At 45.3% G+C, this 72,089-nt stretch overlaps 1 protein-coding gene and 1 pseudogene across 1 annotated transcript; both read left to right on the top strand.

Moving 5' to 3' along the window:
* Nucleotides 1-8,613: 8,613 nt before the first annotated feature.
* On the top strand, nucleotides 8,614-8,731 carry LOC136637368 (5S ribosomal RNA; annotated as a pseudogene).
* Nucleotides 8,732-24,529: 15,798 nt separating this feature from the next.
* Nucleotides 24,530-61,639, top strand: LOC136649618 (squalene synthase-like). Its single transcript, XM_066626399.1, has 8 exons — nucleotides 24,530-24,625; nucleotides 31,116-31,213; nucleotides 42,540-42,723; nucleotides 49,190-49,318; nucleotides 50,103-50,294; nucleotides 54,703-54,879; nucleotides 60,412-60,564; nucleotides 61,457-61,639. The coding sequence occupies exons 1-8, from the start codon at nucleotides 24,530-24,532 to the stop codon at nucleotides 61,637-61,639; spliced, it is 1,212 nt and encodes a 403-aa protein (XP_066482496.1).
* The last annotated feature ends 10,450 nt before the right edge of the window (nucleotides 61,640-72,089 follow it).

Raw genomic sequence — 72,089 nt, 5'->3', positions numbered from 1 at the left:
TGCACCCCTTGAGGTGCAGCCATGAGGCCCTACTCCCCGGGAGACCCCTTGCATGGGGGCTGGATCCTGGTTGTACTTACTTGGCTCACCTGCTCTTTAGGAGACCCATGGTGCCCAGGCTGGGCTTGGACAACAGTGCTTTACAGCGGTTGCAGTGATGTGCCATTCAGCATAGCCAGACTGCTGCCAAAAGTTGTGAGCAGCCGCATGCCAGTGGCCTGCGAGGGAGCGGAGGCTGGGGTGGGGATGGGGATGGGGGGGTGTCAAGGCTGGGAAGGAGGGAGTATTGGTGGCAGTGCCACCACTGAGATCCTCTCCCGCTTCCCAATCCATCTTCTTGGGTCCACTCAGGTCCAGCAAAATCACGGTGCAGGTCCAGGTAGGCTCAGTTGGGCAGTGGAGGTTGACTTCTGTGCAAGGGTACAAATATTCCCTTATCTGGAAGAGACCTCCGGGACTATCACCTCTCACAGGATGCAGCACACGCTTGTGCAGTTACCCCAATATTCTCAAGTGTCAGAACATAGTAGTGGAGAAGTGTTGTGGGTGGGGAAGGGCAAGTTTCGGGGCAGATTTGGGGAGGATAGGGAGGTGAAGGAAGGGCATGGATCTTGGCAGCACTGCATTTCAAGAGAAATGCTAAAATAAATCCACAATAACTGTCCCAAACACAAAACTATCTCCTTTTATCATCCAAGTGAATGGTCTGGTGGAAAGAAAAAACAGATTAACCCCAGCTTACTGGATAAGAGGCACTTTTTCAAATGGGTGCTTCTCTTTTAGCAGGGGGAGAGTAACTGGCCCACCTCACCCCAGCAGTGTCTTTCCTGTGGCTGTCTGCTGGTATTTCTTTTTGCATCTTTTAGAATGTGAGCCCTTTTGGGACAGGGAGCCATTAGTTATTTGATTTTTCTCTGTAAACTGCTTTGTGAACTTTCTGTTGAAAAGTGGTATATAAATACTGTTAATTAATAATTAGCAAAAGAGAGCCTTCAGCTTACCAGGCAGCAAATGGCAACATCATTTTAGACAGAATAAGCAGCTATGATTATTAAATTACTTAATTCTTCTCCCACACCACCCAAACAATGGGTGGATTCACAAATAAGATTATGAATGGTCAAGCAATCCAATCCAACAGTTGACTACTCAGACCTAAGCCCCACTGTCTTCAGCTTACACTCGAGAAAGTGCATAGAGCTGCAGACTGCCTTTGTTAATAACCTCTTACTTTCTTGAAAAAATGATTGCACAAACTTGGTTTCACTTGGATTGCACACAGGGCTGAACAAGACACTTGCATTGTTTTGCAATCTCATAAGAAGAGTCCTGCTGGATCAAGCAAAAAGCCCATCTAGTCCCGTTTCTGTATCTCACAGTGGCCCACCAGATGCCTCAGGAAACATAAAAGGCAACAAGACACCTGTTGCCATTCCTTGCGTCAGGCATTCAGAGATAGCCTACTTCTAAAACCAGGAGGTTGTGTATACCCATTGTGGCTTTTAACCTGTGATGGCCTTTTCCTCTATAAATCTGTCCAATTCCCTTTTAAAGGCATCTAGGCCAGGTGCTTTTGCCACATCCTGCAGCAAGGAGTCCCACTGAGTAATTACATGCTGGGTCAAGAAATATTTTCTTTTGTCTGTTCTAACTCTCCCAACACTCCATTTTAGTGGATTTTCCCTGGTTCTGGTGTTGGGCGAGAGGGAAAAGAACATCCCTCTATTCATTCTATCCATCCCATGCATAATTTAAAACATTTCAATCCTATCCCCCCTCATGCACCCTTTTGAGATAGAAGAGTCCCAAATGTAGTGACCTTTCCTCATAATAGAGGTTACCTGGTCAACTAATCATTTTGGTCTGCATCTTTTCCATTTCCTTTATATCCTTTCTGAGATGTGACAACCAGAACCGTACACAGTACTCCAGATGTGGCCTTTTCATTGATTTGGACATAGTAACCTTGGCCATTTTATTCTCAGTCCTCCAACCACTTCAAAGGCTCTGCACTGGTTGCAGACACCATTTTGAATGTGTCCACAGCCTTCAGGAAGCCAGAAGAGCAGTGGTTCTGAAACATTTTAGCATTGGGACCAACCACAAAAAAAAAAAAAATATAAAGCTTTACCAACGACTAAGGCCTCAGTGGCTATAAAGGTTATTTGGCCATTGTGCTCTCCCACGTAGCAGATTATTTAACCTTGATGCACCAACCACTTCAAACACTTTGCACTGGTTGCAGACACCATTTTGAATGTGTCCGCAGCCTTCAGGAAGCCAGAAGAGCAGTGGTTCTGAAACATTTTAGCATTGGGACCCATCACACACACACACACAAAACCAACCACTCAAGCCTCAGTGGCTATAAAGGTTATTTGGCCATTGTGCTCTCCCACGTAGCAGATTATTTAACCTTGATGCACGTAGTCTAATCTGATTGTCTAGTCTAGTCATTGGCTACTCTAGTCAAACATTTTGGCAGAAGGCCACATTGTGCATCTGTCACAATGTCAAGGGCCAGGAAATAAATAAACAAATAGCATACATATATTAGAGACAGCCCCTCCTTTCCAGTCAGCCCCTCCTCCTGCTCCCACCTCCACTCCTGAGGTTAAAGCTCCCCACTCAGCATTCCTTCCCTACCCCCAAACACACACACATGGTAAAGAAGGCAAAAGGAGGCAATTGCACACAGCTGCTGCTGCAGGCTTCTCCCCCCCCCCTTCCAAGCTCAAAGCCCAGAGATCCAGGAACCAGCAGACCTCCTCCTCCTGACCTTAAAGTTCTCCACTCAGCATTCCCCCTCTATCTCACTCAAACTCCCTCCCTCCGTCCCAGTTCCTTCACTTGCCCCCCCCCCAAAGAAGGCAAAAGGCCGCAACTGCATGCAGCTGCAGCAGGAGGTTTTTTTCTATCTTGGAACTCAAATCTCCAGCCTGGGAGCCAGTGCACCTCCTTGCCAGCCGCACCTCCTCCTCCCAACTCCACTCCCAAGCCTAATCCCCACTCAGCATTCCCCCTCTCACTCTTGCACACACACGCACCCATTCTCCCAGTTCCTTCACTCACTTGCTCGCTCTCACCCCCACACGATAAAACAGCCTCGCAGCAGCTGCTACTGTGTTTCTTTTTCCTCACCCAAACTCAAAGCCATCCAGTGATCCAGGAGCCAGCGAGCCCCTTCTCCAGCTTGCTGAAACCCCAGCCCCTTCGACCCCCGTCTGGCTCCTGGCTCATGTGAGAGCCAGTACAGGCCCAGTGTCTGCTCTTAGTTGCGTCAGGCGCATGCTCCTTGTGCTACAGTGTGGCAGCAAGGCCCTGACTGTGGTCCTATTTTCGCTATAAAGAGCCCAAGCACGCACTGAGTGCTGGCAGCCTTACGTTCCAGTGGGACTGGTGGCAGCGTGACACACTTTAAAATCCTCCCACAGGCCCGCAGGCCAGGGATTGGGGACCCCTGCTGTAGTCTAATTGTCAGTTTCGTGACCCACCCAAAATTGGGTTGGGAACCACTGGTGGGCCACAGAACCACAGTTTGGGAACCATTGCAGTAGAGACTGCGGAGATGTTTAGACTGCAAATAGCCAAGAACAGCATCATGGGAAACACAAGGTAGATGGCAATTCTGCCCCTCACAGATACGCACATTTGTAGGCAGCAAATTCACATATGAAGAGAACTGACTATGTATATAAATATCATTTCCCTAAGGACTGACAATATCCTTTCTTAAATCCCAGGGCAGCCCAATCCAGTACAAATTCCCACACAGTAGTGCAGCATGGCCAGCACAGTCTCTGCATTCTGTGGCAGAATTTTGCAGGCTGGAGGTCGCCTTGAGGTAAGGGGACATAGTTCCCCTTGCCTCAGGAAAAGCTCCAGTTGCAGTGATGGATCTACTCAGATCTGTGAGAGCTACATAGCTGATGAAAGTCAGGTGCACCCTTGTTGGTGGATTGGGTCCAGGAAAGAGATAGGAGGTGGCATGTCCCACTGCTGCTGATCCTGCCCCTTCCCAGGCCTGATACACCCACCCAGCCCCTGTCACCGGCCTCTCCTTCCCACCCTTTCCCACCCTTCTACCACCCCTGCACAGCTATGTGAGAAATGGCAACTGGTCCGGTAGGAATCCTCCATTTGGCCAGCATGCGTGTGAAGGCCTCAACCTTCTCACTAGTGTGTCCAGCCTCTGCGCCTCTGCGCTGTCACAAAGCGCTTTTCAGAAACTATGATGCGCAGTGGCCTGGCATGCTGGTGAAGTGTGCAATATGCTATCATGCCAGTTAGGTAGGATTGGATGCACAATCACCTGACAAGGTAGACCAGGTCAAGAAGCAGCAACTCATCCAAGGTCCTTCTTGTAACATAACAGAGCAAGGAACTGACGTTTGTCAGGTCCTATCCCCTCTTTCTCAAGCTTTCCTTTTCTCTCCTTGAACGTACACCAGCAAAAATGATGACACAGGCCTTTTTTTAACAAACTGAATTCCAAAGCATCACAAAATGGAAACTCAACTTCTGCACAGAAAAAAAGGGTTTTACATCACCCTTCCTAGCAAAGCTGGGGCTAAAATATTTCCACAGAATGCCAGCTCTGCTTTCACCACACAACTGGCTTGCCTGTTGAATTTCCCAGGGGATTGGGAAGTGGACCTAGTTTGTAGAAGTACGGTATCTGCACAGCTGAAACACAATAACTGAAGATGCAATATTTGAAACTGCCAGGGAGAGAGAAGTGCCGTGTTTCTCTTTGTCAAAGCTATTATATGTGCATTCATGCACTCCGGATAATATGAACAGTGCCTTGTTAGACGAACAGGACCCCTCCCCAATGGTTCTGCACTATGACCCATGGCTAGGAGGGTTAGGCTTAGCACACTTGATGCTTATACACTTTTAGCAAGTGCCGAACTGGGCTATATGTTAGGACTGTACCTGGACACCCCATCAAAAAATTACTTTTCACAGCCAACAATATCCCTTGAAAAGTCCTCACACATGTAGAAAACTGTACAACCTTCCAAGACAGTTTATACTCCACATTCTGACCTTGTTACTTCTGTCCGGATTTTGCATGAAGACCCAGGTTCTGCAATTGGAATCTATGTTTATGTGCTTGCTTTTTTGCACAAACCTATGATGCCCTTTCAGTGTACCCTTAACACCCTTATGACAAAATAGCTACCTGTGGGCTTGGGCCATATTAACATGTGCAGCAAGGGAAAAATAGTGAATGGATGGGGCCAGCCACTGGGAAAGCCTCCAGCACTTCTGATGGTGCTGCAGCCACCCACAATGGAATGGCAAAAGAAAAGCAAAAAAGAAAACATACATCTGTTTTCCACCTTCACTAGAAAGCAACAGAAAGCCATTCTTAACACTTTACAGATTTTCTTGCCGGCCTCCTAAGTCACCTTGATTCATCCCAAGTCATCCTGGTTCATCCCTTTGCCAGAACAATTTCAGCATCTTGGATTTCATTAGAAATGCTGTCAAAAAGGATGTCAGTATCAGCTCTAGTCTAAAGGTGTCAGCCCTGGCCTGAATCTTCTCTGACACCTGTCCCACGTGGTGTTTCTCAGGAGATCATCTTTGAGATTTTTCATGGTGTGGAGCGGGTGCTAATTGCTCTGTGATGAGGTCCTCTGGGATCCTGAACAGTCTTTTATTTGGGTTTCTTACAGCACAGTTTATCAGTCTTGGAGCAGACCCCAATCTGTACGTCATCTTCCTTGCAGGTGTCTGTTTCGCAGGTGCCGCCTCGGAATACACAGCCCAGTGTGACAAAATCACCTTTGCCTGTACAGAGAAGAAATGGGGGTTGGGTGGGTTATGCTGCAATGCAATCCATTTTAATAGTGATTTAACTGTCAGTTGCCATAGAGGCACATGTTACCAGTTGTGCTCTAAGACACATGTAACATGTGCACACAGGGAAACTCTGTGTGTGCAGGAACCAAGTGCAGAGCTCATGGCACAAGGAATGGCATGAAATGAGGAAAGACAAGTTTATAGATGCAACAATACATAGTTTTTGTTGTGGGGATAAGAATACAGTAACAGGGAAGGGAAATCAAAAAGATAGAGCAATGCTATGTCCACAACAATTATACAAGTAGACCCAAAATGTCAATGGTTTCTAGGGAGGAAGAAAGAAAAAGAGCAAATACTTAACAGGAGAAGAGGGTGCATATATGTAGGACCTGGCCATGGTGATCCATGTCATGATAACATTATGGTTAGACTACTTTTAATGTGCTCTATGTGGCTACCCTTGGAAACAGTTTGGATTACAATTAGCGCAGAACACGGCAGCTTGTGTGGTTACTGTAGGTTGGTACTTTGACCCTGTCAGACTGTTGCTCTGATGGCTGCACTGAGTGCCAGTTCCTGTCTAGGCTCAATTCAAGATACTGGTCTTGAACTTTAAAGCCCTTTATGGGATTATACCATGCTTCCACTCCTAAATTCTACTCTGTCCTTGTCTTGCTGCTCTAGAACATCTCCATCCTCATCTGATAGGAACAAATGCTCCTGAACCAGATGACAATTAGCTCCTGTCAGCTTTCCCCCAGGGGTAAGTTTAAAAGATGCTCTGACACCTTTTTAACATTTTAATGAAAAAAACGCTTGAACACCATTGGGATGAGCACAAGCACCATTAGCCAATTGCAAAAGGCCGCCTTACTAGGAACAGCGCATATACTCCAGCAATATTTGTAATGCAACAACATGAAGTCAAGAAATAGCTGCCTATCCCAGGTCCTTGGGAAGGACTACATAGGTGGATATAAACAAAATACAGTCAAAAACCACATGACTGTGTGAAATAATAATGATAATAATAATACCATTTATTTATTGGCTGTGAATGTGTTTACCTGAACTAGGCAGGAAGGCCAAGAAGAGGCCAGCAAAGAGAAGGCAAAGAATTCTCATGGTTGGTGACATCGTTGGCTGGGATGTAACCTAAAAAAGATGAGTAAGAAAAGCAAGATTTATGGAACAGTAATCTTGAGTTGATCAAAACAGTTGTCTAAGAAGAGAGAGATAAAAGCTCATTAAGGACAAATAATTGTCACAAAGTAATACATGGGATTACTTATTTGGAATAGCATAACTCAAATTGAATGATTATCTTTCCATGTAGTCAATTATGAACATAAGTCTTTGCCCCTTGCAATCTGAAATTTATAGATAGAGAGAACAGAGGGAGAGTGGTGGTGAAGTAGAGGAAAAGGAGAGGCAAGGAAAGTAGGTGTGAAGTCAACAAAATGAGTTACATGAGCATGGGAGTTAGACCAAATGCTTGATGGGAAAGAGGGGTTTTCAGGAGGCCATGGGGGTGGGGGGGAGAGTGCTATGTTAATTTGTATGTTCTGTGATGGCAGAAAGGGAGAATGGGAGGGGTTAAAAGACTTCATAATCAGAGGAAATAAGCAAATTATCTCTAGGGCTTAGTAATGTCTAGCCTGTAGGATGAATTCCAGGCTTCCTCTAGGCCCAGAAGTCTCTTGACAGTTCTGAGTTCTACTGGGTCATAATGGGAGGATGAAGGGTCCTGAAATTCTGCACTGAGCACGCAGATCATTTACTGGAAAAAAACTTGGTGCTAGGATTCTGTGAAGGATGCGGGGAATGTGGAGGTAGGGTTTCCTTACTGCAACTCAGATGCAGAACTTTAACTGCCCAATCCTATCTTCTGTCATAAGATGCTAAAAGGCAGTGTGCACAGTGCGCTGCTGGCAGCCATTTTGGAGGCACCACCACAAGTGGTGGCAGCCCACTACCATAGCCTTCCACCTGCACCAGAGGAGGTAAGTCAGCATGTGGGTGGGGAGGAGGTGGAACTAGGCCTTCTTGGGGAGAAACTGGGGCGTGGGGAGTGGGTGGATCTGGTGGCAATGGTGCATGCCAGATATTATCCCCTCTTTGGAAACCTCCCAGCCTCTTTTCCCTAATTGGACATACACCACTGAAATAGGTTCTTCATCCCAGTGGCATAAGGCCTGAATAGGATTAGGCCAAAAATTCATGCAAGCAAAGTCTCCAGTTCCAAATTTGTGAGGACTAGCTCCCTTTTTATGGTCCACATAGTGTTAGTATTTATCTTGGTTATCTTTATCTCAGTCACGTAATTATGATAATATAAGAAAAGTCCTGCTGGATCAGGTCAAAGACCCGTCTCCTCCAGAATCCTATTTCCAAAGTGGCCCACCGGCAGTCTCTAGGGAGCCCACAAGCAAGACAGAAAAGGATTCTTCTCTCCCACCTTGGCTCCCCCACAATTGGTATTCAGCATTGGGTAGCACATAGCCATGCAGTGTAGTCTTGAGAGATTTACCTGCAAAGGTGAGTGCTGGACAGGTTCTTAGCCTTCTGTTGGCTTTGCACCCAACTTAACAGTTCAGAGGGTGATAGTCCTGTTGTTGAGTGAATAGTAATTGGTAAGTAAAGCTTGTTTCCTGCAAGGAATTGTCCCACAGTGCTATTTGATGCCCAGCAATCTGTAGGTTCCCTTTTATCTATCTGTTCTTTTTTTCCCCATCAGACCATTTGCTTGGAGAATACAAGGAGATAGTTTTATGTTTAGGATCATTATTTTTGCACTTCTGTTGACTGTTACCCTGCACATGCCCGATCTCGTCTGATCTCGGAAGCTCAGCAGGGTCAGGCCTGGTTAGTACTTGGATGGGAGACCGCTTGGGAATACCAGGTGCTGTAGGCTTATACCATAGTCTTTCGAGACTGAAGGTTGCCAACCAACCATTTGAGGATAATTGTAGAGTCTTTGGTTGCAATCCTAACCACACTTTCCTGAGAGTAAGCCCCACTGAACAAAATAGAACTTACTTCTGAATAGACCTGGTTAGGATTGTGCCCTTTGTCATACATAAAATCAGGCCTATAAATCTGAGGTGGAGATTTGGAAAGGATGTGTCTGTCATGTCCTTTTATACCTTCTAGCCTGCTGCTTTATCATGAAGGGCCATAGGTCAGCGGGAACACTCACTCTTCAAATGCAGAATGTTTCTGATTCAGTCCCACATCTCCACTGAAAAGGATCACGGCCCCTGTCTGGTACCTTGAAGAGTTGTTGATCAATAGAAGCAATACTGGGTTCAGTCAGACTCTGTCTAGGGACCCAATTCAGTTGTTGGCTTGCACCAGCAGAGTGCACAGTCTGCTGGCATGTGCTTTTGTAAATGTTCTATAAAGCCCAGTTTGTTGCACCAGTGGGAAGGCCAGAGCCTTCCTGCCGGTGCCAGCATAAGGATTGGAGCCTGTCAGAGCAGATATGTTTTGCACTTAGCAGTGCAGGGGCAGGAGAAGGGTGGCGAGGGGACATAATGGGGTGGGGGAGGGTGATGACGGGGTGGGTGGATTAGGCCCTGGAGGGATGTGAGATCAGCTGCACTGGCACATGCCGTATCCTATCCCCCTTCCTGTCCTGATCTACCAACATGGATCTATGCAGACTTGCACCAGCTATATAGCTGGCACAAGTCTGAATCCAAGTCGACCCATTGTGCAGGCTAGAGCTTATCCTGGGGCAAGGGGACAAATGTCCCTTTACCCTGAAGAGACTTTCCGCCTGCTAAACTCCCCTGCGGGATGCAGCATAGCCTACATCGGCACAGGCAGAGTTAGGTAGAATTGGGCTGCCCAACAGTGTCTACTGGCACAAACTTTCTTAGATGTAGTGGGTGGCTGATTGATTTGACACAACATTTCTCCACACCATGAATACTGGGCACTGCTTGTATGGTCAAGAAGTGAACAATCTGAATCAGCCTCCAAGATAAAAACAATGGAACATTCCATGTCTGTCACGTGGCTTCCTTTGGTTGATAGAGATGCAGAACCTTTATTCTTAGGCACTTTGAGCCAACCAGTTCTCTCTGCTGAAGGACAATTGAGCTTGTGTGTTTCAAGAGAACATCAAGAGCAATATTACCTGTATTCAACCCATTTCTACTCCTATCTTTCCAGACTCTGAACAGAACTATTAATCATATGCTTGAGTTTATATTTATTTCATTTTCCTAAAAACTGCAGGTGGCCTTCCAGTCATGAAGCTCCATAATCTCTTGATTGTTGCCATTTTTGGTGTCCTCCTGGTCTCTTTGGGTAAGAGGAGTAAGCTGGGTCAGCTTCACAATGGAATTTCTTCCTAGTTTTTTCTGCACCCTTCAATGCTGCTACTCTGATGCAGCAAGTAGAAATAATTGCTAAAAGGTTTAGCATTGTTTGTCCCCTTCACATCGAAAAGGAGAAAGAATTCTGCAAGACCTCTGAGGAATTCCATGTTATGCACTGCATGAAATGTCTAAAGAGGTTCAATCAAGTTGTGATGTCATCACATTATGGGACTTCTCATTCCCCACCCCTTCTTCACATCCTTGGCTGCCACTGGTCTTGTGGAAAGATGCACAGTGTTTTGACCTTGCAAAACAGGATACATGACCCTACATGTTTCAAATAGAGATGTATTTTCAACAGCATGGCCATGTCACAAAGTACATGTAGTTCTGTCCTGAGAGCTTGACATCTAATCTGAAGATGCAAAGCTCCCTTACTAAATCCTGCCACAGGTCCATGTGGCCCAGTACTATCTACTCTGATTGATAGCAGTTCTCTGAGACATTTCCCAAGTGTGCTCTTTAAAATGTATAAAAAACCTCTTATCCAGAGGCTTGCTATTAGTAGGTCTAGTAAGCTGCTGCTTGCAAAGGGTGTGTTTGCAACATTTCCACTGCACCCCCTTCAAAATAATTGTTACACCATTGTAAACCCTTCTCTTATCCTGCATGGAGTAGCGCTGCTAATAATCACAACCTTTTACTCTTTAGGAGCTGATGCCAACTATGATGCTAGGCGTTGTTGGCAAAGAGGAGGAAGATGTCGGGGTCGCCAGTGCTACTATGATGAGCAGGAGATTGGAACTTGTTACCATTCAAGAATGAAATGCTGTCGAAAGAAAGGATAAGAGGAAGCGACAATCTGGATATCTGGAAAACCCAAGCATGACTATCCCAAGTGCCCTGAGATCTCGGTCCACATACTTCCAGAAAAGGAAGCTCATTGTGCGCAACAGCACAACTGTTCTGTGGGTTGACTGCTTTTCTTCATAGTCCCATCTCTCAATCACAACATTTGCTGATCATTTTTCTTAAAAAATATATGAAAAATGCATTTTTCTTAAAAAATATATGAAAAATGCATGGACAATTAATGTGTGATGTTAAATTGCTGTAGAATTTTCAGAAAGCATAAGCCAAGATGATAAACGTGGGTTTAAGATGGAGTTTTCTGTTTTTGTAACCGTGGGTTTTGAACTAAATTCTAGCCCCGATTCATGATTTATATTGAGACGGTTGGTTCAGCTAGCTATGGGCTGTCTTTTCCAAATTGTGGCAGTTCCAGGGTTTCAGGCACTGGCCTTTTCCATTCATAAACTCCTTCTAAGTGGAAATGCCAGAGATTGAATTTGAGATATTTGCATGTGCTCTACCACTGATCTGTGGCAATCTAGAAGTGCACAAGAGTGTTTACACACACAGCTTCTGCTAAGCAGATGATCCCCAGTTCACTGTGATGCTGGAAACAGGGTGGACATATTAATGTGAACAGCATGATGTGCTTCCAGAGACATCTAGTGGGCGTTTGTAAGGGTCAGGAAGTTGGACTGGATGGGACTTTGGCCCGATCCAGCAGGGTTCTTATTATGTTCTTAAGGTCCATGTGTGCAATGGAGCATCTACAACCAGGAACAGCAGCTGTATTAGGGCTGGTGTTACCTTAAAGAAAGAAAATGCAGGAGTCCATGCATAGTAACAGTCACCTCTAGGCCTCAAATTCGGGGCAAGCACAACACTGCAATGTGGGGGGGGGGACACCAGTGGCCCTCTCCACACTTCCATATATAGAGCATACACATGGAGGAGAAGGGCTAAAAGACCAAAAGGATAAATGGATTTGCTTTAATGAGTTTTTTGCCATCCAAGTGAGTTCTGGGAACAGAATCCTCGCGAATAACAAGACTCAACCTGTATTCTAAAATCCCAGAGCACTTTGACTTCTCCATTCTCTACCACTTTTTCAGTTTTGTGGTTCCACCAGTAGTTACTTGCAGGCAGTTTATACTTTTTACAGAAGTTCCAGTGAACCCATGTCATGCCTTTCATTGTAGTTAGCTGCTTCTTGTAGCAGCTTAATAATAATGATGATGATAATAATGATAAACAGTATATACTGCTTTTCAAAGAAAAGTTCACAAAGCAGTTTACAGAGAAAAAAATAACTAAAATAACTAATGGCTATCTCCTTTTCTGTGCACTAGAATCCCAGGGGCCACCTACCAAAGCCAGATGCAAAATGGTTGTTGGAAAAGGCAGAACTAGGTGTCAAATGGCAACAGAGTCAATTGCCCCTGAGCCACACTCTGGCAAAACTTGCTACAGTGAAGGCATAACCACTGACCGCTATATAGCAACAGACACACACCCATGACCCACATTTCCCAGGCAAATTAGGGTAAACAGAGGTAGCTGCAACAGAAGCAGAAACTAGGGCCCTTGCTATGGACAGTCTGAATTAAGGACCTTCCTTGGGCAACTATCCCCTGCACATGCTGAGCTCAAGAATCACCAGGGGAAAGGAGGGATGGGAAGAAACAAAGGCTAAGGAGCAGCTGATCAATTCATGTTACATCCATAGATCTCCTTTCTTTGATTTGTAATGTAAATATAAATTTACATTTACCTGCTAATTGGGTAAGAGGCACTTTTTCAAGTGGGTGCTCCTTTTTTTTAGCAGGGGGAGAGTAACTGGCCCACCTCACGCCAGCACTGTCTGTTCTAGTGGCTGTCTGCTGGTATTCTTTTGCATCTGTTTAGATTGTGAGCCCTTTTGGGACAGGGAGCCATTTAGTTATTTGGTTTTTCTCTGTAAACCGCTTTGTGAACTTTTAGCTGAAAAGCGGTATATAAATACTGTTAATAATAATAATAATAATAATAATAATAATAATAATAATAATAATAATAATAATAATAATAATGTAAGTATAATGTAATGTAAATATAAATAAATGTAATGTAATATAAATCTAATCTAATAAATTGTATGTGTATGTGTGTGTGAAAATGCATAAAAACACAAAACACTGCTTTTGTGTTAAAAAAAATCCAGATAAAAACACAAAACACCTCATTTTGGTGTTTAAGATATTTTCCATAAATTAAAACAGATTACTTATCCAGGTAGAAAGAATACTGTGGCTGCATCTGCTGACACTATATCCACAATATCACCTACCCAGTACATTTTAAAAGTGATTATAATTATAATTTATTAAAATATGCCTTTGGAATAAAAACACATATCACCAAAATTTGCTATTTTAATCAAGAAATTTTGGAAAAAATATCACCCCCCCCCCCCGAAAAAAACACCCCTAGTAAAGAACAAAACACACAGAAACGCCTCTGATGAATTCAGGGAGCTGTTCTACTATAAGCTACACCTAAAGTAGGGTACAGAGTCCTTCACCCCTTGACAATATACAGCTAAGGAGTCCCAGGTGATCAGCCTGTGCTGAGGGATTGACACCAGAGCTCCTGGCTGATGCTTGGTTTAGACATAAACCTGGTTGACAGTTGCAATTGAGCTTTGGAAAGTACCAGAGCAAAACAACATCATGTTAGATAGAATCAGCAGCTGGAAGTAAGAAAGGATTATCGGTACTAAGTTATTTAATTCTTCCACACCACCCAAGCAATAGGTGGATTCAGCAATAAGATTGCAAGCGCAATCCTAGGTTTGTCTACTCAGACGTGAGTCCCATTGTCTTCAGTGGAGTTTACTTTCAGGAAAGTGTGTGTAAGAGTGCAGCCTGCCTCTGTAATGACCTCATATACTTTGAGATAAAAGCAATTGCACCAACTCTGTTTCAGTTGGATTGGACACAGGGTTGCACTGTTTTGCAATCTCATTTTGCAAAATGATGGGTGTGGATGCCAAGACATGTGTAGGTGTCTCAGGGTACATTGTGGCATCATCTGATGTTCTGGACTAACAAAAAAGAGGTCTGCTTTTGTCAGGATGGCTTCCAATTACTGGCGTTCCTGGGGGGGGGGCAAAATGCTAAGTTTATTCAGGCACGTGGTCACTGGTATAAAGTGGCCCTCCTCACCTGCAAGCCAGTTGTGGCTGCAAAATCTTCCAATTTTTAAACATGCTAAATTTATTTATTTATTTATACAGGTATTTATATACCGCCTTTCTTTGGTCGTCAGATTTCTCCTCAGACTAATCCAAGGAGGTTTACATAGACAGGCTGTTCTAACCCCCCCCCCCCCCAGTAGGGATTTTTTACAATTGAATAGTTCTAGTCTTTCATAGAACTCCTCCTTCCAGCTGGATTCCTTCCTGGTCTGGTCTCTCTCTGGCCCTTTGCCTCCCACGCTCCACTTGATGGCAACTCCTCTCTGCCAACTAAATAAATGTTCTTTCTATAAGGCCTGACAATATCCTTCTCCTTATTCTTACAACTGCCTGCCAAGGTAGGCCAGGTCAACAAGCAGTGACTAGCAGAGTATGTGTGCGGTGTGTGTGCGTGTGCGTGTGCGTGTGCGTGCGCGTGCACGTGCGCGCGCCTTGGAGCCCAAAACCCTGTGAGAGGGGGTGAGGGGGTGTTAAGTTTGAAAGGTGATCTTCCTTATCGTTCCTGTTGAATAATCTCTGTGGGCAGACTGCATTGCATATCTTGGCTATTTGGATAAAGAGGGGAAGCAGTTGCATGCCTGCCATAGACTTCCCTGGGGCAAATGCCCTAGGCACCGGTTGCTAGAACCCCATGGAAGCCTCTCTGAGGCTCCTGACAGGGGCGGAAACTGTGCTTCTGGTTTGCCAGAAACGCAGTTTATAGTGCCAGGAACCTCACAGAGGAAGAGGTCGCGCGGTGGGTAGGGGGGGGCAGATTTCTGCACGGGGGGAAGATAGCCCACAGGGAGGCGGGCACGGGACTGCAGAGGTCTGCGGCTGCTCAGAAGGCAGGGTTGGTGTGGCTCAGGATTTCATGGCCACTATGACAAGCATGGGCCTGTTCCAGAAGATATGGGCCCCGACACATGATGTGGGACATGTATTGGATCTGGTGTTAATAGCTGAGTAAGGGGGTGGTGATCTAGATGTGGAGGAGATTAATATCGCTCCATTGTCATGGACAGATCACTTCCTGGTAAGGTTTAGGCTTACCAGGTTTAGGCTAAACAAGGTTTAGGCTTGTTGCAGCTTCACACCTACAAAGAGGTGGGGGACTGCATTGTATGGTTCACCTCTGGAAGCCAATGGATCCTGAAGGTTTCCTGAGAGCTTTAGGGAATTTCCCAGCTGCCAAGACTGGTGTCTCATCTGAGGCCCTGGTTGACCTCTGGAATGGGGAAAAGGCCTGGGCAGTGGATGAGATTGCTCCTAAGCGACCTCTTCCACATCACCGAGTGGCTCCTTGGTTTACTGAGGAGCTGCAAATGATCACCCAGTGGAACTGTACCATGTTGTGCAAGACCTACTTCATCAGGCCTCTCCAACAGACCAGGAGGAACACACAGTCACCTGCTGTGACATATTTGCAAAGCACTTTGCAGATAAAGGGTGCAATCCTAACCAACTTTCCAGCACTGACGTAGCCACAATCAGCCTGCAAGGTAAGGTAACAAACATGCCCTTACCATCAGAAGGCCCCCTTGACTGCCTCCCCACTGCAGGATGCAGTGCACACCACATTGGCACAGCTATGTCAGTACTGGAAAGTTGGTTAGGATTGCACCCAAAGTCGCTCACATTCGTCATGACTTGGAACCCACAGTAACAATGTCTGATGATGTCTCCTTGGTGTCTGCTTGCCCAGTTTTGTGGGATTCTTTTCAGCTTGGACAGCCTGAGGATCTGGACAGACTCCTTTGGAGTGTGAGATCATTCTATGATTCCATGATCTGCCTGTCCCTTGCCTAGCTTGGCTTATTAATTCTGCCCCAGAGGGGCTGGCCAAGTGGATGGGAAGGGTTGTTAATTCCTCCTTGATGGAGGGGGTCCTGCCACTGCCCCTGAAGCAGCAGGTGATTTGAAACTTTCTGAAAAAGCCTACTTTGGTCTCCACTGTGCAAGATAATTACTGGCCAGTCTCTAACCTCCCGTTTCTGGGCAAGGTGATTGAGCAGGTGGTGGCATCTCCAGAGGATCTTGGATGAAGCAGATTATCTTGGATCTTGGATGGATCTTGGATCCAGAGGATCTTGGATGAAGCGGATCCCTTTCAATCTGGTTTCAGGCCTGGCTTTGGGACAGAAACAGCCTTGGTCGCCTTGCTGTATGACCTATGCCAGAGACTGGACAGGGGATGTGTCCCTGTTGGTGCTACTGAACCTCTCAGCAGCTTTGACACCATTGACCATGGTGTCTTTCTGGGTTGATCAGCTGAGTTGGGGGTTGGAGGCACTGTGTTGCAGTGGTTCTGCTCCTACCTGGCAGATATGTCCCAGATGGTGGTGCTGGGGGATTCCTGCTCGGCACCCTGGACCTTAATGTGTGGGGTTCCACAGGGTTCAATTTTGTCCCCCATGCTATTTAACATCAAACCTACATCAAACCATTGGGAGAGGTCATTCGGGAATTTGGTGAGGTACCATCAGTATGTTTATGACACTCAGCACTCTCTCTTCCTTCCACCACACTCAAAGGTGGCTGTTGAGGTCTTGGAGCGCTGCCTGGAGGTGGTTGGGACCTGGATGAGGGCTAACAAGCTGAGATTAAATCAGGACAAGACAGAGGTTCTCCTGGTTCGGAAATCCACAATACAGGTACTAGTGTATCATCCTGCACTGAATGGGGTTGCACTCCCTCTGAAGGAGCAGGTCTGCAGCTTGGGGGTTTGTCTGGATTCACAGCTGCTTCTGGATTCCCAGGAAGCAGCTGTGGCCAGGGGAGCCTTTGCCCAGCTTCAGTTGTGCTCCAGGTGTGGCTTTACTTGGTCTGTGCAGACCTAGCCATGGTGATCCATGCCACAGTGACATCAAGACTAGACCATTGTAATACGCTCTATGAGGGACTGCCCTTGAAGACGGTTCAGAAACTGCAATTAGTGCAGACTGCGGCAGCCCATGTGCTTATTGGAGGTAGGCAGTTCGATTCTGACAGGCCGCTGCTGCACTGGCTGCACTGACTGCCTATTTGTTTCTGGGCTGAATTCAAGGAGCTGGTTTTGACCTATAAAGCTCTATATGGCTTGGGGCCAGAGTATTTGAGAGACTGCTTTCTCCCATACATCCAGCTTGTCCTCTCCAGTCATTGACCTCTCTCTCAGTGGTGTAGCTAAGCCATTTGCTGCCCAGTGCAAAGAACATTTTGTAGCTCCCCCCCCCAATGAAATCAAATTTAATTAATTAAATTAGGTCTTTTTTATTTGTTAAAGTGAGTGAGAAATGTTAGTTAATATTTTGAAAAAGCAAGGACTTGTTGAAAGTTAGGATTGGAGCATAAGTTGTATGAATTAAAACTATGTTATTTATTTATTTATTTGCTTATTTAACTTTTCATCCCACTTTTTTTCTGAGGGGCTTCCAAAGTGGCTTCCAACAATTTAAATATGTATACATCTAAAATAAAACTGTAAAGTGTAATGTAAAAAAGCAGCAAACAATCACAGGAAGAATGGATGAACACAAAAGCACATAAAATACAATAATCAATAAATCATAAAACCATCAATAAAAGCAGCAGGTGTCAGCTGCTACAGAAGACTAAAATCAGAAGGCTTGCTGAAATAGAAATGTTCTTAGAGATCACTGGATGCTTCTAAAAAGGGAGGAAACCCAAGGGGCCCTCTTTCAAACTATCACCCCTCTTACTTCTGTAAGTGACCACAAATCTAAAAGGCATATCTAATTTAGAGCTCAATCCTATTCCTGTCTACTCAGAAGTAAGTCCCACTATAGTCAATGGAGCTTACTCCCAGGAAAGTGTGCATATACAGTTTGAGAGGTGCAGGGGGCTGGAGAGAGCCAGCAGCTTACCTTTAGGAACTGGAATAGAATAGGAATCATGAATTACAAATAAATGATGAGATGATGATGATTACTAAGAGACCAGGCCAGGCCAGACCTGCTCTTCATGCTAAGTGCTGCTCAGTGTTCCCACTGCAGCTTGCCTCACATGCCTTGCCTTGCCTGTACTCCTCTTCAGGTTTCTGTGCAGGGAACCCATCACAGCCAGTCAGCCACTTGAAAACCCAAGCCTATGCATGCCTACTTGGAAGTAAGTCCCATTATAGTCAATGGGGCTTACTCCCAGGAAAGTGTGCATATAATTGCAGCCTTGGCACCCAATCCTATGCATGCCTACTTGGAATTGTGGTCAATGGGGCTTACTCCCAGGTAAGTGTGGGCAACTTAGATTGGGCTGCAGTTGTAACTGTTGCCCCCCTTCCCTGCAGGCTTGTGTACTGGTCCCAGCGCTGTGTTGCAGATTGCTAGCTTTTCCCTCCTGCCGGGAAAATATTTAAAGGGGAAGATTGTGGCCCCAAGTCCACCACGACTGGCACAGGGATGAGATGGCAGCCAGGAAGGAAGGGGAGAACAGGAGAGGAGCAACATCAAGCAGTTCCCTCTTGACTGCCAGCCACGCGCCTGCAGCTGAACCTAACCTACAATCCTACACAGTTTCTTGGGAGTAAGCCCCATTGACTATAATGGGACTTACTTCTGAGTAGACATGCATAGGGCTGGGTCTCTCTCTCCTGTATGCCTCTCTCCGGTGTGCCTGTCTGGAGGAGCTCAATTGTTGCCCCCCCTGCCCCCCCAGCAGGCAGCAGAAATCAAATTTTTTTGTTGAGCGCTGCTGGGGCTCAACTTCGCAGCAGTTGTGGAGGGCATGCATCAGCAGACCAAGCAGTCCCTGGCCCGCTGGTTCAGCTGCTGGGCTGGCTACTCCACAGTGCCTACCCCACGCCTGCAGCCCAATCTAAGTTGCTGGGCAAATGGCAGTGAGGAGCAGTGAGTCGATGGTTCCCCCCATCTCCTGTCCCCTGCTGCATGCCTGCAGCAGTCTCTCTCCTGTGTGCCTTGCAGCAGCCCGATAGTCGGGCATGGGCATTTTTCCTCTCTCCTTGTAGCAGTCCCACCCTGTAGCCTGTGCGTTGTAGCTCTCCCCCACCCTGTAGGCTGGTTCATTTGCTACCCCCTGCATCCCCTTAGCTACGCCACTGCTCCTCTCTTATCTTTCTGCTTTTGCTTGGCTCAAAAGGGGTTCTTCTGTTATTTGAAAGATGGATTTGGTTGATATTAAAAATGCTTATTGGTTAGAGTTTTCCGTCTGATCTGGTCTGGAGATAGATGCCTTCTGTTGCAGTTCCAAAGGCCTGCTTCAGCAGGACAGCGAAGAAAATCCCAAACAAGGTTGGTGCAAGAACACAGCCCTGCTTCACGCCACTTCGGATGTCAAAAGGGTCTGATGTGGAGCCATCGAAGACCACAGTGCCCTTCATGTCCTTGTGGAAAGATCTGATGATGCTGAGGAGCCTGGGTGGATATCCAATCTTGGGGAGAATCTTGAAGAGGCCGTCTCTGCTGACCAGGTCGAAAGCCTTTGTGAGATCTATGAAGGCTATAAAGAGTGGCTGTCGTTGTTCCCTGCACCAGATCACTGGACCAGATCAGACGGAAAGCTCTTCAGCCTCTCCAGACTGAGAGCAAAATCCAAAGTCCAGCTGAAATGTCTGCGTGACTTCCTCTTTGCCGACGATGCAACTGTCACTACCCACTCTGCCAAGATCTCCAGCAGCTCATGGATCGTTTTAGCAAGGCCTGCCAAGACTTTGGACTGACAATCAGCCTGAAGAAAACACAGGTCATGGTTCAGGATGTGGACTCACCTCCCTGCATTACAATCTCTGAGCATGAACTGGAGGTTGTCCATGACTTTGTGTACCTTGGCTCAACGATCTCCGACACTCTTTCTCTCGATACCGAGCTAAACAAGCGCATCGGTAAAGCAGCTACCACGTTTTCCAGACTCACAAAGAGAGTCTGGTCCAACAAGAAGCTGACGGAACATACCAAGATCCAGGTCTACAGAGCTTGCGTCCTGAGTACACTTCTGTACTGCAGCGAGTCATGGACTCTTCGCTCACAACAGGAGAGGAAACTGAGCGCTTTCCACATGCGCTGCCTCCGACGCATCCTCGGCATCACCTGGCAGGACAAAGTTCCAAACAACACAGTCCTGGAACGTGCTGGAATCCCTAGCATGTATTCACTGCTGAAACAGAGACGCCTGCGTTGGCTTGGTCATGTCGTGAGAATGGATGATGGCCGGATCCCAAAGGATCTCCTCTATGGAGAACTCGTGCAAGGAAAGCGCTCTACAGGTAGACCACAGCTGCGATACAAGGACATCTGCAAGAGGGATCTGAAGGCCTTAGGGATGGACCTCAACAAGTGGGAAACCCTGGCCTCTGAGCGGCCCGCTTGGAGGCAGGCTGTGCAGCATGGCCTTTCCCAGTTTGAAGAGACACTTGGCCAACAGTCTGAGGCTAAGAGGCAAAGAAGGAAGGCCCATAGCCAGGGAGACAGACCAGGGACAGACTGCACTTGCTCCCGGTGTGGAAGGGATTGTCACTCCCGGATTGGCCTTTTCAGCCACACTAGACGCTGTGCCAGAACCACCTTTCAGAGCGCGATACCATAGTCTTTCGAGACTGAAGGTTGCCAATACAATATTGGTTAGACATTGTAATCCAAGACTCATTATATATTTCAGTTGGCATTTAATACAGCTTATGAATAGGAACAGCTTCTCTTTTCAGTGGGCAGGTTTGCTATTGTGTTACATGGACCCTTTTACCCAAACATATGTGCAGTTTAAACTAACTTTATCTTGGTTTTAGAGTTCAGCAGGCCTCCCTGATCTATGAAAAGGGAAGAGATTTTTCTGGCTCCCAAGGAGAGGCTCCCAAGGGGAGGTTGATTAAATCTGGGTGCTTGAGCTCTGACAAAAGGATAGCTAGCAAGAACAAGTCCTTCATGAATGTTAAATTAAATTACAATTGCCCATCTGGGTACCATAGTTCTTTTCAGACTCTCAGTCAAGAAGTCCCCCAGCCTGATCCTGAGGCAACAAACCTTGCTGCACTATTGTTCAGCAGGAACTCCCCTATATGTGATACCAGATCATAAAAGATCTATCTGAAATGTTGTGGTTCTTGAAAGACAAAACCTTCTTCAATTGTGAAAATCCCTATTGGGATTTAGTATAGCCTGCCTATGTAAACCGCCATGAATTAAAATCTGAGGAGAAATCTGAAGACCAAGAAAGGCGGTATATAAATACCTGTATTATTATTATTATATGGGCCATCAAACTCTTCTTGTGTCTTTCTGGAAAACTCAGTCAAGGTCAGGAAGCTCAGGAAAGAAGCTCCCCAAACTTCTTTGTCCTGACAAAAATTCCTTTGTTTCCTTTGTAAAAGGTCCTATAACTTCCTGCTCTGGAAGCAGATTGGGGTCACTTGAGGTTTCTGTTCCAGTAAGTACCTCCATTTTTGAACAGGTCCAGCTCACTCTCTATCAGGGATGGGAACTTGAGTCAGGTGACTTGAGTCCAAGACATGAAAATACTTGAGTCAAGGCCCCTCAACTCAACTCTTGTCCCCACACATGCTGACTCGAGTGTGCCTGTGTCAGGGTGTGCTTGCTTACTGTTTTCTTGGCATGAAAAACCTTGTGGGGCCATCATTCAGACCAGGCGAGCAGCAGGAAAGTTCTAGTCAGGAGACAGGGAAGGGTTATTGTTTGCTTTTGCATCCGAGCAGGGTGGTGGGGGAGAAGGTGGGAGCGGGCTCTCTTTTTCATTGGATGAAGAGTGGAAGGTTTTATATTTTCTTTGGCTGAGAAGGAGCCCAAGGGGATTCTTGACTTATAATTGGCTGGAGAAACCCAGAGAAGGAGAGGGAGGCGGGAGCAGGGTCTCTTTCCCATCTCTGAAAGAACCAATGATCATTGGATGAAGGATGGGAGGTTTGATAATCCCAGTGCTAAGGGGTGGACTTGAACCTTTTCCCAAGTCCAGTTAATGCCGAAGGCTGTTTCAAGGCTAGATTCTTCAGGAGCTCAGAATCAGCCTTTAGTTCTGCAAAGAGCTGTTGTTAGTGTGCACAAAGGTTGTTGCACTCTCAGAAGCCAGAGGAAGCCACCCAGTAAAATAGCCAGGAGGAGGCTCTGGGTGTCACGCCACTTATTGCTCATCCCAACAGGGTGTATGTGTCCACATTATATGATGCGGGGAAGGAATTGCTTATGAAACTGGTTTGGAGCCCTTGAAGTTGCTGCTCAGGAATGGGCTTGTGCAGGAATACAGAAAGCAAGAGGGAGGAGGGGAGTGTTTAGGGTCAGTGTTGTGCAGGGGGAGGGTGATGCTCTTCTGCCCCATATGCTGCTTTTTGGCAAAGAGTCGTGTCCTGTGTGCCTCAGTTCACGCGTGGGAGTTGGGCTGGGCTTGGTCTCTCTCTTCCAAAACCTCTGTTTCCCTTTCCAGGATGCCTTTCTGGTTTCACCACCTTGTTTCTCCTTCTGGCTGCTGTTGTGTCTGCACCATTCTGGATCCTTCCCTTCTCCTCTTTCCCCTGCTCCAGCATCCCAAAGAGCAAAAATATGCAGCTCCCCACTTGACATCAGAACACCATCACCATGCCTTGAAGCTGCCCTTAGTTGCCACTGTGGGTCGTTGTACCCGCAGGCACCCTGCAGGCCTCGTGCCCTGGACTGTCCCAAACCCTCGCCGTGCCTGCACTAGCCCCGGCTTGCCATGGTGTGTGAATTGCTTGAGTTGCTCATGTATTGAAGCCACAGAGTTCAGTTTTCCATGGTGCAGAATGCAGTGGGTTCGGGGCTGTTGTTTTAGCAACTCTGGTTGCATGCAACCACTGGGAAAGAATCACTGGCAGAGTATTCTCAAAAACCAATTTTGAGCAGAGGCCATCACTGTTGGAAATATTGATGTGTTCCTGTAATTGCTGATTTGCACTTGGGAAGATGGCATCTGCCCCTAGTTTCACTCCATCCTGGCAAGTGCAGGGCAAAGCCCAGCAGGAAGAAAGGAGAGCCCCCCCCCCCACTTATAGGAGCAGCCTCAGCTGAAAAAGGGGGAATGGCTTGCCTGAAGACTGCCTCATCTGTCAAACTCTAAACACTACCTCTCAAACTTTTTATCACCAGGACCCACTTTTTAAAATGAGACTCTATTGGGACCCACCTAGCTTTACCAGACTTTTTAAAAAGGTGCTCAAGAAAGAAATATTTTCATTTATTTATAAGTAATATTTATTTGTTGTTTTTTTAAAAAAAAACTATCTTTCTCATAATGAGGCAGTCCTAATGAATAGCCTCAAGGCTTGAGAGGATTAGTTATGCGACCCAGATTTCACCTGCCTGACTGCTTGTCATTTATTAACTTGGGGAAAACACACACATACACACACACACACACATCCAAAGAAAGAGCTCAAACATTTCTCTCTCTTTAGTTACCTAAGCTTGCAAACTGCAGGTGCTCAGTTCCTTGCAGGGCAGTTAGCAGCTATCAGACCTGAGGCAATTAGTCATCTGATCTTTCCATCACCCATGTGATGTCGTGATGGCAGCATAGGATTGGGGCCTTTACAGTTGTCATCTTCACTTGCTTTATCATACAGTTGCATGCAGCTTCTGCTATGTATCCTGAGCCATTGCCAGTTGGTCTTTCAAGTTTACATTCCTGGCTTCTGACAGGGAATTTTTGCTTTTATTTTGTTTGCATTTGTCTTGGTTTTTTCCTGTGTTATAGAGCACGTGTCTCAATCTCCCTCTTGTCTGAGAAAAACCACCATTCTCTACCAGCCTGCCAGTCATGTCACATTGGCTCTGGTAATTGCTTGAGAAGCAGAAAATGTGCTTACGCCCCAATGTGTTGGAATGTGTATCAGTGAAATCCTGGTGTAGGTGTTTTTCCCTTGGTTTCTTGTCTTTGAAGATTGTAGCAATCCTAACTGCAAAGCTATCACAACAGACTTGAAAAAAGTATAGCTCCCTATTAGTTCACTAAAAGAGGTGTGGGGCTGGCCACTATAAGTGGATAAAAGAGGGAGGGAGATGAGGATTTGAGTTAGAGCATCTCAAGAGACAGACAGGAAGAAGACAGGTAGGGATCTAAAGGGAAATCTATAAAGCTGAGAGAGGGAAAAAGAAAAACAGGGGGCAGAAAAAAAATTAATCCAGGAGTAAAAAATGTGGAAGGGACTTAATAAGAGTGGGTGGAGGGGAAGCTAAAGAAGAAAAGGACATTAAGGGTTAGGGAGGGATAGAAGAGTCAAAACTCTTCTATGATCCGGAAAGGAGATTTGGAGAATACAGTTGGGGGAAGGTGTGACTGTGAGTGTCTCTACTAAAATAAATATCCCGCTGTCAAAGCAATCACCAGGTGAGACTGGACGCAGATGGCTTTGTTAAAGGAATTACTGGGTCATCCCATTGAGCTGTACAATCTTGTGAAGTTCAAGATGAATGGTTCTGGAGTGCCCAAGGCAGACCTGGTGAGTACCACATCTTCCAAAAGTAGTGGGGAAGGGAAATGCAGGCAGGTAGGGGAACGGGAGTTGCTGGCTGGAGATTGCTTCTCCTCTTACTCCAGATCACCTGTTCTGCTCTCACACACTATTGATCCCCCTAAAGCAAGAGGAAACAAGAGAAAGAAACTCTTCCTTCAAAGGGGATATGCATGCATATGCATGCAGGAATTCTGAATGTTGTATATTGCAAATTATTTTTATTCTGTTTAATGCCTACCCTCCCCTCTGGATCACAGCCTGATACCCAGAAAAATAGATTCTGTGACATTTCCAGATCTTTTGTAGCCCAGATCTTAATTGTGATGTGCACAGCCTGGGGCATCAGGCAAGCTATCAGGATGCTTAAGGATCTTAACTAATTCTAGTGGAAGATGTTAAGTCCAGGCTTGACTACAATCACTTCCTGTATCACTAATAGTTCTGGCATCAAGTAGCAAAGCTGAGGGTGATGTGAAGAGTGGCTCCCCTCACCAGTGAGTGGTCACAGCCAGCTCCCCACATATGTGGGATTAAGGCATTGTGGTCAGAATGAGTAATGTCTGGACAGGCTGGAGCCCTAAGAAATAGTGCCTACCAGCAGGGCTTCCCCATCCAAGTGCTCAATTTGCACATGGCACAAAGGCACCACCTAAAAGAGGCACCTTTCTGAGCTGGCTGGTGGCTGAATGTGCCTGGCCATCCTTTGCTGTTGCACTGCTCTGTGTCTCCTTTTCTTTGAAAAGGTCAACAGGCATGTGGATGTGGGAGAACCCGTGGACATTATATATGCGGACTTTCAGAAGGCGTTTGACACGGTCCCTCACCAAAGGCTACTGAAAAAACTCCACAGTCAGGGAATTAGAGGACAGGTCCTCTCGTGGATTGAGAACTGGTTGGAGGCCAGGAAGCAGAGAGTGGGTGTCAATGGGCAATTTTCACAATGGAGAGAGGTGAAAAGCGGTGTGCCCCAAGGATCTGTCCTGGGACCGGTGCTTTTCAACCTCTTCATAAATGACCTGGAGACAGGGTTGAGCAGTGAAGTGGCTAAGTTTGCAGACGACACCAAACTTTTCCAAGTGGTAAAGACCAGAAGTGATTGTGAGGAGCTCCAGAAGGATCTCTCCAGACTGGCAGAATGGGCAGCAAAATGGCAGATGCGCTTCAATGTCAGTAAGTGTAAAGTCATGCACATTGGGGCAAAAAATCAAAACTTTAGATATAGGCTGATGGGTTCTGAGCTGTCTGTGACAGATCAGGAGAGAGATCTTGGGGTGGTGATGGACAGGTCGATGAAAGTGTCGACCCAATGTGCCGCGGCAGTGAAGAAGGCCAATTCTATGCTTGGGATCATTAGGAAGGGTATTGAGAACAAAATGGCTAGTATTATAATGCCGTTGTACAAATCTATGGTAAGGCCACACCTGGAGTACTGTGTCCAGTTCTGGTCGCCGCATCTCAAAAAAGACATAGTGGAAATGGAGAAGGTGCAAAAGAGAGTGACTAAGATGATTACGGGGCTGGGGCACCTTCCTTATGAGGAAAGGCTACAGCGTTTGGGCCTCTTCAGCCTAGAAAAGAGACGCTTGAGGGGGGACATGATTGAGACATACAAAATTATGCAGGGAATGGACAGAGTGGATAGGGAGATGCTCTTTACACTCTCACATAATACCAGAACCAGGGGACATCCATTAAAATTGAGTGTTGGGCAGGTTAGGACAGACAAAAGAAAATATTTCTTTACTCAGCGTGTGGTCGGTCTGTGGAACTCCTTGCCACAGGATGTGGTGCTGGCATCTAGCCTAGATGCCTTTAAAAGGGGATTGGACGAGTTTCTGGAGGAAAAATCCATTATGGGGTACAAGCCATGATGTGTATGCGCAACCTCCTGATTTTAGGAATGGGTTAAGTCAGAATGCCAGATGTAGGGGAGAGCACCAGGATGAGGTCTCTTGTTATCTGGTGTGCTCCCTGGGGCATTTGGTGGGCCGCTGTGAGATACAGGAAGCTGGACTAGATGGGCCTATGGCCTGATCCAGTGGGGCTGTTCTTATGTTCTTATGTTCCTTCCTACTGAGTAGGGATGGTGCCTGCTGCAAGGGGGGAGTACACTGCACATTGCTTGCAGCAGGCTGAGACTCCAGCTCTGTTTGATACTTGCTGCCTTGCTGGTTCCTTCACTGTTCCATTTTCCAGCTTCCAAACTACTTGCTAGTTCATTTATCTTCCCTTTGGGGTGGGATCACTTTGGTAATTGCTCCCCTGGGTGCTGATCTTTTGGTAGGGTGGCTATATCTTGTTTGAAGCTGGCTCAGTCTCCCTCTTTACATTTGACCCATGTTTCTCCAGCTCAGCTGTGTATATTAAGCACTCCTCACACTGCCCTTTAGGAGGGTTCCCCTCTGTCTGTTTATTCACATTTCCTGCCTCTCATTTTTAGTGCCTTTTTTCTGAGACTGATTAGCAATGTTTTTTGTTCCTTTCTCTGGTGGTAGCCACCCCCCCCCCTTTTTCATGCCTTCCATTTTGTAATTCCTACTGTCTGCATTTCCCTATTTTTGTTTCATCCTCATTCCAACTTTTTCTTCATAGAAACTTTGGTGTTTCTTCAGGAACCTTGCTGTTCTTTTATTTCCTAGTGTGGCTCTGTTCTTACTTCCTAGTGAAGTGGTCTTTGATGCTTCAACCCCAAAATAAAGTATCAGACTGGTGACCACAAAGTAACATTTTCAGTATATGTACATTATTAAAATTTCACTTTGTATACTTTCTGTTCATGATTATACAAACAGACTTGGAAGAATTTACTTCACCCAATGGGATCCTTGGTCTTTAATCTCATTGCAAAGCTTTTTAAAATGCAGCATTAATAAAATAGACAATTCCGAAACTGAAAGTATAAGTAAACATTTCCAAACTGAAAATCAAAAACATTTATTAAAGATAAAAAACACAATTTCTCTGCAGCTTTTGTCTACAGGTGCACACATAATGGTTTTTATGGGCTTACAAAAATAAAAATCCAGCCATGGCTCCCCATATTCATTTATTCCATTTTATCCTGCCTTTCTCCCCAAAGGACAAGCAAGGCGGCACGCAACCAATTAAAATACATAAACTATAAAATACACATAAAACTATAAAATACACAATAAAAGCCAGCCAGAGGCAAGTAGAAGCATAAAAACCATCAATCACAAAACATTTAATGAAAAGCGTGAGCCAGTCTGCAGTCATTATACCCTAATCCTACAGGGCACCAAAGGATTTTCAGAGGAAAAATGTCTTCAGGCCTTGCCAGAAGGCTAATAATGAGGGAGCTGTTCTCAGCTCAAAGGGAAGGGAATTCCATAGTACAGATGCCACCATTGACAAGTCCCTGTTTCTGGCTGCCATCCTCCTGACCTATCTTAATGGCAGCTTAAACTGAAAGGGCCCTCTCAAACTACCAAATGGAACAGATCAGACTGTGGAAGAAGGCAATCTCTCAAATACACTGTAAAAGGCTTTCAAGTTAAAACAGCACCTTGAATTGAGCCCAGAAACAAACCGGTAGCCAGTGCAGTCACTGAAGTGGCAGTCCAACAGGGTCAAACTGCTGACCTCCAGCAAGTATATGAGCCACCACATTTTGCACTAGCTGCAACTTCCAGACCATCTTCAAGGGCAGCCCCACACAGAGCTCATTACATTTGTCTAATCTGGATCTTGACCACTGTGGCCAGATCCAATTGAGGCAGGTATGGCCACAGCTGGCAATGCATACATGGGCTGAACGATGCAGACAGTGAAAACAGATATTAGTCATGTTGTGTGTACGTGCATGTTCATATATAGTGTAGTTGATAATCTGTTTTGTAAATCCTGAGTATGTACTTGCCAGCTGTTGTATGTTGTACAATTCAATGCATATTCCTTGATACTTCATGTATCAGAAGGCACAGATTAGCTGATCAGCCCTAACAAAAAATATCACTTGAGGAAGTGGTGTTCTTTGTAATTCTTAAAAAGGTGCCGTATGGGCTAGAGCAGCCCTGCCTACCAGTAGAAATTCACATTCCTAGAAGATTCAAAGTTTACTATAACAGGAACACTCCAGTATACAGCATTTGTAATCTTTTTCTCCCAGTTAGAAGTCTATCAGCCACCTCTTTGGAAGTTAATCTGCAACCATTTATGGGCAACTTCACCCACTTAATTTAGCATGTGCTCTTCTGCTCAAAAAATGGATTTTCTGCTTAATCATTTACCATCAGGGGGTACCACAGTACAGTGTGTTATATTTTCAAGAGAAAAGAGCAATTCTGTTCCACTTCAATGATCAGAACTGGGATGAAATCATATACTTAACCAGCTCATAAAAGTGAGAAAATCTTGTTGCATCCTCTTCTTAGCTGCTTTCCATCAAGGGCATTAATTATGTAGCTATGAAATAATGCACCTTGCAGTCTGATATAAACATTTGCCAACTTGTTTGCAAATACTTGGGCCTGTGTTTTATCCGAAGGATTCTTTCTCCACTACCTATTCCTCCCAGATTCTGGAAGATTTTTCTTAAGAATGCTGAACAGAACTCTAGACATTAGATGCTGGTGTTAACAGCATACTGAGGGGGTAGGGAGAAGCTATGCTTGATTTGATATCTGTACAATTTGCTGAAGCATATCTACCTTTTTTATAATGTAGGGGAGTTTTAGTACCTAAATAATATCAGTCCTGTTACCCTTTTGCCTGCTGGGGTGTGTACTAAGATGTATGCTTCCAGACCATTAGCCATTGCTGTGCCACATTAAATTTGAACCCACATTTAGCAGGTTAAACAGAAGCTGTTTCTCAATTTTTTAAGAGACAGTTATAAAGAAAAACAAACAAGAAATAAAATGAAACATAAAACAAATCTTCAAAGGCAGCATAAAACAGGGGAAATTTGAAATCAGTAAAAAAAAAAACCATCCTAAACTGTTATGGTTTTTAGCATAGCTGGTGTATTATTGTGAACCTGACCAATGGTCCATCCAACACAGTGTTGTCCATACTGTGCATCCAGGCTTCTGGGGAAGGGATGAAAATTCCGGAAACCATGAAAGCACACAGAATATACAGGGAGGACCAAGGAACACAGTGAAAAGATAGGAATTCATTGCATATATCTTTAAGAATTTTCTTTGTTACTTAGAAATAAAGTACCAATTATTAGAACAAGCATTGCAGATGACAAATTATCCTTTCCCAGCTAATGGGGGGGGGGGCTCAGAGGTAAGAGACTCAGTGTGGGGCCATGAGAAAAGGGAAAGAAACTGTGCTCTGGCCCAGAACTCTCTTCCCCCCTTTTCTTTTCCCAGTCCAGGGAGTGGGAGGAACTAGCACATCCCCAGGTAAGGTGGGCCAGTGTTTGGCAGGGATAGGAAAACCCAGTGTGGCTTGACTGGAGTTGAGATGCTGAGTCACTGCTCCCCATAACTCGACCCAAAAAAGAGTCATAATGGGGGCACTTTCTGAGTCTTCAAGTCACCCTTTAGGGACTCTAATGGACTTGAATCAAGTGGCCCCTCCCCTTTGAAAAAGCCTGCTGAGGGAAAAACAGGGCTGCTGCTGGGGAGTGTGTGTCAAGTTCTCTTTACTCACCCATCTGCTATCCCTGCCCATCTGTAAACAAGGCAGGAGGGGTGGGAGGGACTGTGAGAGAGACGGGACAGAAGCAGCAAGAGGGACGAGGGTCACAAGCAGCAGCTGGGAGGCTTACCAGGATGACCCGATCCTTGGCAGCCCTACTCAAAAGTAGTCCCACTGTAGCCAATCATTCAGTGAGGGTTGCCCCTCCCCTGCTGCTACTCCTCCAACCCTTCCTAAGCCAATGGAATTATGAGCCTGCTGATCCTTAGTCCAATGATTATCTGTTCCTTCCTTCCTATCAGAGATGGGAAAAGACAGCCCAATCCCACCTCTCTCTCCTGCTCACATTAACCCTTTCCTGCCTCCTGGCTGGAACTCCCTACTGCTTGCCTTCAGAATGCTGGCCCCATGAGGTTTTCCACACCACAGAAACAGTAAGCAAGCACCCCCAGACACAGGCAGAATCAAGTCAGCATGTGTGGGGACAAGTGCCAAGTCAGGGAGGTCCTGATTTCAGAGTTTTCCACCTGCGAAACTCACCAGTCACAGAGTCACTCAAAATCAAGCATTTTCACAACATGAGTCTGAGTCACCTGACTTACATAAGAACATAAGAACATAAGTATTGAGTTCCCAATACTACTATTTGGCATGTTGCCTCAAGTCCCAGGAGGTCTTTTGCCAGCTCCATTCTCAGGCTCTAACCAGAATTAGATCCATTTGGCTTCAGCAAGGCTACCTTATGCATCCTGAGAACAGGCATGGTCAGATTCCTTCTTGGGTGGCAGTCACATCTTGCAACCTCTGCCAACCTTCCATGCTCCCTAGTTAACTGCCCCCTCCACCTGTGCTCTTCCTGCAGGACTCCCTCAGTGATGGTCTCCGTGTTTGCTACAAGTACTTGAATGATGTCAGCCAGAACTTTGCCACTGTCATCATGGCACTCGATATCAAGCTGAGGTGAGTCTCTGGGTATGCAGGACAAGGGGAGGAAAGTGGGCACCACCATTATGGGCTGAATGGTCCAAGACATTTTGCTGCTTGGGGCAAAGGACAACATATCCCCCACTGCAGGCCACATTGCCAAGTCGGCAATGGCACACAGTCCCTCCCAGGCATGAAGGTAGACAAGTGTGTTGTTAGCATCCAAGGCTCCAGGGATCCCCCCACCATGAATTATATTCAGAGTCAGAAGAGACCTACAGGATTATCAAGTCTACCCCCTCCCCTGCCAAAGTAGGCAGCCCACAACCTCAGCAACCATGATACATCTATCATGAGGTTATCCAGCCTCTGCTTAACTACTTCCAACTTGGATTGTCCACTCAGATTTCCATGGCAATGTTCTGCTGCTCAGTAAATCTCACCATCAGGAAGTTCTTTACAACTAGTAGGTGTTCTCTCAACCCTCTGGTGTAGTTGTGCAAGAAGCTGGTAACTGGGCTACCATCAGCCACAGAGCTGCATGGAGATTTGAACAGAAGTCCTTACCCAATCTCACCTCTTACTGCCCTAGGGGAGTTCATACTTCCATGTGGGATCTGCAGCATCATCAGACATGTGTGACTTGAAACTGACCAAAATGATCACCCTCCTGGGCAAACACCATTCAGGCAGGGTAGAGACATTACCAATGGCATAGGTAATGATTATGTAGCCAAGCTCAAAATGTTGCCCCAGAAGTGATGTTGTAACTGGAAGTGACATCACACCCGGGCTTTTTTAAAAGTGAAAATTGGGAGGAAACCACCACCTCCTCCCCCCTGCAGCTTACCACGCACTTGCTTTGCTGCCTCCCCCAAGTCAGTGGCATAGCTAAGGCATCTATCTACTACCTGGGGTCAAAGAAGATTTTGTAGCCCCCTCACATGACAAAATCAGAATTAATTAGTAAATAAATAAAAAGTTATTGGTTCCATGCTGTATCATAATAACAGTTCACTGGCACTCAGAACAATCAGTCTCACAGGTCAGTTTGGAGTTAAGTAAATTCACTTTTTGTTCTAAAAGGCACTTGTGTTTTCATTTTCCAGTTAATTGGCCATCTTTTGATAGAATAAAGATATTCCAATGCAGTTTATTTCATTGCATTCTGCATTAAACTACCTTTCCAATGATATATACCATGATGGTATTCATACATACCAAGATTTTCACAATTTTGGTCACTAGTGTCAAGCTCAGCTTGTTGCCCCCCCCCCAGCTTAATGCCCAGTGCAACTGCTACCCTCTGCACCCCCTTAGCTATGCCACTGGACACCACCACTCCTTCCTGCCAGTTCCTCAGCCAAGAAAGCCACAGAACTACAGCATCCCACGCACTTGGTAAGGCCAGAAGCTCACAAGCCTCTTCCTTCCCCAGCACTGGCAAAATAACACAATTTCTGTGATCTAAACCAGATCAGTTTATTAAGTGAAAAAAAGGACAGTAGCAAATATAAGAATACAGTTTAAAGAATAGAGCAGACAGACAAGAAAATAATAATGCTAACTCCAAGCAAAACCATAGCTCACCTTACCTTCTATTTTTAGAGCATACATATAATTCTAGAAAACCACCACCACCCTCTTAGCATGGCCAACTACCACATCAGCAAAATGGGCCACAATTAGCATGCACGCACACATACATGATGACTTTTTATACCTTTAGCTCACCTTCTCAACTGTTCCCACTAAGACTGGAACCATGAATGGATCTCAAACGCTGATGTAAACCATTCTCAGCTCCCTCCCAGTCTGAGCAACACAGCTGAAGCCATTTTCTAATTAGTTGACCAGGACCAGAGATAACACAGGTATTTCTCATGACACCACCCTAACTACCAGTTTTACCCCTTACAAAAGAGCCTGCAAAGGTCTTAGCAGTTTGATAAGCCCAACTGCTGATCTCATGGATTTTATCACCTTTTCCCCCTAGCAAGTATGGTAAACGTTTTTCTTGCAAGATGTATTCGTGGGTATCACAAAATGGAAAGTTGACATCTTTGTAACCCTGAATATATTTTAGCACCATGATAAGAGCTCAGGTATATAAAAACCAGTATACAACCATGGTGAAAAAGAACAAGTTAACCTAGGAGGAATCCAGTCTCATTTTGTTAACATAAGGTCCAATTTCAGAAAAGTGAGGACAAACAGAGTTTGAATGTTCTCTCAAAGTCGGCAAGGCCCAAGATTTTCTGTAGTAATGAAGAAAGCTGGGCCATGCTAACTGTCAGATGCTATTACGTGTACAAACCAATAGTGAGGCTTGAAATGCATGTACACATCTGTAGGATATATAGGAACTGCATTTGGTCAGCCGGGAACAACCCAGGCAACTGTCTTAAACCTGTTTAGGTGAGCATGGGCTCTCTAACTTGTAGGCACTATGCTAATGATAATTATAAAAAAGACTTTTGTCTTAGGACTTTGCCTATATAGATCCCCCAGAGATCTACTGACTTTCTCTAAGTTGGTGTGAAGAAAAAGGGATCAAGGATCAGGGAGGAAGCAATGCTGTGGAGCAAGAGAGTTGGAATCCAAAGTCAGTGCTGTGTCTCAGAAAAACCTGTTCAATTCCCTGCTTAGCTATGAGTATTAGCTTAGATTAGTACACCTTAGTACTGTTTAGCTTAGCATACCTGCTTAGACATGGTATTCCCTGGACCAGTCACAGCCTTAGCCTTAGCTTAGTCTACCACCCAACATTGTTTTAGATTTAAAATAAGGTTGGGGATAAGCTGTATACACCACCCTGACCCCTTGGGGGAATGGAGGGATACAAAAAGCTCTGAGCCTGTGCATGTTTACTGAGAATTAAGTCCCACTGAGTTCAGTGGGCTTATTTGCTAGTAAGTGCATATACTGATTTGCCTAGTTCGTATTTTTTTTTTCCAAGTTTGGGAAAGGACATAAATGGCAATGAAGAGCAGCTCCATCTGATTCTGTCCACCTCCTACACACTTTGTTGCTGCTGGGCTGTACCCCAGCAAAAGCTGCTTAATTGCCTAAGGCTGCAATCCTCAACCACACTTTCCTGAGAGTAAGCTCCATTGAGCAAAATAGGACTTACTTCTGAGTAGACCTGGTTAGGCTTGTGTCCTAATTCTGTGTTGAGTAGAAATGCATCTGTCTTCATGATAGAAGACCTCGGGCAGATACTGCTGCCGGAACAGCCCCTCCTGAACAAGGAATTAAGTCAGATAGAGGTTAAAAGAGAAGATGCTTCTGACCTAACTGACAAATTAAAGATCAGTAAGTCACTGGCACCTGATGGTATCCACCCAAGAGTTATTAAGGAATTGAAGAATGAAGTTGCTGATCTCTTGACTAAAATATGCAACTTGTCCCTTACATTGGCCACAGTGCCAGAAGCTTGGAGGATAGCAAATGTCACACCAATCTTTAAAAAGGGAAGGAGAGGGGACCTGGATAATTATAGGCCAGTCAGCCTAACTTTTGTTCCAGGTAAGGTGGTGGAATGCCTCATCAAAGATAAAATCTTAAAAACATAGATGAACAAGCCTTGCTGAGGGAGAATCAGCATGGCTTCTGTAAGGGTAAGTCTTGCCTCACAAACCTTTTAGAATTATTTGAAAAGGTTGAAAGGCATGTGGATGTGGGAGAACCCGCGGACACTATATATCTGGACTTTCAGAAGGTATTTGACATGGTCCCTCACCAAAGGCTGCTGAGAAAACTCCACAGCAAGGGAATTAGAGGGCAGGTCCTCTCCTGGATTAGGAACTGGTTGAGGTCCAGGAAGCAGAGAGTGGGTGTCAATGGGCAATTTTCACAATGGAGAGAGGTGGAAAGTAGAGTGCCCCAAGGATCTGTCCTGGGACCTGTACTTTTCAACCTGTTCACAAATGACCTGGAGACAGGGTTGAGCAGCGAGGTGGCCAAGTTTGCAGATGACACCAAACTTTTCTGAGTGGTGAAGACCAGAAGAGATTGTGAAGAGCTCCAGAAGGATCTCTCCAAACTGGGAGACTGGGCAGCAAAATGGCAGATGCATTTCAATGTAAGTAAGTGTAAAGTCATGCACATTGGGGCACAGAATCAAAACTTTACATATAGGCTAATGGGTTCTAACTGTCTGAGACAGATCAGGAAAGGGATCTTGGGGTCCTTGTGGACATATCAATGAAAGTGTCGCCCCAATATGTGGCGGCAGCAAAGAGGGCTATTTCCATTCTTGGGATAATTAGGAAAGGCATTGAGAATAAGACAGCTAATATTGTAATGCCATTTTAAAAATCGATGGTAAGGCCACACTTGGAGTATTGTGTCCAGTTCTGGTCACCACATCTAAAAAAGGATGTAGTGGAGATGGAAAAGGTGGAAAAAAGAGCAACCAAAATGATTACTGGGCTTGGGCACCTTCCCTATGAGGAAAGGCAACAGCGTTTGGGCCTCTTCAGTATAGAAAAGAGGTGCCCGAGGGGGACATGATTGAGACATACAAAATCATGCAGGGGATGGACAGAGTGGATAGGGAGATGCTCTTTTCCCTCTCACATAACACCAGAACCAGGGGACATCCATGAACGTTGAGTGTTGGGAGAGTTAGGACAGACAGAAGAAAATATTTCTTTACCCAGCATGTAATTAGTTTGTGGAACTCTTTGCCACAGGAAGTAGTGATGGCATCTTGCCTGGATGCCTTTAAGAGGGGATTGGACAAATTTCTGGAGGAAAACTTCATTACAGCTTACAAGTCATAGTAGGTATGTGCAAGCTCTTGGTTTTAGAGGCAGGCTGCCTCTGATTGCCAGATACAGGAGAGGGCACCAGGTTGTGACTGTTGTCTTGTGTGCTCCCTGGGATATGTGGTGGGCCATTGTGAGATACAGGAAGCTGGACAAGATGGGCCTTTGGCTTGATCCAGCAGGGCTCTTCTTGTGTTCTTATGTTCTTAAATGCATATTCTGTCTTGCATCATTTAAAAATGTGATTAGTTCCTCTGTGCAAGTTTGAAGAAGGGGAAGATATATGTTTTTAAAGGGCCAATCCAACCCTCTGCCAGCTTTCAAGGCACAGCAACACTAATGCAGCCTTCACTGCATCCTTTGGGCCAACAGTCGATCATGGTGCAATAGAGAGATAAGTAAGCAAAATTCTTATTTGCCTCATCCTTCATGCCATCTTTTCCAAAGTGTCAATTTCAATCTGTTCCAGCTCTTTGGCTGGGCCAAGTCCAAGAGGATTCAGGGGGACATGAGGAGGCCTAGTGCAGGGGTATAGGATACTGGTGGCGCCATTGCTGCTGGTAACCATTTGCTATTGATGCAATTTGGCACCATCACATTTTTGTACCATCATGTTGATCAGCTAAGGACCTCTAGGGCAAGCCCAGCATGGACTGCTGAAACAACATCTCTAGGACATTCTGATGTTGGAAGAATTGGAGAATGTTTAACATTAGGAGACAGCAGTGTAAACTTAGTGTCGGATAACATTATACATAGCAGAAAAGATATATTGTTGAAACATCTTGAGGTAATGTCTGACAGCCCAAGCCTATTCATGTCTACTCAAAAGTAAATTCCATTAGAGTCAATGGGGCTTACTCCCAGGAAAGTATGAATAGGATCGGGTTGCGAGTCAGTATTATGAGTAAACTTATATAAAGGGGGGGGGGAGAGGGTAAGTGGTTTTAAAGGAGCTCATCTCCTCCCTCTGAGGTAAAAATTTCCCACCCTTTTCCAAATGGCAGTTAATGACAGTTGGAACACCTGGCTCAACTGCCAGTCATCACCATATAGGGGCATTAAGTGCCAAAGCCAGGCACCCATACCCACAGCAGCATGTAAAAGGGCAAAACGAGCTGTGCTCAGGGCTCTCATTTTATGCAAGCCAGTAGGAGGTGTTACAGTCCAATCCCAAGCTGCCCGGCATGCAGGGCTGCAAGAAATGAATGCTGTGGCATCCTGAATGCATTGGGCAGCTGCCAGCAGCTCCTCAAGGAAAGGGGACATTTGTCCCCTTCCCCTGTGTAAGGAAAGTAGCCCCACAATGGGGCTACTTGACTCTGCGGTGGCTGTTCAACCAGTGCACAGTAAGGACACCCCATGTCGGGCCATGAGGTCCAACATGGGACCCTAGATTCGATGGAGCTGAGTTCCGCTGGTCCCACTAACTCCTGCCCCACTCTGTCCCCCACCATGCCAGTTCCTAATCCTTAAGAGGACCTGTCCTCTTATTCCCTGTCTGTGAAGTTTTCTAAGGAGCCTTTGGTGAGGGACAATGTTGTTAGAAAAGTATGTGCCCCAATTGCAGTTTGAAAGGCGGGCACTTTAACTTTAAAATGTTCTTTCGCTTTACATAGTCAAGTGGCAAAATACTAGGGCTCTGGAGAAAATAAACAGGCATACACAACTCCAATTAGAAGCAGAAACATTTAATAAGAGACTTTCAAAACCAATCAATTCACAGAACTTAAGCTTTTCACCTAGTTTCTCTGACTATCAGGAGTTATTACCTATTCCAGATATGTCACTAACTAATCTGTCTCTTTCCTTCCTTACAGAGTCCTGTCAGGTCTTCTGCTCTTTTTGGTGCTTCTGAGTCTGACAGCAGTCAAACTCCATCTCCTGTCTGTAGTGTGGGTCTTTTTATACCCTTCCTCAGGGACTCTGCCCCCTCTCTTCTGGAGGACCCTCCTGGTCCAACAGTTCTCCCTCTCTTCAAGAAGCCACACTTCTTCACCCTTTAAATCTTTGTATTCTTCAGCAATTCCTATTTAATTCTTATATCAATGTCAAATACCTTCTGAAAATCCATATATACAGATGGAGCCTCGTTATTCATGAGGGTTCCATTCCTGGAACCCACGTGAATACCAAATTTTGTGTGAAACCAAGTCACGTGAAATTGGGGCTCCACCCAGCTCTGAACACAACTGGAACCTTCATTCTGTTGCATCTGTTGTTCTGAAGCCCGGGGAGGCTGCATGTAGCCTTCATGGGCCTCAAAATGGCCTTTGGAGGCTGAAAACCAGAAGTGCCTCTCTAGGACCTCTGGAGGCCATTGTGAGGCTCGTGGAGGCTGCACAAGGGCTCCTTGGGCCTCAGAAGAGCCTCCAGAAGGCTCAAGTGGGGCCAAGTCTGGCTCCACGCAGGTCCTGGGGACAGAGTTGAGTCAGATTCGCAATTTAAAAAATTGTGACTAAAGAGGCTCCACCTGTATTGACAGATTTGCTCACATCCACATGTTTGTTGATCTTTTCAACGAGTTAAGGCAAGACTTATTGTTACAGAGGCAAGACTTACTCTTGATGGAGAGATTTTAAGATTCTTTTGTCTGACGCAATGCTAAAACAGCCATAGACCTTGTCTTTATCATTTGGAGGTTTTATTGACAGAGTTGCAAGTCAATTCAATTTGGATACAGATGTGCACTCCTTCTTCATCCTGCCTCTCTGATTACTACACCCAGAACTTTATTTTAAATATCTGAGTCAAACAAGACAACCATGTGACACACTTTTACTTTCTTATTTGGGCATATATTGACACTGCATGGTTCTAGCTTTAACCAGGTCATTTTGCTCTGAGATTTTGCTCTGAGATCGAATGTTCGTGGCTCACAACTCTGGTTACACAAGTTCTTGGAATTTTACATGTTACATTTGTTAATAATAATCTCTTTAGCTTACTTTGATATAACATGATCTCTTATCTTTTTACAGGAAACACCAATGTTTTCCTTGGCTCTTAATTTCAGTTATTTTTCTTAACAAGAGAAGCTAGTTAACTTTTTAAAATCTCTATCGCTCTTACAAAAGCTATGCTGATTATCCCTCAGCAAAGCTGAGGACCCAATTAATTTAGTTTAGTCCTTTAATTAGTTAAACATTGTCTGGTCCATGGTTAGATGACAGGGTGCACCATATCCCTTTGTAGATGATTGGCTGATTTGTTGATATTGAAAGATGGCTGCCTTGAATGCCCACTTGGGAGATAAAGATAAAATTGGAATCTTCGGGACCAACATACAAACCTGCACCTTGCACACAAAATTTTGTAATTATGAGGGATTTATTAGAGTTTTATTAGTTATAGAGAATATTTTTGGGATGCTGCTTTTGTTGCCAGCTGTGAGTGGTCCATTTTCTTCCCTCTCTGGTGGTCCATGGGAGATTGCTTGGCCAGACACTGGAAGTGATCAAAAGTGATTTTTTTTTTCTGGAGCTGGTGGTTTACTTGGGGTCTCAAAGATCACCTGTGCTCCATGGACTACAAGTACTTGCACAAATATTTCTATAGGCTGGATGGTATGGTGTGGAGGTGATAAGCCAAATGCCATTGCAGTGGTAATAAATATGTTATCAGAGGGAGAGGGAGATAATGGAATATGCAACTCAAAACACAGAAACAGCAAGGCCCTAAATGACAACAGTTCCTAAGCAGTCTAAAGGAAAAAATGGAAATCCTTGCAAGGGAAAGAGTGTGCATTATAATGCAAAAATGGAAGAGGGAGAGCAGGAGATTTGCATCTTAGGAAATAGGGAAGATCTCTTAGGAGGAACAGCAACTAAAGAATTGGGTTTAGTGGTAAGGGGGGGGAGAACAGAAGGACAGGTGCAAGCCTGGGAAATGGAGAGTGAAAGGAGTACCAAAGGTTGCAGCCAGAAACACGGCCCTGGGTCTTTATTCCCTGCAGCGTGGTACCTGGGCCTCAGGTTAGAAGGGAGCCCTTCAGTGGGTTTTAAAAACATACCAAAATCCAGGTCTACAGAGCTTGCGTCCTGAGTACACTTCTGTACTGCAGCGAGTCATGGACTCTTCGCTCACAACAGGAGAGGAAACTGAACGCTTTCCACATGCGCTGCCTCCGATGCATTCTCGGCATCACCTGGCAGGACAAAGTTCCTAACAACACAGTCCTGGAATGTGCTGGAATCCCTAGCATGTATGCTCTGCTGAAACAGAGACGCCTGCGTTGGCTCGGTCATGTCGTGAGAATGGATGATGGCCGGATCCCAAAAGATCTCCTCTATGGAGAACTCGTGCAAGGAAAGCGCCCTACAGGTAGACCACAGCTGCGATACAAGGACATCTGCAAGAGGGATCTGAAGGCCTTAGGAATGGACCTCAACAAGTGGGAAACCCTGGCCTCTGAGCGGCCTGCTTGGAGGCAGGCTGTGCAGCATGGCCTTTCCCAGTTTGAAGAGACACTTGGCCAACAGTCTGAGGCTAAGAGGCAAAGAAGGAAGGCCCATAGCCAGGGAGACGGACCAGGGACAGACTGCACTTGCTCCTGGTGTGGAAGGGATTGTCACTCCCGGATTGGCCTTTCCAGCCACACTAGACGCTGTGCCAGAACCACCTTTCAGAGTGCGATACCATAGTCTTTCGAGACTGAAGGTTGCCAATATGTATGTACATCTTCTTGAGGTGGTGGAGCCTGTGTCTCCCACTGCTGAATTACTATTGCTTGAAACCGCCCCTGAAAAATAGATGAACTGGAAGCAATGTTGCTTCTTCTTTTCAGAATCCTTGATAGAGCCACTAAGGAGAATGGTGCCTAGGGCTAATCTCTAGGTATCCTCCTTAAAGTGTAAGAGATGGATCAGGGAATCTAAGGCTCCAATACACACTCACATCAAACAAAAGGAAGAAGGGATAGAAACAGCAGTCAATTTGCAGATGGGAGGCAGAAGATAGGGGAAGGGACTTGAACCAATGATCATGGGTGCTAAAAGCGAGGGTTACTTATCTGTGTCTGTTGAGAAGAGGCTTGTATTGGTTGCAGAGATTGTTAGCCCTGTTTGGCAAGACACAGTGATCTCCTGATTGAAAAGCAGGTGAAAAAAGCACAAATAGGTATGATAAGCTGAACCCAGGAGGACTTTAGCATTAGCTAGTAGCATTAGCTAGGTACTGAGGAAGTAAGGTAAGGGAGCCAAAGGTGCCTTCCCAGGGAAAGGCTTCTTGTAACATGGCTCAGTTGGTGCTTGAGTTGCGTTCAAAGGAAAAGTGTGAGGAAGAATTGAGAAGAAGAAAGTGGTCTGATACCTGTCCTCTGTGACAACTGGCAGAGAGGTTCTTGGGTAGTGGTAGTGATGTAGGTTCTTGATGCAGCACTGACAGGTTACATTCGCCATAGAGTAGAGGAGAAAGTGCAAGCACCAGAGCTTTTTATAGATAATATCCCCATAGGAGAGCACTTCTCAAAGTTTGCTGCTAAGAGCCTTTGGGCTCCCTGAAACCCCTTTGGAGGTTCCACAAGAACACCATAAGTGGCTGCGCCTATCCCTTGCCCAGTTTGCTTGTCCATGCCTCCTGTTTGTGGCTCTCCTTCCTCATTCCCTCCTGTTTGGGCTCTTCATGGGTTTTTGGTATTGGACTTGGTGCTGCATCACTCCATGCATACATCAGCATTCTGGAGTTCCCTGACACTTCATTCATGCACTGGCAGGGCTCCCCAAAACCCCTCTTAGGAGTGTAAAGGGTTCCAGACCTAACTCTAATCCCCCCCCCCCCACTCAGAGAAGGGCAGAAGAGGATCACAGGAACTGCAGCCTGCTCCCTCCAGTGCTGCTGGAGAAAGGGATGGGAAAAAACTGTCCTGCCTCCAAATCATTTCAAAACAGGCAATTTGGAGCCCATTCAACTGCTCACCCCTACCTATATTTACAAAGATTGCTGAATACAGCCCCCCACTCTGACCCTCTCCTGTTTACAGTGAGCATGAGTAAGATATACTTGGCATCCCCTTCGCCCATTCATTTCAAATGGAAGAGGTGCAGACTAAGGGGGCTGCATAGTGTGTGCTTTGTGAGTAAAGGGAGGGAGGATGAAAGCATGCTAATTTGGTTGCCTGCCCTTCCTCCAAGGAAGGGTTCACACAAGCAGGCAAAGGCAGGGGTGGCAGTGGGCAGCCAATTCAGGTTATGCAGGGAGACCCGCCACCCCTGAAGCAATATATCTGATGTAATCTATTCCAGTAAAAGGGATGGTCACTGGTTTGCACAAATGATATTTTTGTTCTGCCCTTCCTCAGTGAGTTCAGAGTTCTGTTCCTTGCAACAGCCCTGCTTAGTCATAGCAACTGACCATAGCATCCAGTAAGCTTATAACTGAGCAGAGACTTGAGATGTGGTCTCCCTAGTCCAACACTCTAATGATAATGATTTTTCTTCCCACAGAACAATTTTATTTTTAGAAAATAATCAGATTCCCTGCTAAGATTAATAGGTTGTTGGATTTTGAACCTGCCCAACCTTCAGAGGTAACCCTGCATTGTCTTTTCCACGCTGATATTCCAGTAACACATAACCTTTCCTTCCCTGCAGACATGCGGTGTGCATCTTCTACTTGGTTCTCCGAGCTCTGGACACGATTGAGGATGACATGACCATTAGCCTAGAAAGGAAGGTTCCCATTTTGCAGAACTTCCACTCCTTCTTGTATCAGCCAGACTGGAAATATATGAACAGCAAAGAGAAGGACAAACAAGTGCTAGAGGACTTCCCAACGGTGAGCAATTGCCCATGCAGATCTCATGCGATGCAGTTCTTGAGTGGTAGAAAGCTTCTCTGGCTAGCAGCTGCTATCCAGATAGTGCAGGCAGTGGGAGAGTGTTTCTGCTGCTGGTAGCGTTTTTAAATGAGGATGCCAAAAATCATTTGCGGACCTGGCCCCTTTGCCGCCCTGGAGTATAGGACTGCAGCATGCTGCCCCCTGCAACACACTGCCCCCCCCAGGGATACTTACCCAGCTGTACAGAGCTTGGCGCCACATTCCTAAGCACTCTGAAAGCCCTTTGAGGCCTCCGGAGCAGTGTTAAACAGTACTTCTGGTTTTCCAACAAAAACTGGAACTACTATTTACGGGTGCTCCAGAGGCCTCAGAAGCCTTTTGGAGCATTTGGAGATGCAGTGCAGAGTTTCACCTGCCGAGGGAACAGCTGCAGAGGCAGCAACAGTGGCATGGCAGTGTCACCCTCACAGGGCCCAAAGGCATGGTACCTGGGGCTTTTGCTCCCCCAACTCCACCCAGGACGCCCACTGCCAAGAATTGAACCTAGTACCTCCTGCACACAAAGCCCATGCTCTGTTCCAATCACCACCCAATCACTTGTGTGTCCTTGTAGACTTGGTATGCTGATGGTACAGTCAAGACCCACTCTGGGCTGCGCAAGTGCCGACATCACCAAAATAAGGCAACCTGGCTAAGCATCCTGTCATCTGTGTTGGTTCCTGTGGCATAGCAAATGAAAGTAGTGTGCTGGCCGTTGGGCCCCTGGCCAACCCATCCAGCCACATTGTCTACGCCAGTGATTCTCAAACTTTTAGCACTGGGACCCACTTTTAAGAATGAGAATCTGTCAGGATCCACTGGAAGTGATGTTATGAATGGAATGACATCACCAAGCAGGAAAATTTTTAACAATCCTTGACTGCAATCCTGCCCACTCACACCCAGGTGTAAGCCCCATTGACTATCCTTGTTAAAAGCATATACAGAGTAGCCTGTTAAAAGTACAGATCTGTAACATTTCCCCAAATGCAGTCACATACCATGGTAGGATCAAGTCTAATATATTAAAAATAAAATATTGAAATGAATGGGAACCCACCCAAAATTGGTTCAATGACCCACCATAGTAGCTTACCACACTCATACTTTATACTATCATTGTCTATCAGTAGAGTGACCAGGTGTCTCCGTTTGCTCCAGAGTAGTGTTTCACAAACTGTGGGTCAGAACCCACTAGGTGGGTTGTGAGCCAATTTCAGGTGGGTCCCCATTCATTTCAGTATTTTATTTTTTATATAGTAGACTTGATGCCACCATGGTATGTAACTGCATTTGGACAAATGTTACAGATCTATACTTTTAACAGGCTATTGTGTACAGCTTGAGTCTCATTATTCGTAAAGGTTCTGTTCCCAGAACTCACATGAATGGCAAAAATCACATTAAAGCAAATCCATTTAAAAACAATGACCCTTTGCTAGGCAATTTAAAAACAGCTTTGCTGACCTTGATGTAAGACGGAGTCATTAAGCAGACAATTCATCAATCAGTTTCTCCAGAAGCTTAGAAAGGTTTCACTCCGAGCCAGAGATCCCTCCCTTCACCCAGAGCAAAGTGATTATCTTTCTTTTACATGCTCAAGGAGAAGGGAGGGGTAGCTTGCCTTCCAGTGAAACTAAATGCCTGGAGAAAGAATGATTGATGGATTGTCAGCCAGTCTCTCTTCCATTAAGGAGGCTATTGTTAAATGACTGTTTTCCTTTAATTTTAAAGGGCCCATCTCATTGCACTGAGATAGAAAAATCCATGGATTTTTCCATGGGTGAAAAATCCATGGATAATTAGGTTATACCTGTAATTGCTTGCATGACTATCTCTCTACAACAGTAAGAAAAGCAGTTTTTTAAACTGTGATTATAAAGGTATGAATTTTTCCTTTCTCCCTGAATTAGCACATTTCTTCTCATTTGCAGTGAGCATTCATGTTGAGTTAAATTTGTGTATAACAAGGTTGGACCTGTATATGGGACTTAATCCTGGGTAACTGTGGGTAGGATTGCAGCCTAGGATTGTTATAAAATTTTCCTACTTGATGATGTCACTTCCGGTCAGGACATCACTTCCAGTGTGTCCTGACAGATTCTCATTCTAAAAAGGGGGTCCCGATGCTAAAAGTTTGAGAACCACTGCTCCAGAGTGTCCTAGATTCTGCCTTTTGTTCCACCATCGCCTCAGGTTTCTCTTTTGCTCCAGGCCGAGGTGCCAAATGTTGTACCAGCTTGTCAGGGAGCTCTTATGAGCATTAGGAGCTATGAGGCCGAATGTGAAATATTTTTGTGGGAACCCACACTCCACGGCCCTCCTACTCAGTAGGATGTGCAGCAGCCCAGGCCCTTGGTACCTGGCATGAAGCATGGCACCCGGATGGAGGTAACTTTGATGTGATGAGGTTACTGTCCCCCCTTCCTGGGGACCAAATTTGGGCCAATTGGAGTAAGGGGAGGCTGAGAGGGCCATTCAGTGGTGAAGCTTCACTTCCCATGCCAGCGTCGCAATGCCTCAGCATAGAGAGTTCCATTCTGGAGTGTCAGCTAAGCGAGATGCTAACTGTGGCTGTGGTTGATCTTCTTGCTTCCCCAGCATGGGTCTCCCTCAGGGGATCCATTCAGCACAATTTTTCCTGCCAATTGGTACTTGACTTAAAGGGGTGGAACCCTGATTCAACCAAGGGTTACAGCGCTTCCTGCTTTCAGCCAACTTTTTCGGTGTCTGTAGCATGCCAACATGTTCTTTTTGTCACAGTTTCGGCGGTGGTTTGGGGTTTCCTATTTTGGCTGTTGCCAGTTGGAGTGGCATGATTTTTGTTGTTCAGTAAGTAAAAGAAGCTTAATTGCCACTGTGACAGAATGGCAGTGCAGAGAGTATAGATCTAAATTACACTGCTGAAATGAATGCTTTGAAAATTGGTGTCTTCATTTATTTATTTATTTATTTATTTATTTATTTATTTTTAATTAACACACACAGACATACAAACATATAACATACATTTAGGAGTGCTAAATACCATATACCATTACTCATTAATCATACTATATCTCCTAATCTACTACTCATCTACTTCTGCCTCTTATTAGTTTATCCATTTATTTATATAATGTATACTAAATTTTCCCTAATGCCCTGTACTATATTTTCGAAATTTTCACTTTCTATCAAACATAAACTTACTTCAATTACTCATTAATATTAAAACAAAATAATCTAATTACCAAAGTATAACAACATATAAAACAATTCATCCATCTACTTCTACTCATTTATATATTTCTTATATCAAATATAATAGATTTTTCCTAATTCCCTATAATATCTTTTCTAAACATTCACTTTCTATCATCTCAACTAGTTCAATTACTCATTAACATCAAATAGGTATTGGCAACCTTCAGTCTCGAAAGACTATGGTATCGCGCTCTGAAAGGTGGTTCTGGCACAGCGTCTAGTGTGGCTGAAAAGGCCAATCCGGGAGTGACAATCCCTTCCACACCGGGAGCAAGTGCAGTCTGTCCCTGGTCTGTCTCCCTGGCTATGGGCCTTCCTTCTTTGCCTCTTAGCCTCAGACTGTTGGCAAAGTGTCTCTTCAAACTGGGAAAGGCCATGCTGCACAGCCTGCCTCCAAGCGGGCCGCTCAGAGGCCAGGGTTTCCCACTTGTTGAGGTCCATCCCTAAGGCCTTCAGATCCCTCTTGCAGATGTCCTTGTATCGCAGCTGTGGTCTACCTGTAGGGCGCTTTCCTTGCACGAGTTCTCCATAGAGGAGATCCTTTGGGATCCGGCCATCATCCATTCTCACGACATGACCAAGCCAACGCAGGCGTCTCTGTTTCAGCAGTGAATACATGCTAGGGATTCCAGCACGTTCCAGGACTGTGTTGTTTGGAACTTTGTCCTGCCAGGTGATGCCGAGGATGCGTCGGAGGCAGCGCATGTGGAAAGCGCTCAGTTTCCTCTCCTGTTGTGAGCGAAGAGTCCATGACTCGCTGCAGTACAGAAGTGTACTCAGGACGCAAGCTCTGTAGACCTGGATCTTGGTATGTTCCGTCAGCTTCTTGTTGGACCAGACTCTCTTTGTGAGTCTGGAAAACGTGGTAGCTGCTTTACCGATGCGCTTGTTTAGCTCGGTATCGAGAGAATGAGTGTCGGAGATCGTTGAGCCAAGGTACACAAAGTCATGGACAACCTCCAGTTCATGCTCAGAGATTGTAATGCAGGGAGGTGAGTCCACATCCTGAACCATGACCTGTGTTTTCTTCAGGCTGATTGTCAGTCCAAAATCTTGGCAGGCCTTGCTAAAACGATCCATGAGCTGCTGGAGATCTTTGGCAGAGTGGGTAGTGACAGCTGCATCGTCGGCAAAGAGGAAGTCACGCAGACATTTCAGCTGGACTTTGGATTTTGCTCTCAGTCTGGAGAGGTTGAAGAGCTTTCCGTCTGATCTGGTCCGGAGATAGATGCCTTCTGTTGCAGTTCCAAAGGCCTGCTTCAGCAGGACAGCGAAGAAAATCCCAAACAAGGTTGGTGCAAGAACACAGCCCTGCTTCACTCCGCTTCGGATGTCAAAAGGGTCTGATGTGGAGCCATCGAAGACAACAGTGCCCTTCATGTCCTTGTGGAAAGATCTGATGATGCTGAGGAGCCTGGGTGGACATCCAATCTTGGGGAGAATCTTGAAGAGGCCGTCTCTGCTGACCAGGTCGAAAGCCTTTGTGAGATCTATTAACTCATTAACATCAAATAATAATAATCTAATTTCAAAATTATAATAAAACCAACAATCTCTTATAATATGTTCTTTACCATTCTCCAATCTAATTCTCCAATCTGATTACATTTTTTTCTTTAACATAATAACCACCTATAAAACAATTCATCCACACGCTAACATTTCCAGCTATTTTTTCTAATTCATTCAAATTCATATGTATCAATTTCGTATATATTTATTTTTTAATTAAATTTAAACCAGTTATTAACTAAATAAAATCCTCCAATTTTCTTTAACCCTCAGGTTAACCCTCAGGTTTCTTTTTCTTTCTTTCTTTCCATTTTTTCTCCTGTAATATTTAATATTTAAATATTTAATAATTTACCTCCATAACAGAATCAAATAAGTCCACACTTTCTTGTATAAGGTATGTTCATTCTTCCAATTAACTGGGATATGTTTTCTTCTTGTTCCAACAAATTTTGTATTTTGTGCACCCATGTTACTCTGTCCATCTTCTCTATTTCAATCTCCATCAGCGTCCCCACTAGATCCTGTTGATTTTCCAGTCTTCTAATTTCTATATCCACTCTTCTGATGATGATTTCATTCCTTACCATCATCTTTTCCGCGTTCTCCTTCTGTTTATCTTTTGTTTTCTTCACATCTTCCAATTGCTCCTTGCACATATCTATCTGTTGAGAGAGAGTCTTTAAACTGGCTTGAATCTGCAAGGACCAACTCAACTGCTGTCTTCTCATTGTGAGCAATTTTTCCAAATTTTTGAGGATCATTTGAGTCCAAATATCTGGAACAGGTTCCATCTTGGAATTTCTCTCTAATCCACAAGATGTCCACAGCATATTATTCTCCTTATTTCCACCACATGTTTTTTCAGTCAGGCATTTTTTGAATTTTTCTTACAGGTAACTGTGATTAATGGAGAAAAACGAAACGAATGAAAAAGTCTCAAGGAGACAAAACTCTTTCAAGTCTAATAAAAATTTTGTCCACAAGTAATTCTGGATTTTAGCCCACACACCAAATTATATTTATAATTATAATCCACGACCGATTTATTCCACTACAAAGATAAAGAGCACTTTTAACATCCTTAAAAAGTTTCTCATTAACACCTTCGGTGTATCCAGGGCTTTTAGCCAAATCAGTCAATCAAAGCTGGGGACAATATATTATACTTATATAACACATACTTATCTTAAATCTCCAACTTAAACTTTATGCTTCATGCTTTTTCTTCCATATGGTATCTTAGCATGGAGCCAGCAGCTTGATTGCAGACACTGCACCTCCCCCAATACTGTCCCTGATGATTAGGTTTCTGAGAAGAAAGCCCCCCTCCCCCCCCCCCCCACCGGTCAGGCTTTCAAAATCTCTCCTGATAAAGATTTTCAAATCCTCTTCAGACCTGCAGTTTTTTTGGGGAAAACAGACTGTCTCTCAGGAGCCCCTGGAGACATGTCTGTTCATCCACTGTTGGCTCCTCCTCCTCTCAAAAATGGGTGTCTTCAAATGCATTCTTACAAACTGCATTAGAAGCAGATCCTTAAGATATTATAATTCCGGGACACTTATTGGTGTTGTCAGGGTTAGACCAAATCTTGTGAATTGTCTTGTTCATGTTTGCTGTTCTCTGTCTACCTACTTCTCTTATTGGTTGAAATTTCTGCCTTAGATTTCAGGGGAGTTCAGGAAACTGGAAAAGGTCTATCAGGATGTGATCGCTGACATTTGCCACAAGATGGGCCATGGGATGGCTGAGTTTCTGGGGAAGAAGGTGGATTCTCTGAAAGACTGGGACAGAGTGAGTCTGCTGAGATCTGCCAAGACTTTGCACGCTGACTGGAAGGTTAAACTCTGCAATGTGTGAATTTAGTAAATTGGCTAGGATGATTATCCTGAGGTTAGGGTTTCTGCTGTGCAAATACTTAGTGGGAAATATCCTATTTTGGAACAGTGCCCATATATGTAAATTATTTTAATTTCGCTTTTCTATACAGCGGACCATCTGCATCCAAAGGTCCCATATCTGCAGACTTAACCATCCAAAGATACAAGTGCCACATGGATGCCTCAGAAGGCTCCATGCAGTTACTTACCTGGAATCTCTGGAGGCCTCTCCTGGGTTGTGCCAGGGTGGTGACCCACTTTATTGGACTCCATGGGCTTCCAAATGGTTTTTCTGGAGAAAACTTCCAGTTTCCTTCCAAAAACTAGAAGTTGCTTCTAGAGGCTTTTGCAGGCCATTCTGAGGCCTGCGGAAACCAATAGAGTGGGTCACCAGCTTGGCACAACCCAGGAGAGGCCTCTGGAGGCTTCAAGTTATTGTACAAGCTTCAGGAATTCCTTTTGTATCCACAGAATTCCTTTTCCACAGGGGGAAGTCTGGAACCAAACTCCTATGTTTAGGGCCCACTGTATTTTGACCACCTTGTTGGGTGGACAAGCACAGACAGAGTCCTCTTTCTGGAAGACCACGCACCTCATCATAACTCTTAGTCAGTTTTGTGTGAAAGAAGCCTCTCCTTAGGGATAGGCGAATTGTGAAGCTGTTCCTACTACAGTGTGAACCTCCTGTGTTTCTCTAGTACTGTCACTACGTTTCTGGTCTGGTGGGAATCGGCTTAAGTAGGATAAACTCAGCCTCAGGTTTGGAAGATCTGATGACTGACCAAGAGACAGAACTCTTCAACACCATGGGCATCTTTCTGCAGAAAACTAGCATCATTCGGGACTATCTGGAGGACCAACTGGAGGGGAGAGAATTTTGGCCTAAAGAGGTAAAAGACAAAAATGGGTGGTGGATGGAAGTAAGCCAGATTCTTTATAAGTAGCTGTGACTGGATAGTGAAAATCAGTGGCTTCTGTCAAGCGACATATGGTGGTTTTCTTTTGGAGTAGAATTCCTTGAGTGGATCTGCTCTGTCTTTAAAGCAGTGGCAGCCAGATAATGGAACAAATGTCTACTTTTGCTTGGACAAGGAACCAGAATGATGCCTGGAAATGGAGGGCTCTTGCAACATGCAGTGGAGGGTCTGCAATGCCCTGAGTGCCCTGGTTTGCTTTGCAACCCTGCTGGAGATGTGCTATGTCCTGTAAACTTCCCCTCTGTGACTGTAAACTGAGATAGTCCACGTTTATTTGAGAATGAGTTAGAGCAACAGTTGTCAAACTGTGGATCCAGAACTTACCAGTGGGTCGTGACCCAATTTTAGTGGTTCGCAAAACTGACAGGGCAGATTAGGCTTTGTATATCAAGGGTTAAACAAGCTACTACTGGGGGGGGGAGCACTGCTGCCCTATCATCATTATAACCACACCCCTTGGCATTTATAAAACAGGAAACAGCCTCTAGGGCAGGGCTGCTCGAATCCTGGCCCTCTGGCTACTTGTGGCCTGCAAGGGGTCCCCATCTGGCCCCCAAGGGGTTGCCCCATCTCCAATGGGCACTCGGCTCTCACCCCAGCCTGTGTTGGCCCAATGCCCAAGCTCCGCGTCTTGCTTTCCCTTGCTGGCGCTGAGCTCAGTGGTAGCGAAGAAAAGACAAGCCCAGCAAGACTTGCAGGTCTTGCGTTACTTCCCACTATATAAGGCCCTGCACGCGTGCTGGGACCATCTTTCCCTGCCTGGCCCAAGGGCAGGATGCTTGTGGAGCCAGAGGGGGAAGACTGGGAAACGGGAGAGCACAGGAGAGAGAGAGATCACGCCTGCCCGAGAGCGAAAGAGAGGGAAGGGAGGGTGGGCAGCAGCACATGCCCTCTAGAGATCGGGAGGGAGGGAGGTCTGGCTGGCTGACCAGGCAGCAGCACATGCTGCCCTAGCAAGTGAGGGAGGGTGGTTAGGTGGGCAGGCAGGCAGCAAGGCAAGCAGGCAGGTGGGTGGGTGGCCAGCCAGCAGCACAGGCTGCCCTAGCGAGTGAGCGAGGGAGGGAGGGAACGCAGTTGGGTGGGCAGGCAGCCAAGTGGGCAGGCGGGTGGGCAGCCAGGCAGGAGCACATACCGCCCAAGTGAAGGAGGAAGGGAAGGAGGGTGAGAGGGCAGGCAAGCGGGTGGGTGTATGTGTGTGAAAATCTGGAAGATTCCCCCCCCCCCATTTGTGTGTGTGAATGGGATCATAAACTGACTAGAAGATCACTTATGAACTGGCTGGAAGATCTACCCCCACCCCTTTACGTGTGTGAATGGGATCATAAACTGGCTGGAAGATCTCCCCCTCCAACCCTTTTTGTGTGTGAATGGGATCATAACTGGTTTGAATTCATTTTTTCATTTTCCGCCTCTAATATATTCATTTATGTAAATTTATTCAAATTTGAAATGTAAATTAATTCTTTTTTTTTTTTCTGGCCCCCTACACAGTATCAGAGAGATGATGTGGCCCTCCTGCCAAAAACTTTGAGCACCCCTGCTCTAGGGCAGCAATTTTCAACCTTTTTCGTGTCAGCAAGGCACACCATTATTAAAATTGTCAAGGCACACCATTAGGTTTTTTTCAATTGACAAGGCACACCATCTGCTGGTGGAAGGGCTCACATCCCCCACTGGCCCTGTTGCAAGGTCAAAGCAAAGTTCAAAAGCAAAGTCAGTAAGCAAGAGTGGTGATCGTCTGCAAGCTTTATTTTGTTGCCAGCAACAGGCTTCTCAGGGACTCCTGTCCAAAATGAAGAGAGCAATGCGAGCTATGTGAGAACTCTCAGAGAAAAGCAATTTTCAGTGTGTGCCTCTCCCTTATATTGGATTCTGGCTCCTTTGTTTGAGGAGTCTTACATTTCATTGGCTGATATGTGACATCAGAGATGGAGGCTTTCTCAGGATTGGTCACAGATAAATTTACAAACATTTGATTGGTTGGTTTTAAGTTACAGATTCCAAAAAAGGCAAAAATTTACATAGAAAACATTGTTTCCAACAACCACTAGATGGCACTCTTTACTCATTTATTACAGAACTGGTGTGCTTTGTTTATCTCTGTCCTTGATAGTTACTCCAAATTCCTTCTGTCTGGTTTCATCAATCACTGTGGGCTTTCTACTAACCTCTGTTTCTTTGGTCTTTCCTCTATTCCATGTGCAATTCCCTTTATGTGACTTGTTATTGTGATGCAGCCCTTCCTGTCAGCTTTTAGCTCTGACAGAGGTTCTCAGGAATATTTGCTAATTAGGGGCTTTCTCATATTATCTTGTTCCTGTCCAGCTGTTTCTGCTGATGTCTGTATCTTGGAAAACACTATTTTAATTAGCAACAGATTTACTGTCTTTGCCAAGGCCTTCTTTCTCATTAAAGTGCCTCTAACCTGTATATAACCCTTAGTTGTATGCCTTTTGGTGCCAAGAGTTATGTTTTCCCAATTAATTGTGGCAGGAGCATCCTGCCTCTTGCCTACTCCTTATCTGTCTTTCTTTGAGTTGTAAATCTGTCACTTTGAGTCTTTAGAGATGGAATGTTTTGCTTGAGATAAGAGTCCTCTTTGTTAATTAACTTTTGCCAGACATTTGCTTTTCCTAATTTAATGGTTTCCACTTATTCTGTGTATTTATGCTACTGTACCTTTATATATGTTGATTACATTTTAAAAAAAAATCTCTATAATTATTAAGGCATTAGAGAACTATTGACATGCAAGCATACTAACTTTGTGTTCTTTATATAATACTTTCTAAATAACTCCTTTAACATGAAGCTTTGGTGTAAACAGCCCTTCCCAGTGTTTACCAAACTGTATTTTGGTTTAAAGTGAACTAATAGAATAATAGGCTTAAGAATCCAAAAATGTTCTTTTTCCATGTGTTTTCATCTGTCCAGTCTAGTCTCATTTATCATTCTTGCAATTAAGCTTGACAGATGGAAATTCCAGCTTCTTACACAAACAGTGCTTTGAAGCCTGAACCATTATCTAGTCCTTGACAGTGTGCTAGGAAACATTCCTTTACTGATTTACAGTCTGCTTGAAGCTTCAGAGCAAAATGGATTTTTGCAAATTTGTTTGTGAAATACTAAACATATGAACATTTTCCCTATTTCCTAAACATATAAACCAATTTAGCTATAAACACCCATAAACATAGCATTAACATTTGGTTCATTAACATAAGTAAGCATTTGAACATTTTCTCTGTTAAACTGCTAAACATATGAACTATATGTGTTTGTGTTTATGAGCATGGCATAATGGCTTATGGCTTTCATGGCCTTGCCTCATTCTGGTTTAAACAGAAGTTCTTAAATTGGGCACTGGGTAGGGCTGAAAACCTTACTGGTTTTGGAGGGGGGTTGTTATTGCAGGCAGGCTACAGAGGAAATTCACTTGATGGAACAGGGCTGGCTTCTGCTTATTTAATTGTTTTACTTTAATTATTTATACTTATTTATTTTAATTTGCCTGATGATGTCACTTCCACCATGACATCACTTCTGGACAGATTGTCATTCTAAAAAGTGGGTCCCAGTGCTAAAAGTTTGAGAGCTGCTGCAATAAGGTATTAGTAAGTTGATACCAGGGTGTGTGTGTGTGTGTGTGTGTGTGTGAGAGAGAGAGAGAGAGAGAGAGAGAGAGAGAGAGAGAGACCACTAGTGACTAAAATCACAGTTTGGAGGAATAATACCATCATATTATATATCAATCAATGCATAATTTCATGCAGAATGTGTTCTATCTTTGCTCTATCAAAAGGTACAACCAAAAAACCACTGGGGGCGGAGTTATGGTACATCACCACACCCACCACCTGGGGTATTGCCCCACCCACTGCATGGGGGGTGATGCGCTGATATCCTGCACCGGATGAAGTGAACCCTAGTGACGCCACCGTTTCTAGGCCTTTGTTTTAAGAAGTAAAATCTTGAAAATATATTGACAGACTTTTTTCATTGTTTTTGTCTTAACACCGATGAGGAATCTGTGAGGCCTCAATGACCAATGCCTGTACTTCAAGACACTTGTTGGGCTTGGCTTCCTCCAACACTATGATCTTCCTTGGCCATGTCAAAAGATTAAATTGAACCAGAGTTCTAGAGTCAGTAAAGAAAAACAAAACAGCACAGAATATACCACTGAATGTTTGTTCTTGATTGACTGTTTTGCATGTCTGTTTTGGTGGAAAGAAGGTGGCTGGGATGTGGAAAGCTGTGTCCTTGGTGCTGAGGTGCAGAGCTGTCTTCAGCAAGCTTGCCTGTCTCTTGGTGTTTCTAGGTATGGAGCAGGTACTCCAAGAAGTTGTCGGATCTGGCCAAGCCAGAGAACACTGACAAGGCTGTTCAGTGTATGAATGAGCTCATTACCAATACTCTGCATCATGTTCCTGATGTATTGATGTTTATGTCCCAGCGGAAGAACCCAAACCTTTTTTCCTGCAGTGCTATTCCACAAGTAAGTTAGGTTACCTGCAAGCTGTCTGTGATGGCTGTTTCTCTATAAACCTTTTATTGTATGATGTGTGTGTGATGCTGTATAGGAATAATGTTGCCATTTGTGTTCGTAAGATATACATTTACCTTTCAGAATTGGAAATAAATGAACCATATGCCACTACTGTACCATTAGCCAACCCCTGCTAATTGGGTAAGAGGCACTTTTTCAAGTGGGTGCTCCTTTTTTTAGCAGGGGGAGAGTAACTGGCCCATCTCACCCCAGCACTGTCTGTTCTAGTGGCTGTCTGCTGGTATTCCTTTGCATATTTTTAGATTGTGAGCCCTTTTGGGACAGGGAGCCATTTAGTTATTTGATTTTTCTCTGTAAACCGCTTTGTGAACTTTTAGTTGAAAAGTGGTATATAAATACTGTTAATAATAATTAATAATAATAATACTGAATCCAAAAACCTCATGGATTACACTTGTGTACACCTGTGTACACCTGTGTAATGCTTTTGGAAAAGCTAGTTCTTGGATTCCTTCTCTTGATTGGCTCTAAAGTCACCAGAAATGGAGCTCAGAGCAGGGTATGCAGGTTATACGGAATGGGACAAAAGAAGCAGGCTGCCATTGGAGGGGCCTCTGTGTGTGTGTGTGTGTGTGTGTGTTTTCCTCTGCATTCCAGACGTGCTTGTTTCCCTTCTTTTCTGTGTCAGTTGGCACAGCACACTAATTGATTGTGTGTAGAGTGGTGGCAGAGTGTGTGTGGGCACTATCATCCCTTTCATCCCAGAGCGATGTGCCATAGTGGCCAAAAGCAAGTGCTGTGAATCAGGAATTCCCTGGTTCAAATCTCACCTCTGCCTTGAATTGGTGAGTTGGCTTTAGGCCAGCCTTGGCCTTCATCAAATGGAACTTGGAGTTATGAATACTTGCCTTAAAGGATTGTTGTAAATACAACACAAAAATAACCTAGGCAAGGAAGATTGCACCCACAGAAAGACCTACTCAAACGCTAAGCTTCATAATTAAGGCAGGGAGTCTTCCCTGACTTTACTGCCCAAGAAAGGATTCTATGCCTCAAGAATGTTGGCCTCCAGTGTTCTAATCCTTGTGATGGCAGAAGTAGGCTTGGCAGTATGTGGGTTTGTGACATCTTAGCTGGATTAGATGTCATGAGGAAGACACAAGCACCCCATTATTCTGGGATTACCCCAACATGTGTTTCTAACCCAGGTCAAGTGTCAGGCTGGCCTGGTGCTCAGGCCAGAACCAAAGTCTGAGAAATAGAATTGGCCATTGAGAACCACTTTTGCACAAAGGCTCGACAACACTGAAGCGGAAGCCTCAGAAGAATTTAGGCCTGGCCTATGACAAAAATTCCTGGTCTAAAAGGGCTGGTCATGAGCCCTAGAGTGCACATACTCCTTCCGCCTATTGTGGTTTGCCTGAGAGTGACCCACTCATACTGTTAAGCAGTTTCATCTCACCACCAACCTAGAAATCCCCATGCCATCCAATGCCTGGGAAGGGATTGCTTGCTGCTTTGCTCCTCTTCCTGTTGCCCTTGTTTTTTCCTTCCCACCTGTACCTTCCTCTTTTCTGCCAGGCAAGCTGCAGCTCAGTGCCCCCTGAAAATCCTCCCTGTGAACCTTCCCCTGGGAAAGCCCTCTTGGCTCACTGCTCCCCTGACTTGCCAGCACATTCATGTAGATGATACAGATTGATGTTTATTCCATTGCTGCTATGTTCCTTACACATTGTGTGTGTGTGTGTGTGTGTGTGTGTGTGTGTGTGTGTGTGTGAGAGAGAGAGAGAGAGAGAGAGAGAGAGAGATTGTATGTGAGGTCTATTTCCCTCAACTGTTGATCCTCATTCCCCCTTTCTCTCTCTCATTCTCTATTGCAGCCAGTTGTGAAATTGTGTATACATGCTTACATGGCACTGAGTGCCTGCTAGGAGAGCATTGCCCAAGCCAGTAACATGACTCTGAAGTGGACTGATGGCTACAGAAAAGACAGACTACAAGCATGTCCCTCTGTATCTGCAGGTGTTCCATTCCAGAACACCCCCCCCCCCGGCAGATAGCTGAATCTGTGCATACAGGTGGACACCCCCACCCTCCAGAGGGGAGCTGCACTCCCTTCACTCGAGGGTCTTCTGAACCCAGAGAGGCCGCACATGTCTCCCCATGGCCTCTATGAGCCTCAGAATGACTGTTAGAGTGAAAAAGTCACTACTGGTTTTTTGACAAAACCAGAAGTGACATTTTAATGCCTTTAAAAGCATTATGAGACCCTTATTGGCTTTCCCTGGCCTCACAATGCCTTTTAAAGGCATAAAAACATCACTTCCCTCACCACCCGCATCCCAGGGATATGGGGTCAGCAGATACAAGGGGGGACCCCGTGTTGATTTTTCAGAGCAATCATCTCTCCCTCTCTCTGTCTCTCTGTCTCTCTCTCTCTCTCTCTCTCTCACACACACACACCCTTTCTAGAAAGTTCAATATTCTCTACTCTAGGGTTTCTCAAACTGTGGGTTGTGACTTGATTATTGGTGAGTCATGAAGCTTTAGTTGATAAGCTGATAGCTGAGAAGGCAAATGCATTGAGCACTATGGAAAGTGAAACTGAGCCCTTCCGTGCATTTACTCACAAATAGGCAAACTTGCCTTAGTCCATTGGAAAGGGAAGGCTGAGAGGAATCCAAAGACACCAGAATGGTTCCTATTTGATGAAAGCAGCCCCCCAAAAACATCAGAGAAGGAAGTCCCTCCCTCCAAGCTGACAAATGTACTGAGCTCTAAGGAAAGCGAAACTAAGGGCGCAATCCTAAGTTGCGCTGTATCCAGCACAGGATTGTGGCCAGCAGCAGCTTAGCTAGAGGCAAGGGGAAACGTTCCCCCTTACCCCGGGTAAGGGCTGCAGGCCCCAATGGGTCTCCTCGGACTTGCGGCACCTCCTGAGGTGGCACAAGTCCGAGGAGGGCAGAGCGGCTTGAAGCCACTCCGTTCTCCCTGGGGACGGGGTTTGGGATCTGGCATAACAGCCGGATCCCAGCCCCTCCTCTGGCTCCCCGTGCAACCACCCCCAGGGCCGCCCATTGCTCTCTCTCCCCCACCCAGGAACACCTCCCTCCCTGCCTCCCCCACGCCTAACTGTCACCCTTGCGTTGGCTCATCCGAGTTGTTGCAAGGACCTGGGAGGAAGCCAGTGTGGAGGCCTCCGTCGGCCTCCGCAGGCCGGTGCTTCTGGGAGTGCCAGCCTGGCTTCCTCCCATGGAGGGCAAACGTGCTTTACAGCACGTTTGCAAACCTCCCAGGCAGGCCCAAGGGACTTGGGCTGGCCGAACTAAAGGTTTGGATTGTGTCCTAAGCTACACAGTTGGTTAACTCGTGAGTAAGTAAACATAGTTTGGCTCATGGTCAGATCAGGCAAAGAGGAATGCAAGACCACCAGAATAGTCTTGATCTGATGAAAGTGGAGCTCAGCAAATGCTCCAGAAGGCAGCCCTTCCTCCTAAAATGAATAAAATAGAGGCTTGAGCTGGTTTGGTATTTTCTTACCAGCTCAAAATATTTTTTTTTTCTTTTTTAGACTTGTAAAGCTAGATGGGTCCTGATAGTGATATGGTTTAAATATAAGAACTTAAATTCAGCTGGACATTGGGTAGGGCTGAAAATCTTTCTGATTTAAATTTGCTTGATGTTGTCACTTCTGGCCATAACATCACTTCTGGTGGGTCCCAGACAGATTGCCATTCAAAAACGTGAGTCCCAGTGCTAAAAGTTTGAGAACCACTGCTCTGTGCTATTTCACCTAGCAACTAATGCCATTTTGACAGAAGTTGCATGTGGTTGTGCATGTGGATTAGTCTTTTTATCAATGCTCATTGATTTTATTGCATTTGATTCATGATTTCCCCTCCCTTTTATTGTACATTTTTCCCTTCAATGGACTTGGATTTGTTTGCAGTGGTATTTTAATCTCTTATCCTTGTTCAATGCCAAGCTCCTCTAAGGTGTGCCATTACCCTAGGGCAGAGTTTTTCAACCACTGTAGGCTGCCTCAGGTATGCCACAGGATCAGAGGAGGCAGGCAGCAGCTGCGCGCCCACGTGCGGGAGAAGCGGCTGCTTTGAGCCTCCCGCGGCAGGCAGCGCAAGCAAGGGAGCAGCCAAGGAAGGGGCTGGTCGCGGCTGCTTTGCATCCCACGCAGCAGCTGAAGAGTCCGCTTGGAGCTTGCTCCTGCTACTGAGCAAGACTCAGGCTGCAACCTGATCCTCACTTTCCTGGGAGTAAGCCCCGTTGGCTACTGTGGGGCTTACTTCTGAGTAGATATGCATACGGTTGGGCATGAAGGAAGCTGTAGCCTGCCTGCATGCTGATTGGCCAACAAGAGAAGCCTGGAGGAGCCAGGAGGTGGGAGCTGCGGAGTGAGTGAGAAGAGGGAGCCAGAAGTAGGCAAGCAGGTACATAGCGAGTGAGTCTGCTGAGGCCCCCAACCTAAGGTTTCAGGGTCCCTGAAAGTTCCTTTTCCTTGCCAGTTTGCCTGCAACTCCCCAAAGCAACCCTCCCTGCACTTTGGAAGGGCGCTGGGCCACAATCCTATCCACACCTTCCTGGGAGTAAGCCCCATTGACTATAATGGGGCTTACTTCTAAGCAGGCTTGCATAGGATTGGGCTTTTGGTTGCACTCTTTTTTTCTCAAATACACAAGCAGACAATTGGCACCTCTCTCTCCTCTTCCCCCCCAAAATCTCACAATCACAGTTAGTAACTCTCTTACTGTCCCTCCCCTCACTTTTCAGCACCTTCCAAAGATACAGAATCACTGCCTCACATTCTCTCTCTCTCTCTCTCCCTCACCCCCAGTTTAAGCATGCACTTGTTTCAAGCATGTCTCCTCACTGCCCCTCGCCCACATTCTCCACTATGCGATCAACCTGCCCTATCTTTGCCAACATTTTCTGGCACTTTTGATAAGAATGTGAACATAGAATTTTTCCTCCTTTTCAGAAACCACATATACTTCCCTCTCCATGCTTCTTGTCAATTTTTTTTTGTCATGTAATGATTTAATTGTATTAATTGTGTTAATTCAAGATTAACTGTAATGTAGTTATTTAATGTAAGTAAAAAACTGGTAGTGTGCCTTGACAATTTTAGTGCCTTGTCAGTGTGCTGGGAGCTGAAAAAGGTTGAAAATGGCTGCCCTAGGGAGTTTGCTCTCCCATGTCCACATGTTTTCATAATTGTTCTAGAGCACATCTGGTAATACAGAGAACTTAAGTAGAGGGTGATGGAACAGGCCACTAGTTTCCTTTCTCCTCCATTCCAGGTCAAGCAGAAGAAATGAGTCAGGATAAGTCAAAGGAGAAGCAATCTTAAGTGTTGTAAATTAATACAGATTTTGGAATTCAGCTTCTTCTCAGCACAATTTTGGGTGTGTTTTGGTTTCTATGGCACAGAGTATGAACAGCCCTTACCTAATTCAGAGTCGAGCAGGCTTGTTTCTATGACTGCTTTCTGTCCACCTACCCCAGGTGATGTCCATAGCCACTTTGTCTACCTTCTACAACAACAAGAAAGTCTTCAGGTGTATGACGACAATTCGGAAGGGAGAAGCTGTCACACTGATGATGAAGGCCACCAACATGGAGGCTGTCAAAGCCATCTTCTACCATTATATGGAAGAGGTCAGGTGGGCCCAGCAACAGAATAACTGGAGGGTGTGTCTGGGGTTCCCTGGGCATAAGAGAAGTGCTGTAGTATCTGTAGTTGGACTCTCCATGGCACACAGGACCAAAGTAGCTGCAGAAAGCAAAGCAAATTGTGTCAACAAAATATGGGCATGGCAGAGGGAGGAGGAGAGAACAACAACTGCCCTGAGCTTCTTGGGGAAAGCATCCAAGAATATGAAAGTAGCACATAACTGATTGATTCTCCATGGGGCCAATTATAATTAGTGTGCCTGAGAGTCAAAGGCACACAAAGCCCAGTTGCCTATGGTTGCCTTGTGCTGCTGGAACTCATGTTCCAGCAGGGCAGAGTGGTGCAAAAGCTGGACCACTGTCACACACCGCTGGGCCGCTGCCTCAAACAGGCAGAGTTGCAGCAGTGGCTCAGAGATCTTGGTATTGGTACAGGCATTGGTAAGTTGGTGGCAGAGGTGTGATGTGGGTGGAAAGGGGGAGGGAGGGACAGGTGAATTTCAGGGGCAGTGACTTATGCAAGTGACTAAACCTTCTTTTTGAACACCTTTTTTCTCCTCAGACCTACACCAGAAAAATATGCTGGCGTGGGTTTGAAGAGACTAATGGGAGATCAGACAACCTCCAGAGTGGGGGGAGGTATGTATTTTTACTTACTTTCTGCAGGCTGTCCCATCATCTTCACCACCATAGTATGCAGCACAGTCTCCATTGGCACAGCTGCATAATGTGGTGGTGGGGAGGATAGGATTGGGCAGTTAGTTTTGCTGTGGCTGTTTTGGTTCTTTTCTTCTCTACAGTAGTGGCAGCTAAATCTAGAATTTGAGTCCAAACATTAATCCAGTCTCTTACTGGAATTGGATTCTTCTCTCCTTAGATCTACCAGAAGATCCCAAGCACGGACCCTTCCTCAAGCAAAACAAAACAGATTGTTTCTTCTATTCGTTCCATGTGCAAACCCAGCAGTGGCTTAGTTTCCCAGACCAATTACTTGCCCATCTATTTGTCCTGCATTATGCTTTTGGTGGCCTTTTGGTGGCAGTATCTGAGCACTATCTGAGCACTGAGCAGTCTCTCAAAAGCAGGAGACTAATCCCTGCATGCTGGTGAGAACAGAGCAAGAGGCTCCAGAGATGTGGTCTCATTTGTTTTTTCTTTCCCCTTTTTGGGAGATGTGAAGACTTTTGGGGGTTCCCAGGACAGAGAAACATGAATTGTTAGCCAGTTGGGGCTGGACGTTTTTGCCTAAATGCACTTATCAAATAAAAAATTTCCAACCAAGGGATGCTTTCTTTACCCTTTGCATGAACTGGATACAGACCAGACTGTTTGTTCCGAGTCTTATTAAATATTTTGTTTCTTTGCTGGAAGATGTTTAAGCTGCTTTTTAAAAAAATAGGATATCTTAACAAGGACAGCAAAAAGTGTCTTTTGGTCCACGGTGAATTTCAGTGGTTAGAACAACAATGGTGTGATTAGCAGCCCAATCCTATTCATCTTTCCAGCACTGGTGTAGCCATACCAATGGGGCACACGCTGCATCCTGCAATGGGGAAGGCAGTCATGGAGGCATCCTCAAGGTAAGGGAATATTTATGCCCTTACTTTGGGGCTGCATTGAGGCTGCACTGGTGTTGGAAAGCTGGATAGGACTGGACCCTAAGCCTCAAGTTTTCTTTACTGGCAGACTTCAGTTAAATTAATGTAAGAGTTTGCAACTTGGAGTGAAAATGGATTTCCAAAGGGTTATTTTAAGGTTGTCCACCCAAAAATGGGGGAAAAAAAATGTTTTCTCATATATTTCACAGGAGGCCTCAGAAGACAAGCAGCACTACGGGGGAAGGGGCAGACGAAGAGGGGTGTGCGTGTGTGAGAGAGAAGCTGCTGTGGCACTAGGAGAGCCCAATTGTCATGCTGCCCACCCTTTCAGCAGTGCCACTTCTGCCAAGGAGTCACTTCATCATGCACTTGAGCTGCAAAGTGATGCCTTGGCAAAAATGGTGTGAACGAAAAGGTGGCTTGTATGATAATTCCGCTCTCCCAGCATGATGATTGGGCCTTTCCATATTTTGAAATTATGATCAAGTTTTGCATATTTCCTCCAGTCATTTGCAACTAACGAGTTCCTACATGAAAGCAAAGTGCTTATTTCGGGCCATCATCTGCTTGACGATATCACTTACTGCTTAAGGAGGTAACTTCCAGCCCTCAAAGGCACCACGAATGCTATTTGGCCCCCTTTATGAAACATGTTTGTCACGCCTGGGTTAGATGTTTGTATTATGACAAAGGGCTTTGCGGCAATGATGAAACATCTATAGACCCATTTTCACAGAGGGAGAAGAGGTCAAAAATGCTGGAAAGCTGATAACTCCAATACACCTCTAATGCACCATCTCTCCTGACACCAAAAAGTAGAAACTCAACTTCTTTACACTTGTATAGAAAAAATTGATTTTATATCATCCTCCCTAGCATAGCTGAAGCTAAAGCATTTCCACAGAATGCTAGCTCCACTCTTTGTACAGCTGGCTTGCTCATTCGATTTGGCAGGGGGTTGGGAAGTGGGCTTAGTAAAGGTATGGAACCTGCACAGCTGGAGCACAATAACTGAAGATGCAATATTTGAAACTGCTAATAGGAGGAAGAAGTGGCATGTCTTTCTATATCAAGGTGATTACGCATCCATTCATGCACTGCTGGATAATATGAACAGTGCCTTGTGAGCCCACCTGGACCCCCTTCAAGTGGTTTTGCAGTAGGACCCATGGCTAGGAGGCTTAGGCTTAGAGCCTCTGACACTTAGGGTGCAATCCTAACTGTGCTTGGAGGGTCGCAAATGTGCCGTAAGGGAGGAAGCCGTGCTCGGGAGGGAAATGTGCCATGCTTGGGAGGAAGCCAGGCTGGTGCTCTCAGAAGTGCCAGCCTGCAGAGGCTGAAGAAAACCTCCGTGCCAGCTTCCAACTCCTTGTATTGGCTCGGATGAGCCGACACAAGGACCAAAGGTACGTGTGGGGGAGGCATTCCTGGGCGGGGGGAGGGAAGGTGATGGGCGGCCCCTGGGGTGGGCAGGGAGAGGGAGGCAGTGCTGGGATCTGGCAGTTATGCCGTATCCCAACCCCCGTTCCCAGGGAGAATGGAGCAACTTCAAGCAGTTCCGCTCTCCTCGGACTTATGCCACCTCCAGAGGTGGCGCAAGTTCGAGGAGACCCATTGGGCCAGCAGCCCTTACCCAGGTGTAAGGGGAAAAGTCCCCTTGCCTCTGGCGAAGTCACTGCTGGCCACAATCCTGTGCTGGATACAGCGCAAGCCTCCTGGCTTGCCTGTTCCAGCGCAGGATAGGATCGCGCCCTTAAACACTTTTAGCCAGTGCTGAACTGGTCTATATATTAGGGCCGTATCCTGGACACCCCATCTAAAAAACATACCTTTTCACAGCCGACATTATAACAAGATTCAATACCTTATTATTCATGCACACATAGATCATAAATAGCTGGGGACTTTTATGTCACCCAACCTATGTGCCCATATGTGGAGAATGTTGTGAACACATCACCATTACATATAACAATACCTCCTATATAGGTCCAGGTCCCTGTAACTTTTTACAAGTGCCATCAACAGGGTTTTATGGGGACAAACACAAAGCTCGGTTTAGCAAAAAGAAAGGACACATTTTTGTTTTGATTTGCCTTCATCCCCACAATGATGGTGTCTATATGATTTTTACTCACAGGGTGAGTACCTCCCTCCCCCCAGGATGCAGTAATGTTTTGTGGTGCAGCACCGAGCATCAGGTTGCAATCCACTTCACACTGGGTCACGTGTCACAACCCACAGTTTGGAAAATGCTGATCTATGATAACCAAAACACAGATGAGGCATATGTTAATATTTTTTCCACATACAAGGACTTGAATACATGCCCCCAACCCAGTGCTTAACAAGTGAGTTCCACTGCAGTCAACTGACATTGAGCTTTTTATATATGCAACCTGATTGGCTAATATTGCCCTAGAACTGAACACTGCTGAAACAAGGGGGTTGCTAGACAAACAATGGACTTACTTCCATGACACTTTTCTCAGCCAATAGCAAGAGAGCATTTCATTCTCTTATGTCATACTAGATGTTCTCAGCCTGAGTTGGCAACAACCACTGCACGAGTGAAGTACTCTGGGGAGATAAGAAGTATTATCTGATCGATATTCATTGAATTTCCACTCTTTGTACTAGAATCCGTCCCTCCCTTCAGATGTAGCATTGTTCGAAGATTTATCTCTTCCAGTCAACCAAAAAAAAAACAACAAAAAACTACAGACAGGTAATTCAGTGGATCTTTGCTGCAGTGGATGTGTGTTAAGTGATTAGTTCCAGTTATTACACAGTATGGTTAATTTACTCCACAGTACTATGGGCCTGAAATGTTGCTGGCGTTTGTATTCTGGCAGCACAGCATTCTTTATGGCTTGTCACAAAACATGACATGCTACAGAGCACAGCTTGGCCATTACCACAAATACTGAGCAGCAGCGGCTGGGCAACAGTAGCCATTGCAAGAGCCTTGGCGATGGTAAATTGGCATGGAGGGGGTGAATGGTGGGTGGATGGAACTGGGGTGGGAATGTGGGATGTCAAGGATTGGAAGGGGGCAGTTATTGGAGGTAGTAGCTCTGCCGATATCCCTCTGTCCCGGCCTTGATCCATGTACCTGGGTACATTCAGACTTGAACCACAAAATTGGCAGTGGAGGTTTGCCCTGGGGCAAGGGAACAAATGTTCCCTTACTTTGAGGAGGCCTCCAGAGGCTGAAACTCCCCCTCAGGATGTAGCTTGAGTCCTTTCGGCAAAGCTGAGGTAGTTGCTTTGGACTGGGCTGTTCGTTATGTTCACCCAGAGGAGTTTTGTAGTTTCACAATGAATTCTTGCTTCATTTTAATATGTTCTATATGAAGGGAAGGAATGATTTTGGGTGTTAATATGAAATGTTTAAAGCAGGAAAAGGGTAGAGCATATTTGTTTTGTAAAATAAAAAGACAAAGAATAAAATGTCAGGAAGTGCACAGAAGTGGTCTCTTATTTCATGGCTATCATGTGTCTATATCTGATTTCTGAAAAAGGAATATAATCTTTGATTATAACAATCCTTATCTCCTTTGTCTGATCTTTCCTAGTTACCTTGAAGCTACCCTGAAGTTACTCAGGCTAGGCCATGAGGGTTCTTCTCCTCTTGGTTCCACTTTTCTTTGCAGTTCTCCTGCTGAGTCCAGGTAAAGTGTAAGCTGAGAGCCACATGAGACCTCATTACAATCACCATTTGATCCTCATCATGCCCTGAAAGATTAGCTCTCACTGTTCTTGGCAATTAAGCTTGTTGCTTCCTGGAAGAAAACATGTATGTTACAACTTCTTGAAGCAAACCACAAATAACATAGGCCCCACAATTTGAAATTTCATTCTGAATTCTACATGAGAATAGGCTGCATTGTTCATGAGACATAAATGAGATTGTCCACTCATCAATTTTGCATAAGATCTTGACCCAACTAGACTCTGGTACAGGTACAGCTCTTGGGCAGCAATGTCTGGTATACACTGTGAGAAAATCCAAAGCATGAAAACCTTTGTTGCAAGTTAATCAGACTGAAGAATAGTAGGCACTAGAGGTTATACAGAAAGTTGCAAAAGGTATTTGGTTGGCCCGCCAGACTCTTGGTTTGAGGCTTGCACCAGCCTTTTTTAACTGAAAGAGAAAGCACCCTTGTACACACAGGGCATTTTACCTGTTGTTTGCTTTACTAAGAGGTAACTGGTTGGCCTGGCCCTAGATCTAGAGCTAATTTTATGGAAGTGAGCAAGAATCTACCAGAATGGTAATGACAGCCTTTCTAATACAAAGGGTAATTTAGCCCAGGTATAAAAACTCAGTGATCCCAGAAGGAAAACTGCAAAAAGTATAATATGTAAACCAGCATCTACTGCCAACTCACATTGTTTGATCACATTTGATCTGCTATTCAAATCTTCAGCTGCTTTGTTCTCCAGTTAGGTTGAAGAATGGCAAAAGACAGTGGTGCTTGACCCAACTATCTGAAACTAACAGAATTAATTGCCACAAGATGCAGAGATGGCCACTCAAATAGCTTTTACAGAAAGATTAGATACATACATGGAGAGGTCTATCAAAAGCCGTTCACTGCTTTAGCTAAGTGAAACGTTCATTATCAGAGATACTGTATCTCTGAATGCCAAGTGCTGTGACAAACAACAGGAGTAGTCTTTTCTTCAGTTCTGCTTGTGAGCTTTCAAAGGCATCTGGCCGACCTCTTTTGGAAACAGAAAGTTGGGGGCAACATGTGCTTTGCTGTGAGCCAGCATGGCAACTCTTATGACCTGTTCTCCTGTTCCTCATTTTTCTCTTCTATGTAGCAAATGGCCAGCGTGTGGCCAGGTTTGTGAGCCACTGCCTCAGAAGAGGAGGGATCTGCCGATATGATGACTGCAGCGAAGGTGAAGAACAGATTGGGACCTGCTACCATCACACCATGATCTGTTGCAGGGATGAGGTGATGAAGTGAGAAGAGGCAGACTGGCCAGCTAAAGAGATCCTACAATAAAGGATGATTCCCCTGCTCCCTTTTCAGCAATGAATAACCTTTGCTGCAATTACCTTTCCTTTAAATAAAACTTCTTGTGTAATACTTCTTGCATGTCTGTCTCTTGCAGCTCAATCTTATGCATGTCTATTCAGAAGTAAACCCCACTGACTTCTCCAGGTCCAGTCCTAACAGACTCCCCTCCAAGCACTTATGCAGCTGCACCAACAGGGTGCACAGTGGAAGGACTGTCACAGAGGCCTCATCAAGGGACGGAAACTTTCATTCCTCCCCCCCCCATCCTGTGCCTCCCATCACCTGCCACCTGCGCTGCTGGCTAATCTGCTCATCCTCAGGTAGCTGGTAGTGGCAGCAGGCCAATGACACTGCCAATCTTTGTGGCAACAGCTCCACAATGACCACCAGTGGCACACTGCATGCCCCTCCATATAGACATTTTTGACCATGGAACTGTGTTCTGCTGTTGTAAATAGTTAGGATCAGGCTGTTACTACTAAGTGAATGTGCATAAGATTGTACCCTTCAGCTTCATGGCACAGGCCAGTTTTGGCCATGCTTGGCAGATTCTCCTCTTGGCCTACCCTGGTATGAACAGATGACATCATTTTAATGCTTCTATTAGTAGCTGAGTTGAAGGACCTCAAGGAATCAGGGTACCTTCTTTGCAGAGGAAGGCTAAGAGTACATGGGGCTTTTAAATTTAGAAAGACAGACAACTAATAGCCCAATCCAGTCCTCCACCAGTTTACACACTGCAGCTGTGCAAGTGGAACACATGCTACATGCTATGGAGGGGACGACGACAGCCAAATAGCCTGGGCACACCTGCAGCTACATTTGCCAAACCAAGGTAGAGCAATATTAATCATTTTCCAATCACTAAAACACCTGTTACTGGGGAGAACATTGCACACCTGTGACTTAATTATTTTTCCAGTGGGATATTTTAGGTGATTATGTTTACCAAAATTTTTGAACTAGGGCACTTTGGGACACACTTTCTCTTTTGAAACATTTATTTTTAAAAATCTGAAGCACCTTGCTGCATAGTTTTTTAGAGTCTTTTCTTTCCCTAGCCCACCTCATGGTTTGCATATGGTCCTCTTTCTGTGCTCAAACTTGTGTAATCTCATTGTGTGTGAGACCTAACATGGATGTGTTGGATTTTTGTTTTCAGTCCAAGTCATGGTTTTCCAAGGTATGGTTTTCTATTTGTCCCCAACAAAATCATCCTCAATTTTTGGAAAAAGGAATTCTCCTTCAGGGAATCTCAACTCTGCTTGTGAAAAGATTCCAGGCCTGACCCATAACTGCAGGGTTTGGAAAGGGGGGGGGATGATTCTCCACAAATCATATAATATCACTGAAATATCCAGTTGTCTCACCCTCCCTACTATAGCAGTTGCTGGTCCAGGAGGTGTGCTGCTTTCATGCTGTCTCAAACATACCTTATATGCAGATTGTACGTGCTCTGTGGGGTTTTAGGGCTTGGTTTTCCCAAGCAATAATAATAATAATAATAATAATAATAATAATAATAATAATAATAATAATAATTCCAGAGCAGTGGGGATGCCAGATCTGGAGAAAGGGAGAAGAATCACAGGGCCTGTACATCCTGTGTTACTGGGTTTAAAACCTGACACAGGTTTGCTGCATGTCAGATGGGGAATGGTGGAGCCACCCACCTGGGCTTGTGGAGTCCCTGTGCCCTTCCCCTTGAAACCCACCCCCTCTGTTCAATGCAAGTTCCTCTGGTTGGTGCTCCAAGAGCTTTTCTCCAATGCCCCAGTGTGTCAGCCCCGTCCTCGGTATCTGAGTATGAAGCAAACTGAATATATTCCTTTTACTTTTGGGATCTCCAGAACTATCAGTGACAATAAAAATATGCACACGTTAATCCAGTGATGGCAAACCTATGACATGCATGTTTTGGGTGACATGCCTGCATTCCACATTAGCCTGCAATAACTGAGTTGGTTTTACTTTTATTTCATTTTTGTTATTATTTTATCAAATAGCACCACACATGATTGAACTGCTATTTTTAAAAAAGATAAATGATTATGTAAAGAATTGTTTCTCTTTTGTTTGGGGGGGGGGGAATTAACACGCCAACAGAGTCTAGTTAGGCATTTTCCCATTTTTTGGCATGTCAGGCCCAAGAGGTTCACATGAGCAGTAAAATGGTAAGACATTCAAGGATTTGGCAAGTAAGTCAGTTTGTGTTTTGGTGCCCCCCCCCCCCCCATATATCTTGGCAGATTGGGAACTAAGGGCCCAATCCTATTCAACTTTCCCGCACCGGTGCAACCACAATGCAGCTCCGAGGTAAGGAAGCAAGTGTTCCCACACCTTGAAGAGGCCTCTGGGACTGCTTGCCCACCACAGAATGCAGTACGTGGGATTGGATAGGATTGGGAACTAAGATTCTAAAGTTCTGCTTCAATTTCCCTTCCATTCTGGGACAACAGCATTTAGAAGTCACCTATAAACACAAGAGAAGGGCCCCACCCACCAGCACTGCCATAGCCCAGTGAGCAGAGCACATCCTTGCATGGAGAAGCACACAGGTTCAACCTCCAGCCCCTCCAGTGAAAGGTCTTGGAGGGTGTCTGCCAAGCAGAACATTCTATCCTGAGCTAGATGGCCCAAGTGGCTGACTCAGCAGGAGGAAGCAGCTTCATATCTTATGGGTTTCGGTTCCATTGTCAGCTGTTCCTGTGGCAAATTCTCCCACCTGTGGAGCACAGAAAACTGAGAAGGTGCTGCATTTTCCAACTCCTATAGTTCCAGGGAGGAATATCAAGAATTGGCAAGTATAGTTCATGCTTGTACATTCAGTGAAGGAAGCCCAAGGATCACTATAGCAGAGTGATCTCCAGAATTGGGCCCCTGCGTGGGGAGGGGGCTATATTTTCACAAACCATACATGCTCCCAGGGTCCAGGGGTTACAGGGAGCCCAGCGCACAGCTTGTGGGGCTCTCCACGGCTTGTAAACAGTGAAAGTTCCAAGCACGATTAAAGTTGAAGGGGAATTTCTGGTTCCTGGTGTGCTGCCTCACCTTGCAGAACTTGGTCTTTAGGCACAGCTTCCAAAGCCTCTTCCAGCTGATTTGTCTCTTCTTGATCGAGTCCTGCAGGATGAGTCTCTACCATGAAAAAGAAGGCAACTGCAAAGAGAAGAGTGAGGAACTTCATGGCTGTAGACTTGTCAGTGGTACGGGAAAAGAGTCACAGCTGAAATAATGCTTTGGAGCAAAGCCCTGATGCCTATATAGAGAGCCTGATCAACTGGAATGAAGCCATTGACTATCACCATCTAGTGGCAATTGCCAGTAACAACAAGCCAAATCTCCAGATGATATGTATAATGATTGTGAGATAAGAAGAACATAAGAACAGCCCCACTGGATCAGGCCATAGGCCCATCTAGTCCAGCTTCCTGTATCTCACAGCGGCCCACCAAATGCCCCAGGGAGCACACCAGATAACAAGAGACCTCATCCTTGTGCCCTCCCTTGCATCTGGCATTCTGACATAGCCCATTTCTAAAATCAGGAGGTTGTACATGCACATCATGGCTTGTAACCCGTAATGAATTTTTCCACCAGAAACTTGTCCAGTCCCCTTTTAAAGGTGTCCAGGCCAGACGCCATCACCACATCCTGTGGCAAGGAGTTCCACAGACCAACCACACGCTGAGTAAAGAAATATTTTCTTTTGTCTGTTCTAACTCTTCCAACACTCAATTTTAGTGGATGTCCCTTGGTTCTGGTGTTATGTGAGAGTGTAAAGAGCATCTCCCTATCCACTCGTCCATCCCCTGCATAATTTTGTATGTCTCAATCATGTCCCCCTCAGGTGTCTCTTTTCTAGGCTGAAGAGGCCCAAACGCCATAGCCTTTCCTCGTAAGGAAGGTGCCCCAGCCCCGTAATCATCTTAGTCATTCTCTTTTAAACCTTTTCCATTTCCACTATGTCTTTTTTGAGATGCGGTGACCAGAACTGGACACAATACTCCAGGTGTGGCCTTACCATAGATTTGTACAACGGCTTTATAATATTAGCCGTTTTGTTCTCAATACCTTTCCTAATGATCCCAAGCATAGAATTGGCCTTCTTTATTGCCGCCACACATTGGGTCGACATTTTCATCGACCTGTCCACCACCACCCCAAAATCTCTCTCCTGATCTGTCACAGACAACTCAGAACCCATCAGCCTATATCTAAAGTTTTGATTTTTTTGCCCCAATGTGCATGACCGTACACTTACTGACATTGAAGCGCATCTGCCATCTTGTTGCCCATTCTGCCAGTCTGGAGAGATCCTTCTGGAGCTTCTCACAATCACTTCTGGTCTTCACCACTCAGAAAAGTTTGGTGTCATCTGCAAACTTTGCAACCTCACTGCTCAACCCTGTCTCCAGGTCATTTATGAAGAGGTTGAAAAGCACCGGTCCCAGGACAGATCCTTGGGGCACACCGCTTTTCATCTCTCTCCATTGTGAAAATTGCCCAGAGACACCCACTCTCTGTTTCCTGGCCTTCAACCAGTTCTCAATCCATGAGAGGACCTGTCCTCTAATTCCCTGACTGTGGAGTTTTTTCAGTAGCCTTTGGTGAGGGACCATGTCGAACGCCTTCTGAAAGTCCAGATATATAATGTCCACGGGTTCTCCCGCATCCACATGCCTGTTGACCTTTTCAAAGAATTTTATAAGGTTCGTGAGGCAAGACTTACCCTTACAGAAGCCATGCTGATTCTCCCTCAGCAAGGCCTGTTCGTCTATGTGTTTTGAGATCCTATCTTTGATGAGGCATTCCACCATCTTACCTGGTATAGATGTTAGGTTGACCGGCCTATAGTTTCCCAGGTCCCCCCTCT

Source organism: Tiliqua scincoides, chromosome 1, assembly GCF_035046505.1.
Source record: "Tiliqua scincoides isolate rTilSci1 chromosome 1, rTilSci1.hap2, whole genome shotgun sequence".
NCBI classification, from domain to species: Eukaryota; Metazoa; Chordata; class Lepidosauria; order Squamata; family Scincidae; genus Tiliqua; species Tiliqua scincoides.
The sequence above is the reverse complement of the archived record's forward strand: the minus strand, read 5'-3'. Positions and strand labels throughout refer to the sequence as shown.

Excerpts from the sequence above, each read along its gene's own strand:
- LOC136649618 (XM_066626399.1), top strand. The coding sequence starts at position 24,530 with ATGGCTTTGTTAAAGGAATTACTGGGTCATCCCATTGAGCTGTACAAT. Across the intron at positions 49,319-50,102 it reads CTCTGAAAGACTGGGACAGA|TACTGTCACTACGTTTCTGG; the intron begins GTGAGTCTGCTG and ends GTGTTTCTCTAG. Across the intron at positions 54,880-60,411 it reads CCTGCAGTGCTATTCCACAA|GTGATGTCCATAGCCACTTT; the intron begins GTAAGTTAGGTT and ends CACCTACCCCAG.